The 72,089-nt window shown below is 36.9% G+C and overlaps 2 protein-coding genes across 3 annotated transcripts in view; both read right to left on the bottom strand.

The window, feature by feature from the left end:
* Positions 1–18,421: 18,421 nt before the first annotated feature.
* Positions 18,422–49,780, bottom strand: STK17B (serine/threonine kinase 17b). Its single transcript, XM_002917153.4, has 8 exons — positions 49,518–49,780; positions 40,067–40,232; positions 34,071–34,283; positions 28,612–28,756; positions 26,593–26,719; positions 25,619–25,667; positions 24,273–24,452; positions 18,422–22,179 (listed from the first exon to the last, which is right to left on the bottom strand). The coding sequence occupies exons 2-8, from the start codon at positions 40,186–40,188 to the stop codon at positions 21,897–21,899; spliced, it is 1,119 nt and encodes a 372-aa protein (XP_002917199.1). The 5' UTR covers positions 40,189–40,232; positions 49,518–49,780; the 3' UTR covers positions 18,422–21,896.
* Positions 49,781–70,487: 20,707 nt separating this feature from the next.
* Positions 70,488–72,089, bottom strand: part of HECW2 (HECT, C2 and WW domain containing E3 ubiquitin protein ligase 2) — a 361,561-nt gene continuing 359,959 nt past the window's right edge. For both annotated transcript variants that reach the window (XM_034654885.1, XM_019797411.2), the window contains one exon: positions 70,488–72,089. This exon is cut by the window's right edge and continues 4,872 nt beyond it. The gene's annotated coding sequence lies outside the window, so the exon portion shown is untranslated.

Consider the following 72,089-nt stretch of genomic DNA (forward strand, 5'->3'; position numbering starts at 1 on the left):
GGCAGTTAAACGTGGAGCTTGAACTCATGACCCTGAGACCAAGAGCCACATGTTCTACCAACAGAGCCAGCCAGGTGCCCCTGAAGTGGTACTGTTTTTAAAACCCATTTTATAGATGAAGAAATTGAGGCACAGAAAGGAAAGCCATTGATAATCCATATATTCCTCCTTGGAAAAGGTTAAGCAATGGCAAGGGGTAGCTCTCATGATATTTTAAAAGGCACTAAAAACAACAGTTAAACGTCTGACTCTTGATTTCAGCTCAGGTAGTGTTTTCAGGGTCGTGAGATCCAGCCCTTGGAAGGGTCTGCACTGGGCATGGAGTCTGCTTGANAGGGTCGTGAGATCCAGCCCTTGGAAGGGTCTGCACTGGGCAGGGAGTCTGCTTGAGATTCTCTTTCTCTCCCTCTGCCCCCCCCACTCTCTCTTGTGCACTCTCTCTCTTAAAAAAATAAAATAAAAAAAATAAAATAAAATGAAGTAAAAACAATTTAGTAAAAATGTCCTGATATATGACATAAACTACAGGATAATTTTATACTGATATTTCAAAAAAATTTTTTTTCCTGTAAAATTAAAGACAAGCATCATTCAAACCTAAACTGAGGGATAGATAAAAACAAAACGTGTGTGTCTATGGGAAAGACACTAATAGAAAAAGAAAAACTTTATAAATTGTGGTCTAACACTCACGAGCAAGAGAAAAAACTTGAGGTTGATTTGGAATCAAGATCATTTGGCTTTTCAAAGCTGAAGACCCGTATTTTTAATGTTTCTTATATGTTTGTAGAATTACTTTGACCTTTCTCTGAACTAACATCTTCTTCTAAAATATGTATGGGGTATTGTGCTACCACCATTCTGGACCTAATAGGCCTATATTATCTTTGGCTCTTGTGCTCTTCTAATCACTATTTATCCACTTTATTGTTATTGGTGTAGATATAATGAAACAAAATGATTTTATCAGTTCTTGCATACAGACAGAGGCAGTAATAAACTTCATATTAAATGTATTATGATTCCCTCCAGGAGAGAAAATGAGGCCAAGAAATGCTGACACCATTATGTTTGTGGGTCAGCACTGCAATGGAGATTGAGATGCTTTTTAAATAATCTACAGAACCGTTGGAATTTCTATACCAAGGAAAACAAAAATTCCCTCTCCTGACTCCTATTAGAGCTGACAAGGGTTTCAGCGAAGTTAGACAGTTATTTACAGATGGGACATTGTAGATTTCATGGTGCCCAGTAAAACAAAGAGTGCCTTCAAGTACACACCAACCTGAAATCCAGAAAGGGAAGAGGAGGCTAATTTATGGTCAATGCAAAGCATAAAACACATGAATTCACAAAACAAAACAATTCGCCTGAGGCAGTATGTTGGCTTCTTTCGGGCTCTACATAAGCCAATCAGATGTCCAGAAAGAAAAACTGAAAATGTTGCCCATTTATCTGAACAATTCCAAATAATCCTATATTTGATATGCAGAAGTAAAGTAGTAAATAACCAGGTTTTCTTTTTTTAGTATTTGCTAGCCAAAGTTTTTATTGTCAGCTATTTACAAAAAAGAGTTTAATTAAAACAGTTTGCTAGTGATTGTAAATGTATTTCTCTTTTGCATTTAGTTTTCCTATAACCAGTTTACTGTTGCCGAGCATGTCGGGATAGGCTATTTCCTCTGAATATCTATTTTTGTTTACATTTTATTTTTAACTGAAGTATAGCTAACATATAATACCGTTTTAGTGTCGGGTGTACAAGAGAGTGATTTGAATGAATATCCAGAGTTGGCCAGACTTTAAAATTGACATTTCTATGGCACAATGAATCATTGCTGGTAAAATGTAAATTAGTCTAATGCACTGCAGACTAATTTGGCAGTATATACAAGAGCCCTGCAATGTTTGGGTATTGACCGAGTGCTTCTGCTTCTGGAAGTCACTTTCAGGAAATAACATAAAATTCAAAAACCATATTTATGTAGTTTATATGGTAATTGTGCTAGCTGAGATGAGAGACAACCTAAACGCTTAATAACAACAAGATGGTTAAGTGAATCATGATATATCCACTGAATGAGATGTTATTATTTCTAAAATGTGTAATAAAATGAAAAAATTCTTAAATATAATGATAAGTGCAGAAACAGGCAGAAGGCAGAAGCAAAATTGCATTTGGCATTTGATCTTAACACCATTAAAAAATACATATGTTTTTCAAAGAAATATATCTCCAAATGCCCATTAACAAGAGAAAGCATAAATAAGGTATGGTGTAAGCACATGATAAAATATTTAAACATTTTTAAATGCATGACTTCAGCCGTATAAGCCAACAGAGATGAATCTTAGTAATAGTTCTCTTTTTTAGATTTATTTATTTATTTGAGGAGAGAGAGAAAGCATACACAAGTGGGGTGGAGGGCAGAGGGAGAGAGCAAATATTAAGCAGACTCCCCACTAAGCATGGAGCCTGATGTGGGGCTTGATCTCATGACCCTGAGCTCATGACCTGAGCTGAAATGAAAAGTCAGATGCTTAACTGACTGAGCCACCCAGGTGTGCCATGAATCTTAATAATATATCTTAATAAGTAATATGCCCAAACAAGCTAACTAAATCTTGTTATCGAGGCACACATTCCTGTACATGTGCATGTGTGTTTGCATGTGTATGTGTGTGCATGATGAGACTAAGAAAAGGAGTGGTAATAAGCACAAAATTTGGGACAATAGTTATCTCTAGCAGGAAGGCACAGGATCCAGAAGAATAGGGGAAAACCAATAAGTAGAGGTCAGTTATTGTAACAGTCCACTTCTTGGGCAGGACAATGGGTCTTCTGCTAGTCGCTTTGTTATATGATGATGAACAAAATTAAAGACGGCCATGCACGAGCCAATGACCAAGAGTTATGACTTATTTAATTCTCACCATTGTGAGAAGATGAGATTATGACTGACATTTTTCTCTTCATGAATTTCTACAATTTCTAATTTCTATGATTAGCATTATACTTTAACATTTTAAAAACAATAAACTGATCTAGAAAGCCTGCAGGTATAAAAATTCAAAAGACATATTATACCTGAGTCTGGATGAGTTAGAATTACCAAAAGTAGGTCAGGCAATTGAACCCAAAGCTAGAACTTAATTAACATTAAGGTACAAACAGTTAATGGTTATATTATCTTGGCCTGGTTTTATTTTCTTAGTTCTGATGATTCTGATTCTTTGAGAATGTGAGTGTTCTGGGGCCTAAGTGTAAAGATCTAAAAGTACTGTATTTTCTCATAGCAACAACAATAGATGACACTGATTATTACTATGTGCCCAGTACTGGGCCTGGAAAGTATTTGAATCTATATCTTCAGTTCCAGGTGGGCAACGAATCACTTGTATAATTTTCCAATGTTTAACATTGACTTCCAAATTTCTAAAATTTTCAGGATACCAGTCTTAACAGATCCAGAAATTGGGCCTTATCTGCCCAAGTGCTCTATTTTCTCCAAATAATAATAATGATAATAGCTGACATTGATTATTACTCTGTGCCAGGTACTATGCTAAGAGCTTTTCATCCATGGTCAGAGGTTTGTTCACACTAAACATGTGATAGTTACATATTATTGTCCAAATTTGACAAATGGGGAAACTGAGACACAAAGAAGATAGGTGCTTTGCCCAAGATCACGCAACTAGGAAATAAGGGAGCTCAAATTTGGAGCCTACACTTAATATGGATTAAATTCTCCTCCTGAGAACAACTAAAAAAATCTTATCAAATGCCGATCTTTTTAAGACTGATTTATTTATTTTAGAGAGAGAGAGAGCACACATGCATGCACAAGAGTGGGGGAGAGGCAGAGAGAGACAAAGAGAGAGAATCCTCAAGCAGATTCCCCGCTGAGTGTGGTGCTCAAGGCAGGGCTTGATCCCAGAACCCGGAGATCATGACCTGAGCCAAACCCAGGAGTCAGAGGCTTAACCAACCGAGCCACCCAGGCACCACTCAAATGATGACCTTACTATATACTTATTCACCACAGTGGAAAAAAGGGCCCAGAGTTCAGTTCCTAGAATCAAGTGTGAGAGTAGATTCAGGGGCATAGTTTCTCAGGTCCCGGTCTGGAGACAGAAGTTGGAGGAGTAAAGATGCCAAGGATATATTTAGAAGGTGGAATAGTATGGCGCATAGGTTCCAGGCCCACGACTACTTAGGTTAATACGCAGGCTTTGCCACATATTAGCTTTGTGACCTGAGAAAGTTACTGGAATTCTCTGTCCATTTCCTAGGATTGTAAAATTGGGATAATAGGAGTACCCACCTCACAGAGTCATTGTGTGGATTAAGTGAGTTAACCTATGTAAAGCACTTAGAACAATGTCTGGCGCACAGCACTTACTAAGGTTAGCTATTCTACTTCCAGTGCAGGTTTCCCAGTGTGTGATGTTTATTCCTCCTCCCTCTTTCTCTCTCATTATACATTCATAGGATGCTTTGAATTCCTTTGAATTATTTGGGAAATGAGCCAAGGTATACAATATAGAACGGAATAACCTTGCTGATACTAATAAATTCACCACTTTTATGATATGGAATAGAGGCTTAAAGATGCATCAGTTGGTTTTCTTTGCTGTTGAGAGAACCTAGCTCTAGGAACAAGAGATCTGAGTTGGGGTCTTGGCTCTGTCACCAACTGCACAGTCTTAAATAAGTCTCAACTCTCACCATCCTTCAGTCCTCTCAGCTGACAGTGCGAGTGAGAATGCCCCACTCACCCACCGAATGCTGTGTTCTGGTGTGCTTTGGCAGGTTGGTTGTTTCATTCCATGCTCCACATTTGGTGAGCACGTGGGCTGGAGGTGGGACCGGCCAACTCTGTTATGTTGAGGAATTCAGGGGGCAGGAAATGCAGTCCTGGGACAGGTGGGCACACATCCATGTGAGTGCACTGGGGTGGAAGGGACCAAAGAGAACAGAAGAGAACATTCCTCCTGCAAATGATGGTATGCAGATTCTCAAAAATACACCAGCCCCACAGAGTGGAATACGAGCAGTTCAAGAATGGGTTCTTTTCTTTTTGACATGAAACACATGCACGTTTCCATGGGACTTTTTACCCATAATTGCCCTCATCTGAAATGTTTGTTTTGTATTTGTTTTGGATCCTTTAGGATTCCATGAACCTTTAACTCAGCTTCTTAGGACAGAACATTGGTATTTGTTTGGCAGAAATGTTCTCACCGTTCATGTCCAATTATTAAGTAAGTTAGATAGAAAATAATGATATTACTACTCTTTCATACTGATCACCCTTGACATTTTCCATAAATAGGAACTTTGTTCATTGGCTGGAATCCTGTTTAATGCTAAGCACTGTCAAAGGCAGGATTTGGTACACCAATCTCCTTGGAAAAAAGGATGTGGGCCTCTAATTCAATTACAGATGGAACTGAATTTGATAGCCCCACACTATTTGCCAGTAATATTTTTGTAGCCACAAATAACGTGGTGACTCAGCATTTTAGTTCAGAGTGAGGTCAGAAAAGGGTCTTATTAGTCATTCACTTCCACATTTCTCTAAATGTCAATTTAGTGCCCATCATGAGAGTGTCCACTCAGAACAGGAAAGCCCGCCATGTTACCAAAGCCACACGGGAAGGTGTCAAACAATAAGGTACCCTTCAACCCCAAAATTCTATGGGCTGGCATCTAAACAAAGGAGGACTCCTAAATAAATAAATAAATAAATAAATAAATAAAACTCTTTTGTTAACCTATCATCAAGATATTTGGTATTGCTTAGACAGAACCAAAAGTCGTTTAAAATTTTGCTTCTCAAAATGTAATAAAGGAGAAGTACAAATGGCTAATAGACTATGAAAAGATGTCCGGCCTCATCGTGGTTTTGAAACATGGAAAATAAAGTGAAATATTCTTTTTCTCCTATGGAATTGGTAATTACTTGAACATTGATCATATCCAATGATGGGGGTAGAGTAACAGGCACTCTCACTTAGCTGTTGGGCCATAAAGTATCGGTAAACTTTTTCCAGAAAGAAAAAAATCCTAATGTTTTATGTATCCTTTGACCCTGAAGTTCTACTTTTAAGAAACTATCTTAAGGAAATAATTATGAATGTACACAAAGAGTTGTCTTCAAGGATAAGTGCTACATTGTTTTCAATAATGAATAGCTAAAAGCATTAAATGTCCACAAATAGGGGATTGGTTAAATAAAAGACGCTATACGCATACAATGATACAGTATATAATCCTCAAATACAATGTTATGGCATAATATTTTGTGTCAAGAATATGCTTATGATATATTAACTAAAAGAGACATTGTCATGCTAGCAGTCGTTATCCCTAAATAGATGGACCTGAACTGACCTCTTAATTTTTTTTCATTTTTAATTTTTCTGTATTTTTTGTGGTGAATGCATTTACCACTTTAATAAAAATTATAAAATATATTGTAATAGTTTCAATAAGAAAAAAATGGATAAAATGTAAGACAATCTTCTTAAACTTGTATAAACTTCTAAATGCTATTAAAGCAAACATACATTGGCATTCACCTGTAGTCCTTTTGAGAGTCACTTTATTAAAATGTATATTTTACTAGCTCTGATCAACTTAATTCCAAATAGGATAGAGTGTAATATTGGTCGAAGACACAGTAAACACATAGGATTCGAGCGTCCCTGCTAGACATTTTGTATAACACATGAGGTGGCTGTGCACTGTTTCAGTGGACAGCCAGGATTTGCAAACTTGCACTCCTGTCCATGGAAATGGACATAATGGAAATAATAGGAAGAGCTGACAGATGTAGGTACTTTTGTAGTTGAGTCAAAAATAATAGGGGTAAAAAGCCAACATTCACTGGTATGGGGTGGCCTGCACTCGATTCCTGCCTCTGTCCTTCATTGGCTGTGGAACCTTGGCCAACTCACTTAACCCCAGCAAAACAAGGACAATGGTAACATGGACCTCTTCCAGAGGTTATGAGATTTAAATGAAAAAGGAACGACGTAGAATTTCAAATGATACATGGCAAAGAAGCACTCAATAACTTTAGCTATAATTCCCAACAATAGGTTTATCCTGTGGTACATCTAAAGCCTTCTGTTCAAGTCCTGTGTGGCCAAACCTGAGAAGGGATGTCAAGAGCAAGGTCGGTCAGCAACTGCCAACGTTCCTCAACATTACCTATGGACTAGAAAGTGCAATCCACAGAAAGAAACTGAACTTGGAAATGCCCTTGCATTCCTACTTTGTGTGTGTGTGTGTGTGTTTCCTTTAATGGGATCCTTTTGTTAAAAAAAGANAAGTCCTGTGTGGCCAAACCTGAGAAGGGATGTCAAGAGCAAGGTCGGTCAGCAACTGCCAACGTTCCTCAATATTACCTATGGACTAGAAAGTGCAATCCGCAGAAAGAAACTGAACTTGGAAATGCCCTTGCATTCCTACTTTGTGTGTGTGTGTGTGTGTGTGTTTCCTTTAATGGGATCCTTTTGTTAAAAAAAGAAAAAAAAAAGCAGTAGAAGAAAAGAGGCACTGTCCACCATAGTTAATGTCGCAAAGCCTCAGGGAGTAATATATTCACTACTTTGTGACCTAGAGCCCAGCACGGGTTCTACTGTGGGGCATCCTCTTTGATTTGCAGGATTTTTCTTTTTTTTCCTTCTTCTTCTTCTTTAAAATTGTTTAAATGTTACCAAACTTTCAAGTCCCTGGATGGATAAAAATCTCTGAGCAAATTGGTTAATGTTGCTGAAGCCCGGGGATGAGTGTCCTAACACAAGGAAGGGCCTGATTTATTCAGAGCACTGAGCACAGGGAACAATTACCACTTTATGTGGTAAAATAATTAACCTGCTAAAACAATGATCGCTTACAGGAAAAATGTGAGAAAAGTTTACTTCAACCAGGGAAGACATTGGTGGTTCACTGTTGCCTTCTTGGAGAGTCAGTAACTGCAAACCTCAGCCCCTAAAGTAAAACCCCTCCGTCTTGAGCAGGGGAAAGAAAAAAAAATTGTTTGCTTCTTGAAAAACACAAAGCTTGTTTTTTCAGATCTTAAAAAGAGATGTAATTTCAAAAAGGGATAATCACAAGCAACACTTTCTGCCGAGAACAAAAACCAAAGCAAAAAAATATTTATGGACATTCCCAAGAAACCGCTATGGCCAATCTCACTGGAACTTTAATTCATGTGGAGGCTTGGAAACACCAGCACACAGCAGGAAATGAAAGGGCATTTGAAAAATGAGGGACAACTCCAGTTTCTTCTCTATCCATACCTCCATAAATTGCAAAGAAAGTCCTTATTTTTAGCAAAATTGCTCTCACATTGACCAACAGCAGATCCGGACATGTGTCCACAGCCCTGTGCCAACATCACTGCATCGCCGGGGATCCAAACCTACCAGAACAGTTTGTTTTTCAAAAGTCGTTTTGCCTCAGAATACATTCACATGGAGAGTAGGGAATGAGGGCTGTTGTGGATAATGACCACTCAGGGCCTGAGAACAAAAGAAATCTGCTAGCGACCTGAAGGAGCACACTGTGAAGGAAAGTCCCTTTTTAGCTCCCAGTGAATTCCTCAGCAGTTCGTGGTTTGTCTTGAAATGATAGCAGTTGCAGGAGTTGCGGCCAGAGACCGCCCCTGAGGAAAGGAGCTGCGTACGTAGAACGATCTGGCACACAGTCAGGTTTTCAAAGCTTCACGGGCCTCTCTCTCTCAATAATACACGAAACAAACGAACAAAAAACAAGCAAAGAAAAATTGTCCTTGATCAGGGTTTCATAGATCTTTCAAACCAGAGGGGTGCACTCATATCAGAAAGCGTTGTTGCCGGACGAGGCAATGTGTCTCCGGATGCCAAGCTCCTTCCACCAAGTATCTTAAACACGTGGGGAGATAAAGTCCAACATAAATGGTTGTGGGATTTTGTAGGTAAGATGACTAACTTTCTGGCGTTACTCAAAAGATATAATGAACGGCCATGAAAAACCACCTATTCCAAAATCATCAAAATTTGTTAAAGACAGTATATTATCCGAGTTTTACATTTTTTTGTGGTACCGCTGAGACAGCTTTGCCTCCTTCCCCATCAAATGCCTGATTATAAAAGAAATGCATGCTTTTTGTACATAACTGCAAAGCGTGAGGAAACGATCGCCTATCATACCATTGCCCGGGTGCTGCCACAACTAACATACCACAGTATTTTGTTTCTTGTCTGTTTTCTACATTTTTGAAAAAACGTAGTTAAGATTATACTCTGTGTATGTGTGCTCACTTGATGTTTCATACAAGGTTTCCAACGTCATGGAGAACACTTCAAAATTATCATTTTAAAAGCAGCAGCATGTTTCATCACATAAATATGCCATAATTTGCTTGACTTTGTCCTGTTACTGTATGTTTTGCACATCCTTTTGAACGTGTGTGCACTTTTTGAGAGTTTTGTTAATGCAAGTAATGAGATTTCCTTGCTAAAAATGGAAAAAATGGTATCTTACACTTCTTTGTATGTATATGTGTATATCTCAATTTTGGGTGCCAGATATTTTTACTTAATATTATTGTTTGGATGTCGTCTCTCAGAAATGAAGAAGACTTGTTTGTATGTAGACTATATAAAGAATTCCTAAAAATCAATAATAAAAGATAAGCCAATTTCAAAATGGGCAAAAGAAGAGAGATTTCTCTGAAGATATACCAATAGCCCATAAGCACATGAAAAGAAGCCCAACATCATTAGTAATCAGGGAAATGCAAATCAAAACCACAAAGAGATATTACTTTATACCGACTAAGAGGACAATAAGCAAAAAGACAATAACAAGTGTGGGAGAGGATGTAAAGAAATTGGAACTCGTGTAAACTGGTAACGTAAATGGTGTAGCCACTTTGGAAAACAGTGTAGCAGTTTCTCGATGGCTAAACATTCAGTTATCATGTGACCTAGGAATTCCACTCCTAGGTACATACCCAAGAGAAATGAAAACACACACCTACCCCGAAACTCATACACGGCAGCCTAATAACCAAAACGTGGGAACAACCCAAATGTCCATCAACTAATGAATGGGTAAAGGAAATGTGATGGATCCATACGGCAGAATATTATTCAGCAATGAGAAGGAATACAGTATTGATACGCACGGATGAACCCTGAAAACATTATGCCCCGTGAAAGAAGCCAGTCATAAAAGATTGCTTATTTTATGATTTCCTTATAAAAAATATAGAGACTACGCAAAGCCACAGAGACAGAAAGTAGTTAGTTGGTTGCCTAGGTCTCAGATGGTTGGGAGGAAATCGGGAGAAGCTGCTAATGGGCACAGCGTATCCATGTGGGGAGATGGAGATGTTCTGGAATTAGTGGTAGTGGTTACACAATTCTGTAAATAGATTAAAAACTATTAATTGTACACTTTAGAAAAGTGAATTCTATTTCAATAGAGTTGTTATTTAAGAAAGAGAAATCTTAGCACATTATGGAAATATTCAGACATTGGCTTCATTTCCATCGCTTAAAAGGTACTAATAATGGAGCCACCATATTTTTGGAAATACAGTTTTCCTGGCTGCAAAGCACCCTGTGGCATCAAATTTCCTTATATGTATTTGAGATGATCTTGTAGCCACAGGAAATAATTACAAAATTTCTAGTCAGGTTTCAGACGGTTAACTCATAAATGCCTGCCTTTTTTAAGAACAGAGTTTAGGCTTCCTGAGTGAAACTAAACAAAATATTTTTTAGAGAAATTAATCTAATTCACAAGCCTTTACTGTAAGTTCAAAGCGAATGTGAGCTTCTTTATCCAGGGTCTGGAATAAGATTTATTTACATTTGAATCTCAGACATTGCAAACATTTTGAAAAAAACTCCATATAAATCTCACAAATAGAGAAATTATTTTGCTAATTTTTCTAATCATAAATGTAGTCTGGCCAGTTTGATTTAGTTGGAATTTGTTTTTCACAAGTATTTTTTCCTTTTTTTTTTTTTTTTAAGTAGGCTCCATGCCCAGCATGGAGTCCAACACGGGGCTTGAACTGATGACCCTGAGATCAAGACCTGAGCTGAGATCAAGAATCACTCAACCGGAGGAGATTATGCTAAGTGAAATAAGTCAAGCAGAGAAAGACAATTATCATATGGTTTCACTCATTTATGGAACATAAGAAATAACAGGGAGATAGGTAGGAGAAGGAAGGGAAGAATGAAGGGGGAGTTAACAGAAGGCAGAATGAACCACGAGAGACTATGGACTCTGGGAAACAAACTGAGGGCTTCAGAGGGGAGGGGGGGGGTAGGGGACTGGAATAGGCAGGTGATGGGTATTAAGGAGAGCATGTATTGCATGTATTGCATGGTGCACTGGGTGTTATACACAAATAGTGAACCATGGAACACTACATCAAAAACTAAGGATGTACTGTATGGTGACTAACATAACATAATAAAAAATTAAATTAAAAAAAAAGAATCACTCAACCGACTGAGCCACCCAGGTGCCCCCATAAGCATTTTTGACAGCTCACAATGACACCTATTTAATTTTCAAAGCTTTGTTGTCATTTTCACTTTTGGGTGAATGTATTTCAGATTCTTTCTGGGAAGAGATTTTTCATAAGAAGGAGAGAACCCGGGTATAGAGACTTAAAGGAATAGGGAAGGGGGCATAGGTAAAAGAAGGAAATGGGGTGCTTACAAAAGTAGAAACAGGTTTTACCTACCCCCCATCCTACAGCGATACCCAGAAACCTGTTAAGTGCCCTAAGCACTAAGTAATTGTTCCTCTCTGTTGATAGGAATGGTGGATATTTTATTAAAAGGACATTTGAATTTCGTCCATCCTTCCTCCAATCACTTCTCTCCATCTCCTCTCACCTCTCTCCTTCTCCCAAACTATGTCCTACTAAAGACATGGCTTCAAAGCAGGTTAATAGGACTGAAAGAGGGAGACCTGAATTGTGGAAGGCATCGCAGGGCCTGGCTTAATTTCACCGGCCTACTCCAAGCTAGGAACCTCGTTCAGTCAGCTATGCAATGACAGTACCTCGATTTGTATCTCCGTCGCTGACCACACCTTACAGTTCTGAATCTCTGTAACCAAAAAACCGTCATCGTAGTCAACACATCCAAAACTGAGCTCATCTTCCCCTCAGACCTGCTTCCTCCTCCAGGTTTCCCTTGTTTTACTAAACAGCCAACCGTGGAATGACTGCTCAAAAGAAAAACTTGAGAACCGTCCCTTATATGCTCGCTCATCCTATACATCCATGTAATCAGGGAACCCTATCAGTCCTAACTCTCAAGTCTCACTTGAATCTGTCAGTTTCTCTCGGCTTCCTAAGCCCCCTCCATCTCGAGCTGGGACAACCGTAATAATCCTCCTAAGTGGGTCTCTGCCTTCAGACTGACCTCCTTTCAATACATCCACCACACGCTGTCCAAACAGCAAACCTTCTAACACACAAAATATGATTATGTGCAACTCTAACTTGAAAACTCTTTAACGGCACCCTGTGACCTTAAAGTAAGTCAAACTGGTTAACATAGTCCCTGCTCACCTTTCCAGTCTCTTACCTCCCCTGTCTGGAGACCTTCCAGGTCCTTGAATGAGCCAGGCATTTCCTGCCTCAGAGCCAGTTCCGCCCGGAAAAGGTTTTCACCTGAAGGCTATCTTTGCAAGAGGTTTCTCGGACATGGGAGATAAAGAAATACGGAAGACTCATTCTATACCAATATCCGCTCCACACGGAGCAAAGGATGTGTAGATACAGGCCAGGTGTACAATACCTGTCTGTATAGAACAGATGGCTAACTCAGAAACACCAGCGAATTATTCATCTTCCTCTTTTCTATTTAACAAATACTACATTCTGTAATGCTTCAAATATTACTTTGCCTTTATGATACATTTTAAATTTTTAATCAAACGTATAAACTAAAATTTTGACCCAAGTATGTTTTCCACTGATACAGATTCCGATCACTTTCTCCTAGTTTTTTTTTTATTTAATCCTGAAAAATTTAATTTAAATCTGGTGTGATCGAAAAGACACAGGTGGCATTTGAAGCCAGGTGGGATCGAGCTCAAATCCCCGAGTGTGGTAATTAGTTAACTTTGAAAAGCTGCTTAGCCTCTCTGAGACTCAGTTTCTTCACCTACAATATGATGATATTCAGGGTTGTGAGGAGTAAACGAAACAGCATGAATAAATAGTGGGCTCTTAGCAAACTTTATTCTTCCTCTATATTTTATTTATTTTATATTCTCTGTATTTCTGAATACAGACGTACCGGCAGGTGGTATTTTTTATACAGACCCACAAACACCCATTTTATAAACACATACTGTAAAGACCTTCCAAAATTGATACTTAGATACAATGTTGTGGGACTATTTGTGTGTTATTTGGGACACTGGAGCAGAGCCAAAGTAATTAAGTCTTTTACAAATTTAGTAATATAAAAGGCCCCAGGCATTGGCCATTGTAATTATTCTATTTCTGGGAAGAAAAGAGACAGGTTTATTTGCAGTATCCCATGCTTAATCATTAGTATTAAATGAATTCAGACCAGAACTAATCAAAGAGGCAAACAGTTGATTACTGCTGTTTTGTAAAAGAAAGAAGTAATTGATGTTCACATAGGTTAAAACGGCCAAAAAGGCCTTTAAATAAATGGCTCAGCTCCTTTTCTCCCTTTTTAACTTGTTTTCAATGGTCTTTAGTCTGTGATTACTTAAATATTCATTTATTTCAGAAGCCTTTTTGTGCAAATTCCAATTAAAAAACCAATCACGTTCTTAATAAATTGGGCTAACAACTTCTTTCAAAGGAAGAAACAAATAAATCACAATGTTTCATGTATAAAATTTGGCTTCATATGATTATCTAGGAGTTAATTTAATTATAACCAGGAAAGATCATGAAGCCTCATAGATTTACTCCTGAATGTTGAGTTTTAGGGCAAGGAAGGGCTCTGATATGCCTTACATGACATGGAGAATCTGTTATGTTTTATTTGTTCAATCATTCTACCGTGTAATTTTCTCCACATACATTTTGTATTCACTTGTTGACTCTTCAGTATAACTAGAGAGCCTGCACATTTACAATTGTGTCTGTAACTGGTGACCCAGTTGCATTTTATGATCTGGCTAGCAATATTGGTATAATTAGCATATATCTTTCTGTTGGCCTTTCAAAGGGGTATTACAATCACTAAATTTAAATTCCAGTGGTGAGCCACAGAGGGTGGAATCCTTCCTACTAATTATAAAATAATGCCTTTTCTTGCTTATTCTGAAGGTTGACCACAGTATAGGGTTGGCATAGGACCTAAACGTGAGAGATTATTCATTTGATTCTGACCACACTTGCACCCACCCGGCCTGTTAGATTCTGTAACAGTTTCCATAGTAATATATTTTATAGAAAAGGACTTAATTTCAGTAAACTGGAAGATTTGTTTCCTATAAGTAAAACTTCTACTTTTCAATGTAAGAAGATACATTGTGTGTGTGTGTGTGTGTGTGTGTGTAGTGAGGAAAACTATGTATAAGGGAAAATGTTAGAACTTCTCTATTCTTATAAAAAAGCTTTGATAAATAAGAAGCCAGAAGATAGGGAAAGACCCATGATGCCTAATTTCATGTATCACCTTGATAGGGCTAAGGGAAGCCCAGAGAGCTGGTAAAACATTATTTCTGGTTGTGTCTGGATGGTGTTTCTGAAAGAGATTAGCATTTGAATTGATAGAGTAAAGATCACCCTTACCAATGCAGGGGGGCATCTTCCAATTAGTTGAGGTCCTGAATTAATAGAAAAAAAGGCACAGGAAAGGAACATTTTCTCTCTCTTTTCTTGAGCTGGGATATCCATCTTCTCCTGCCCTCAACAACCGTTCTGGTTTTCTGGCCTTCAAATTTGGGCTAGGATTTACACCCCCAGCTTTCCTGTTCTCCAGCTTACTGACAGATCATGAAACTTCTCAGCCTCCATAGTTATGGGAGCCATTTCCTGTAATAAATCTCCTCTTAAATGTGTCTACATATCCATGTATATCTTAATGGTTCTGTTTCTGGGGAGAAACCTCATACAAGGCCTTTGCTTTTAGGTGTGGAAAACATACAAACGAACTGATAGAGATGGAGGAGCAGTGAGAGTGCAGTCTGCTCGTGCTGGAAGCCAGGGCATGGCCAAGCTGAGTCCCCAGCAAAAAGCCATGCCATTCACTTTCTATCAAGGAAACACCATCAAAATATTGAGAGCTCATGAAAATTAGAGTGTTGTATCGGAACCTAAAGGTGATTGTTAATAGGGGTGTGAAGCTTATAGCACTACAAACGGGGATACTGAAAATGGTCTCACTGAAATAAAAAATTGGGAGTCTGTCCTTCTCAGTTCCTTCTCCAATACAAGAGCTCGTTCTTACAAAGTAACTTGAGTTCTATTCAGGGATAAGCCAGATCTTTAGAACTACTTGGACTACATTGATTAAGCATCTAGTACAGTGTAAGTGTCCATGGATACCATCCAGAGAGATGTTAGCATGAACAAAGTAAGTATGGCGCACACTACACACTAGGCTCCTCACCTGGAGGTTCCCAGCATAAATTAAAGCCTCCAAGGAACCTTGCAGTAAAAATGCATGTTTAACACTGTCGAACATGGTGTTTCTAAAACTCAGTTGGGTATACGTGCCTTCTTTCTCTGCCGCACACCGTGTCAATTAAAATGCTTTCAGCTGCAAATAACAGAGAATCCAAAAGAGAATGGCTTAACCAAATAAGACATTTATAAAAAGCACACACCGAAAAGTTGAGAAGGAAGTGAGCGCTAGTTACATCAGTGGCTTCAGTGGAACAATAATGTTAGGGCCAGGATCTCCAGGAGTCCCTTGTCCCTTCATTTGTAATTACAAAATGGTGGAAACAGTTCTCATCCAAGATGGTGGAGAGTTTCAGGCTGTCAGCATTTCTTGTTTTCATCCAGAAATCAAAGCATTTCAGAAGCCACCCAGCAGACTTCCACTTCATCCCTTGCTCCAAGTGAGCTGGATAGCTTCTGTGATGGAGGCAGGCAACAGAGAAAGAAACGGGCTATAGCTGGTGGGTTAGCCAACCTACAGTTTCTTCAACAATGGTAGAATTGCTTTTAGAGACTTGCACTGAAGTTGCATGCTTTCAGCTTCCACCATGGGATGCTGTTAGAACCAATTTCATGAAACCTGTTGTTTTTCTAGTAAGTACGTTCTATTCATGAGGATGTCGTCCAAAGTAAAAGAATATACTCTGAGACCCACATGAGAACCTCTTCTCAGGCTCAATGCTATCTTCTCCCTCCCTGCCATGCTCATTCCAGAGACAATGTTTACCCCACACAGTCTTTTTCGTTCTACTCTAGAGGCCACATTGCTGCTGTTGGACCATTCTCTACAAGGTCCCACAATGCTCAATGTGCACAGGGAACTGGGCAAGTTTCGTATTGCTCCCAGACCTAAAATCTTTCTTCTTGTTGCCTTCTGAGACTATCCCCTCTTTTCAAACCCTATTTTTCTCGACATATTTAAGTATTTATAAATAAAAGCCCCAATGGAATAGGGTTTTTTGTTTTTCTTTTGAGTGCTTTACTATATACGTCCCTGATGCAAAGAAGCACAGTCTCCTGATAAAAGAAAAGATATAGGCAGAAGTGATAAATTAGTATTACAAGAATTATTTGGCCACACACTACACAATAAACTAATCACAAATTAAGATCTTTGGTATTTAATATCTGTCTCTCCTGATAGGTGAGGAACTCCACTCATTTGACCCACATTGTTGACCACCTCTGTCCTCACCTTGTGCCAAATTTTTGCTCTTCGCACCACACCCACCTCTACTTCCTTTACTTTCAGCAGACCACTAGCTGCAGTATTCTCAGGAGAAACAGATCGTCCCCTCACTTCACACCTCTGTTGTCACCCACTTTCTTCTTCATTTTTTTATGTTGGGAGACATTGCTTTTCTTTATTCTAGCCAACGTTGACCCCTGCCTTTGGGCTTGTGATCTCATTACTTTCTCTGGGATTTTCTGTCATTAATCATCTTGCGCTCTTATGCATTTCAACTGTTAACTCAATGTGGACTTCTTTCCTTTGCCTATTAGCATTTTCAAGTCTTCCCCGTTTTAAAACATTTTTAAAAACACTCTTCAAAACGTAATTCTCCTCCTTTCCCCCTAGATTTCTTGGAAGACCGATATATACCTGTGGCCTCTACTTTCTATTTTCTCAACTAGTTGCAAACTCACCATTCTAGTAAAATCATATAACCAATGAGTACTCAGTCCTCTTCCTCTTGGATGTCTGCTTGTTAGACAAAGTGAATGCAGATGAGGCTCACTTCCCTGTGTCTTTCTGGCTCTCCTCCCATTTTAATCATTGCTAGAGCTAAGAGAATTAATGTGATAATCTAGATTGGGGTCAACAAACTAAATGTAGCTCACTGTCTGTTGTTATAAAGTTTGATTGGCACACCCATTTGTTTGCATATTGTTTATGACTGCTTTCATGCTCTAAAAGCAAAATTGAGTAGTCGTGACAAAACACTGGCCTGCAAAACCTACAGTATTTAATAATTGGCCTTTTATAGAAAAGGTTGGCAGACCTCTTTCTAGATGATCTAAAGAATCTAGATCTGGATGAAAGAATGTATATATTTCTCCCTCTTCATTCATTAATTCCATATTTGTGAACTTACACACCTGCTAAAGTTTATTTGTAACCCCAAAATTAACATGCATAGTGCTTTCACAATCATTTGCAGACATGATCACAGCAGTAAAAAATTTGAGATGCCGGACACACATTCCCATCTTAGGTTGAGCGAAGTGATGCTCTGTCTTGTTTTAGCTCTCATACTGTAAGACAAATGTCCATTTTGTGGTCTATTTAGCGTCATGTTTTCTGCATTTTTGTGCTTTTTGTTAATGATTTCTGTGTTTAAAATGGCCCCAAATCATAATTTTGAATTGCTGCGTAGTTATGTTTCTATGCACTGGGCTGTAATGTGCCTTATGGAGAAAAGATGTGTTATAAGCTTCATTCAAGCATGAGTTATGGTGCTGTTAGTGTGAAGTCAATGTTAATGAATCAACAATATATATTAAATAAGAACCCTTTAAACAGAAACTACATAAAACAAGGTTTGTAGTTTGATTAGTTGGCAAAAATGTTATAAGCAGAACCTTGTAGGAACTTAACCTTATATTTCCTCTAGCGATGTTTGAGTATTCACTGTTTGTGGGAACTTTACAGAACATAACTACAGTATGTCATGTGAACTGATTAGTCCATAATCAGATTATAAATTTCTTAAAGAATCCCTTATTCATCTTTTTTAAAAATTCAATTTATTTAAACTAAAAACAAAAACAAACAAACAAAAAACCCCAACAAACAATTCACCCATTTCTGGGTAAATAAAAATCCCTTATTCATCCTTATGAAACATATAGTACACTGCCATTCACTGACATTTTTTGAAACTATCTACCATTACCACGGAATAGACTTGTTTTCAAATTTATGTGGATTTTTAACAGACAGGCTCTAATAACCAGATACGTACTGAAAAGGGAGTTCAAAGATGACATGTGTCAAGGCTAGTACCTTCAGGCAAGGAGGTTTGTTTTTAAGAAAAACAAACTTAGAAATACTTTAAAGCAAAAGACAATCATAGATGTAAAAAAGTGCTTTTTAATTTTTAACCAAAAGGATCATTAAGTTAATATCAGTTTTTTTTTGTTTTTTTTGTTTTAGTTTTTTTTTCATTTGTTTGTTTTTTACTGGGGTATTCGTAATAATGTCAGTCAATACGCTTAAGCAACATGATTATTTAATGAAAGATGGGGGCAGTTGTGATTTGTGTGAAATTTACAATTAGAACTTAAAATTCTTTAAACTCTTATAAAATTATGAATTGATAATATTTCTCCAAATTGGAAGTCAGATAACTTAATTTTAATACAATTTGAAATTAAAATACAATTGTTTACACAACAATGAATAAAGATAAGTTTCCAAAACAGATATAAAAATGGAAATTCAAAAATAAACAGAAGAAATGTAAACAGTTATAAAAAATAGCAACTTATAAATGTTGCTTAGAGCAAGGCTATTCAAAGTATGGTCCATGAGCTATTAGTAACCCATTCCAAACAAAGAAAGAACTTGTGCCAGAATGAAAATTAATTATGTCATTAATCAGCTAACTTTTTTTTATAACAAGACTTTCTTTAAAGGAAGCAATGTATTGATATACATTCTGGCACAGGTGCCTTATCTCACGACAGACTGCAGAACACATACTGCTTACTGTCTTTAAAGTGCCACTATAATTTTACCGCATTTTAAAACATTAAAATGACAATTGTAACTGTCATCTATACTTTATTTTTTAATCCTATCTATCCAAAAGCAAAGGTATTAAAATTTATAAACTCATCACAATTTCACATTAATTTTCAGATGTCTTTAAGTGTTAGGATATCTGTTCACCTCAGAGAGGTTAACATTCCTACTTTAATGAGATATATCAACTAATTTGACAGATACTTGTTTTCAATTTTGGGAGAAAAAGAATTGAGTCATTTGTTAAAAAGTTCTCTCTAAATACAGATTTAATTTTCACATTTCAAACAGTGAAAATATTTAAATTCACTTTAATGAAAAAATTGAATTTTTATACTGTTTGTGCAACTACTTATTTTTTTACGATAAAAATAGAAAAAAGGTATGGAAATTTACAACTCTGTGTATTCTGTTAACTAAGGGACAGCATACGAACTATTTTAAGATTCCTCAGATTAAAAGAAAGCTGGTATAAAATATTTTTTAAGACTGAGCTTATAATTTAAAATTCAAACACTTCTTTATTTTTAATTTTTACTATGGCATAATTCCTCTAGAAATTTAAAAATAAAATACGATCTTTTGTAAAAATCCACTTTCACCAATGGCTTACCAAGCTTTACTACCTGCATTAGTTTAATATGGAAGGCAAATAAATGGACAATCAATTTAGAACAAAACTTAGTTTTAGATATAAAAAAGCCCAATTTAGCTTCTCCAATGGCTAGTTTATTGAACAACAAACTACTTCTTAAAGAATTTAAATGTATATTTACATGTCCATAAGAAGAGAGCTCCTTTGGCACCTGAGTTGAACACAATATAGTAGAGCAAAGACTCTCTAAGAGAAAGTTGTCTAAAGACTATATTTTATCTATCTATACATAAATACATAGCCTGTACATATACACATATGCACACACAAGTAGAAATAACTTTTCCTTTAAGAAATGCTGAAGATTTCAAAGGAATTCACCATTTAGCCAAATAAAGTGAACTGACAGCTATTAAAAACAGTTTTAAGTTATTTGGAATCTTAACCAAATTTCAGAAAGTTAAAGTTTAGAGTAATATTTAATTCAAGGCGGTGGGGAGTTCAAGAATTTTTTTGTCAAAATATAATTTCTTTTAATGTAGCAACATAGTCATGAGGTTACAATTATCCTAACGTGATAATATAACAGAATCTTGAATAGTAACCAGGTGCAAAGTCATCAAAGATAATCAAAAAAGGAGTAAATTTCCCTCTACTGAGCACAACAGTCACCGGCCACTCTGCTGACCTTAGACTTTTACTTGCATTGGTCCCAGCAAAAGACTATTAAAGGCCACCTGTCAGATTGCCTTCTGCTGAGCCTCATCACTCACTGGAATTCTACATAAGCTCTTGAGAAGAGCATGATGTCATCAGGTTTTATGATCACATCCACCTTGCTGTCATGGACTCTGGCCCTGAGTTAATAGTCTTACTGGGCTATGATATTTTTTTTACATGTACTTTTAGAACGCTGAATGACTCGCTTATACCCTAAGACTCAGAAAACATCTAAAATTCTGTAAGTTGCCAAAATCAGGCAGCATTTTTTTCTATACTCAATTAATAATATGTTTGCCCACCCAAAATAGGGCACATTTCTGGGAGCAGAAGATACTTAAATATCTTCTACTCCAAAGTACCTTCTATTCCGGAATTTCTGGAAGATGAAAATCCTCTATACTTGTGTACCATCTAATTCTCCATCTTTCAGATATTATTAAATCTGAAATATGTTGAGAGAGGGCAAAAGACATTTGAGTTAAAAAATGATGCCATGCTGCTCTATTTTCTGCTCCAACTTGTATAGAGTATTCCTAGTCAGGTTTCTAACTCCCTCTTTGCTCTGGTTAAAAGACCTGTCTCATATACCAGACCATATATCCTGGAAACCTTAGGCAGTTTCAAAATATTTATGATTCAAATATTTTCAAATGTAAAATACCCTTGAGTTTCTATAAAATACTACATATTCTTCTTAAACTTGACACTACTATTTTAACAAAATTTTGTCAATAGAGGCATGGTATAGGACTTACCTTAGAGAACCTATTAAATTCATGTTTTCATTTTGTTCAGTTTATTTCCACCATAATATAACCCAAATCACTGCTTTCCTCATCTGTAAAACATTTTGATAAACCTATTTGAACTTGAGTTCTTTCATTAACATGTAAACTCACATGCACAACTTTTTGTCATATATTTGAATATTTCTTCTCTGCAGAGTTAATATTTCAGAACAGGAAATGAAATTATGCTGGTTACTAGTAATTTAGCATCAAAACACTTCCTTAAACTCTTCTATGCAAAAGTGCATTTACAATATAAACATGCCATAAATGAAGCTACAAACTACAATCTCACATTGGAGTAGATTTCAAATTCCAAATTCAGTCCAAATAAGTCAAAGAGAAAAGTGCTAACACAGCAAATCTGAAACAAGTTCATGGGGATTGGGCAATGAGTTATCAAAGCGAAATCTTTTGGAAACCATGCTGCTATCCTCTGGAATATTCTCCTTGTCTTCTCGATCACTACAGGTTCCATTACAGGAGGATTTAGAAGTTTTGTCTTCAGAGGACCTTAAAGAATGATCTTGACTTTGAGAGGAATTGGAAGTTTCTTCAGGGTGAAATAAATTTCCAAAGTCCCACTGCTGTAGCCAAGAATGAGACAGGCAGATTTCTGCTGTTGGTCTTTTCCTTTGAAAGAAAGCATCAAGTGAAAATTGAGAACTAAAAATCAAGTTGGAAATGCCTGCAGTTTGATATACTATAGACTTATTTTTTAAAATTTATTATGAAGATAACATACTCATAGTACAGAAGGGAGTAACAATACAAAGACTGGAGTATCTAGAGTTTCTTTAATATTGACATGTGCTGAAAATTCATTTTATCATGGGCCTTACAGATGAGACTAGTCAAAAAGCTTGAAAATATAAGTTAGCCTCACAAATAAAAATTAGTAAAATTATAAAATCTCTTGGGTGTACAAACTCTGAAAGAAAACATATATAATTTATAGTCTTTATTATTATTTTGTGTTCTTAAAAGCAATACTGTTAAATCTTGAAAATAAAGGTTACTCTTGAATGATGTTTATCCAATATTTGGAATTTTTACATTTTTGTTTTCTCTTTTGAAAATTATATGGTCAAATACCACAGTATGTCAAAAGTTAGGAAAATACCTATCTATAGTCAGAACTCCAACCTTAACACAACCACCATTTTCATTAGAACATATGCTTCCTTAGGCTTTAACTTCATTTTTTTTTTTAAGATTTTATTTATTTGTCAGAGAGAGAGAGCACACAAGCAGGGAGAGCGGCAGGCAGAGGGAGAAGCAGCAGAGGGAGAACCAGACAGAGGGAGAAGCAGGATCCCCGCCAAACAAGGAGCCCAAAATGGGACTCAACCCAAGAACCCTGGGATCATGACCTGAGCCAAAGGCAGATGCTTTACCAACTGAGCCACCCAGGCATCCCTTAACTTTGTTTTTTATGATAATTTTAATTTCATTGTTTTCTGATTACAAAAAAATTAATGTGCTCATTTTAGAAATTATGTTCATTTTTTTGATTATAAGAAAATGCTCATTTTAGAAATTTTAGAATGTTAAGTAAAAATGAAAATGAAAACTGCTTATAACTAGAAGCAAACAGTATTTTTACTACTACTACTACTACTACTAAATTCCTGTCCAAAATATGGGCAGTGAGAATTTGTTTGGACTTGCCTTTTTTTTTTTTTTTTTAAAGATTTTATTTATTTATTTGACAGAGACAGCCAGCGAGAGAGGGAACACAAGCAGGGGGAGTGGGAGAGGAAGAAGCAGGCTCCCAGCAGAGGAGCCTGATACGGGGCTCAATCCGCAGACTCCAGGATCACGACCTGAGCAGAAGGCAGATGCTTAAGACTGAGCCACCCAGGCGCCNAACACAAGCAGGGGGAGTGGGAGAGGAAGAAGCAGGCTCCCAGCAGAGGAGCCTGATATGGGGCTCAATCCCCAGACTCCAGGATCACGACCTGAGCAGAAGGCAGATGCTTAAGACTGAGCCACCCAGGCGCTCCCGTTTGGACTTGCCTTAAGGCAATAAAATAATTAACAAACCTGTGAGTTCTTTTTCCTTGAACAGATAAGAAACTGAGTCCTCCAGGAGATTAAGTAATTGTCAGAGATAAAAGACCTCACAAGTAACAAAACCAGGATCCTAGCCCAAGGCACTATATACCACAGCTTCTGCATAAAGCATAGCCAGGCCATTATACAGTAAATGGGGATGATCTGAGTAAAGAAAAGGGAGGTCAGTTTTTTCTTTTCCTGCTCTGAAGTTGCCATTGGGTGAGGTAAGAATCCTAAACCATAATTTCAAGTCCCTTTTTTTGCAGGTGGTCAAAGAGCATCTGACCCTTAAGAATCTGACAATCGGTAATTTATATTTGCCACATAACTATAATTACTTGTCTACAAATTATTCACTACAAAGTCTATCATAGCCAGCCATGTGTATTGTAAACCTATTTCCAATTATTTTAGGGAATTTCAGGGTTTAGTAGCAGGCTGAGAGAGAAATAACCCAAATTTTCTCTTTACTCCAAAATTTCCTGTGGTATATTTTTTTTGTTTGAAGTCACCGGTTTGTTATGTAATGATCTCTTACACCACCTTTCTTCCTATTTTATCTGAAACTTGAGAGCATACTTCTAATAACTGTATACTGTTTTAGAATGTATCTTTCTCAGTAGACATATAGTATTCATTTTGTAACAGTACTTAATGTTATAACTTACTCTGGATTTTTTACTAAAAGCCTCTGGATAAAATCTGTGGCCAGCTGTGAAACTGATGAAAAAGTTTCTTCTGAATAATCTACATTAACTTGAGAAATATTGAGGTATGTTTCTTGATTATCTTCTCCCACAAATGGAGATGTATGAGTTAACAACATATATGCTATTATGCCAATATTCCTGAAAAACAAATAAGGGACAAGAGGAGAACTTAAAACACATGTTAATCTGAAACATTTATATATAAAATTGATCCTCAACATATTCTTGTCCTCAAAACTTATACAGTTAATCTATAAACTTAAATTGCTTTTCAAACTTCCTATATTATTAAAACCAAAATAACTATGTTATTTCAAAGTCTGTCTCACAGAAAAGGAACATGAGAGGAATACACATGTGTTACATAATTATAAATATAATGACTTAAAGATATATCATGATATCTATAGTCTGCCCTTCACTCAGACACCTGTTCCTGAGTACACAAAGCTGCTCAAAGGGCAGCATTTCCTAAATGGTGTCAATGCCACAGTAATGACCTGTAAGACATGAACAGGAGTTCAGTGCAAATAGAGTCAACAAGTTTGGCAAAGCACAAGTTGGGCAGGCAGACTTTTTTTCATTGCAAAACTTTTCAGAGCTTTAAACATATTAATGACAAGTCTGGTGCTCAGAAGCCAAAAAAGACAATACATACAGTACATGTTTCCCACTTATTTAGCCAAGGACGGTTTTTCCTTGGCAAGCTGATTACAGTTACATGGAACACAGGGAATAAGTCTAAACTCTTCCACTTGGCCTGTGAAGTCAGCCCCCACTGTGGTCCCAACTAAAGTTCCAGTAGGAATTCCAGTTTTACTCTCTATGATATCTGATATTCAAAATATCATTTTGCTTGCCACAAAAACTTACAATACCCTAGAGATATCATCTCATAAAACTAAACTTTTGCAGAACCTGACCATATTTTTCTGCATAGCAAGTACCTTCCTAATTCTTCCAGACCTAGATCAGATATCTTCCATCTGGTGCTTGTCTGCTGCTTCCTCCATGCTCATTAAGTATTTTACCTTACTACAGAAAACGTTGCACATTACTGCAACTACTTTGTTTCTTTATTCCTCCCGGAAAGGGATTTTCCTATTTACTTCTGTATCTTTGGATCACAGCCAAAGTATCACTTAAAAAGAATGGACAGGTAAATGTCTTCTTGTGGCATAGTAATGATACTTGAGAAAAATCTTTTATAGAAAGCCTTATTATTTACATTTGGAATCAAAGAACACTAGAACATACACTACCCAACATGTAATAAAAGATTTAGGTAACTAGCAATATCTTACCACATATCTGTTGCTGTGGTAATAGGATCATAGTTCAGGATTTCTGGAGCTGAAAGCAAAAATAAAATTCAAGTTTAGTATGACAAATTTAAAAACATGAACATCGGGCGCCTGGGTGGCGCAGTCGTTAAGCATCTGCCCTTGGCTCAGGGCATGATCCCAGCGTTATGGGATCGAGCCCCACGTCAGGCTCCTCCGCTATGAGCCTGCTTCTTCCTCTCCCACTCCCCCTGCTTGTGTTCCCTCTCTCGCTGGCTGTCTCTATCTCTGTCAAATAAATAAATAAAATCTTTAAAAAAAATTAAAAAATAAAAACATGAACATTATTTTATAATAAATTAAAACTGGTTTTAATTTTAAAGACCTAGTAATATCAAATTAATAGAAATTTAGCACAGTATTAATTATCTTGTGATTAGACATTTAAACATATCAAACGTTGAGCAAATTATATAACCAGATGGTTCAAAAATACCAATAATATTCTTGGAATAACCAGTAGCTATGTAGGTTTGTTTGTTTTTAATCACTAAGATCAATCTTAGGAAAAACAATTATGAAGAAGTAAAATTTTAGACACTAGAATCTTTTTAAAAATTTTAGTTTTAGTTTTATTACTGTATGTTAAGAGTTAGTTTGTGTTATTTTATTACACTAATTTAACTTTTTCTTTTCAGGGTAAAGAGAATCATATGTATTTACAATAACATAATGAGCAAATTATGCTTCCTAGATGAGCTTTAAACATTAACTTTTAAACTTATAATGTCCTATGTCCTATGAATTGTTGTGAAAGTCTCAATAATCCTATGTACACTAAAGTTCATTTAAATGTGTCATAACCAAATTTCAATGCATTAAAATACCTGAACTAAACATATCCTGGAATTACATGCTCTAAAATACAGTTTCATAGAGGTATCATTTAGTTGATACATTTCAAAATGGTGTAGAAAAGAAAAAGAAATTCTTACCTAAGTATTCTGGTGTTCCCATGATTTCCCGAAGTTCACATGCATTCCCTATTTTTCGAGACATTCCAAAATCTACAATTTTTATATCTCCAAGAGGGTATATGCTGCTCAATAATATATTCTGTGGCTAAATAAAGCATAATAAAAATGATAAGTAATATACAACAATAAAAGAATAATATTCTCAGATTGGAGTAAATTGTTTAGCTATTACACATTTCACTGAGTCATTCACCAAACATCTACTGAACTACTTGTTTAGGAAAAGCTTTACACTCAACGGTAAATAAAATTAAAAATATACTCAGAGGATTCTTAGTTTGGACAAAAAAGAAATTAGATGAATATTTGGATTGATTAACTGACTATGAGATATACTCAGTAATAAAGACAAGACTACTTAATTCTGCATATTATAAAGTCTAAGAAGCTTTTACTGTAGAGATAATATTTAAGCTGAACCTTATAGGATAAATAAGAGTATGTCAGTTAGAAACCCACTTTAAGGAACAGCATGAAAGAAGAAAGGAAGGAATAATAAAAAAACGTATACATTTCCAGAAACAGAAAATGGTCCAGTATAGTATGATGGTTCTGGGTTTGATTGTTGCCAGGTTTTTAGCTCAGACGATAAGAGATATGGATGTATGGAAGGTTTCAGTCATTGCTTCCTAGAACTATGTGACTTTGCTTTACAAAGCAAAGGCCTGAGATCTATTACAAAATTCCCTGCCACTGTCATAACCCATATAGCTGCCAAGGTGCCGCTCTCAAAGTCTGTGAGAAGAATCATAAGTCTAACTTTGGGAGAACCCCATGCTTCTTTATTATTAAATCAGAGAGACATTAAAGGAGAAGAGACAAGGGTAACTGGATCTATTGTTATCAATCACAGGCTTTAGGATATATAAAGCAAGCTGTTTGCCATCCCTGACTACAAAGGCTGTGTGGTGTTTAGGTAATACACGCGACTGGTCTGTCCTTAGCAGGAAAAAAACCCAACAGGAAGTTTGTGGGGGCACGATTATCCTGATTTTTATGATACTGTTGTTTTTCCAATATCTTATTGGTAAGGGACATGGCAGGGCTGTTAGATATAGTAAATACTACCCCTCTTCCATGGAGGGACCCAACACAGATGAACAGATTTTCTTTTTCTTTTGAAAATGGGGTAAGATAAAGAGAAAAAGTAAGTCTAGTTTGAGACGTGTACATTTTAAAGTTTCTACAAGATATCCCAATGGTCTAATCTGCAGTCGGAGAAAATAATTTGGAGTTTAGGAGAGAAGCCTGGGCTATAGGCAAGAGAGCTGGAAATCACCATTATTGTGAAAGTGATAGTAAAGGACAAAGGATCATGCAACAGGGAGAGTTGTATACAAAGAGAAGAGTTCAATGTTCAAAAAAATAAGAGACAGACTGACTGAAATTTTGGATGGCTGTGGGGGAAGGATACGCAGAAAGGATAATAACATAAGAGGTTGAAGTGGTAGTTCAGGGCTTGAGGAATAAGCGGCCTGAATGGTGGGGGGGGCAAAAAAAAGAAGAGCCAAAAGACTAAAAGTTTCAAGGTAAAGATGAATGAATATAATGGGAGCAACTAAATGAGGACTAATTGGAGGTTAGCTTCAGAGATAGAGATCAGACTAGAGTATTTAGAGGTAGGACCACATTACAAGATGAGAAAATCCAGGGTATAAGAGTGAGATGTAGATTAGAACAGGGTAAAGAGTGAGAAGTGGTAAAATCCAGGGTATAAGAGTGAGAAGGATTAGAACATGGAGGAATGATGGTTTTTAAGAACCCAGTGATCAATTTGAGCTGCTCACACATGCAGTCTCCTCTCTGCCAATATAAAATTCAGTCCATGTAGCACACGAGTAAACAAGGAGTGCACCACTGCTGTACAGAGGGGCACGATCGGACTGTTGCTTACTACCAATACCAGCTTGCAATTATGCATCCCAAGAGCAGAAGGAACAAAGATGTTGTATTAATTAAAATCATATGTTACATTACCTTCAAATCAAGGTGTACAATGTTATTCTGATGTAGATAACAAACTCCTTCAAGTATTTGTTTAATGAGTCTGATAATGTCATTTTCAGAAACCATTTCAGCCAGCTCAGGTAAACACAAGTTGAAAATTTCTCCACCTGCAGCACTGAAATGAAAGTTAAATAATAGAAACTTGAAAAATCATTGACCTAAAAGTGCAACTTTTAAAAACAGTACAACTGTTAAGTAAAAGACAAAGCTAGTATCTAAACTTTAGTCTCTTTATATAGACACAAACACTTAAGATATTGGGGGCAGGGAGGGTGGGAGAGATCTTTAAGGAAGAAAGTAAATGACAAGAATATTTCAAATTTTGAGTACCAATACTTGTATAATTAATAAATAAAACTGAATTGCTTTATAATTTAATAACATTATAATCTGCTTTAATGACACAAAAAATTAATAGCTAACACTCTGAACTCAGCTCTGCTCTTCATTTTATTCACTTATATATAGATATAAATATCATCATTTTTGATTCTCATGACAACCATGTGGGGTAGGTAGTTATTTCCATTTTACTAATGAAGAAACAAGTACAAAGAGGTTTAGCTACTTGTACAAGGTCACATGGTAAATGGGGAACCAGAATCTGAAGCTGTATGATATGGGTGAAAATCTGCATTCTTAACCAATACCCTGTATTGCAACTTTGCAAATCTTTTATTATTTTTTTAAAAGAATTGAAAATCTAAAGAATGTTGACAAAGGCATAGAAAAAAAGTCCCTATGTCTGGAATAAAACAATATAAATATATATCCCAAATCTGCTATTTACCAGCAATATAACTTAGGATCAGTCACTTATTTGCCTTTCCCCATCTGTAAAACTGAATCGAAATCACTGAATTCAATAGATTTTTTTTTTTGAGGACTAAATTTAAAAAATGCAAAAAAATCTAGGTGGTTATTCAACAAATGTATAAGGTATGTTTAAGAATATCTCAAGCAAAGCATATTCTATGTGGTAAAATAGGACAGTGTCTGGCATGTAGAAGGTGTTCAGTAAAAGTGTTTGTTGAATGAATGAATGAATGAATGAATGAATGATGGAAGAGGCAGTCATTCTTCAGAGAAGCTGAAACTGAAACTCGAAGTCTCATTGACTGTCAAGAGGAAGAAGCATGTCATGTGCATTAGGACCTATAAGAAGAAAAAATAATGGTGGTCAATTGAAGTCCTACACTGAAATACACAGGACTGACCCTTCCCATTGCAGATGTAACTTGTAACTAAGCCATCTCTACCAATCTGTGCCAGTTAGAGACTGCAGAGATTTGCTGCTTTGCACTTTATTATATTCCAGAGATAACTGTGTGGGACAGCTGGTAAGGAGTACTTGTAATAACTCCAATTATAATTACACTTCAACTTCCCCCAACGCCTGAAACTCCAAGAAAATTCATAAAAAACAACACACCTGTCTCAAGATATCATGGTAAGGACAATCTGAGTATTAAAAAGTTAGTTTGCTATAAAATTTATAGTTATAGAACTAAACTCAAAAATAAGGTATAGGAAGACAATATTAGAAATTCGTGTTCACCTACAAAAAAATAAATTAATCTTTATGAATAGTTATATATAGACTACCCTTGGTGGTCCCTCGGTCTGCAGGTCAGATGTTTGTCACAGTCCTGCTCAAAGTCTCCTGAGGTAAGAGGGACTCCCCAGGCCAGGCTGCCAGTGACACCCTCACTACCTTCCCTTTCCGGTCACATTATTTAGTTTTAATGAAACAAATCCTCTTAAAACAGAAAGTGGCCTAAATATTCCTGCAAAGATACTGCAGATAATATTACTAATGCAATCATAAGCAAATAAGAAAATAAAGAGATGATGCTTTAGATTCTTAGAATGAGTTCTTTGTTCAATAAGAATTATTTGATAAGAAACCAGACCAAATAATTTAAATTATAAGAAAACTGTATAAAATATAGGATTTACATCCACTATTAAGATATGAAAACCCAAGGTGTAAGAGTGAGACGGGGGAGAATGATGGATTAGAAGGATTAGAACATGGAGGAATGATGATCTTTAAGAACCCAGTGATTAATTTGAGCTGCTTGTACATGGGGTCTTCTCCTCTCTGCCAATACAAAATTGAGTCCATGTAGCACACATTCACTAACATTAATCCAATAGCCAGAACCCTCCACTAATTCAAAAATTCAAAAAATACAAGAAAACAAACTAAGAAAAAGAATGTAAAGCACTCCCTGGTGGCTAGGACATATGAGATAAGACAGTAGGTTGCTTAGGGTACCTACTGAAATTCAAGACTGCCTGGGTTCCATTCTGGCTCTGCTGCTAACTACCTGCATAAATTGGGACAAAATATTGCCTCTGTTTCCTTTACTGTAACACAATGATACATGATGAATAACGATAGCTCCTGCTTCATTGGATTGCTATAAGAATTAAATTAGATAAGCCATGTAAACTATTGGACACAACAGATGTTTTAGAGATCAAAGCAGATCTATAAATATCTATGACAGTGCCTGACACATGGTAACACATTCAGTAAATATAAGTATTCTTATAATAAGTAAACAAATTTTAATTCCAAGCCTGCAAACACGTAACCTTTCTGAATTGGGGGGCTTCTTACTGAACTCTGATTTTTAAAGGCAATTTAAAAAGTCTTTGCTAAATTAAAATTCATTTTTAGAAACACAGTATACATATAAAAATACACACAATATATTCTTAAATGAAAAAAGAGTGTTACAATGAATATTCCCAAACTAACAATTTTGTTTCTAAAGGTACACAGGCACACACTAAAAAATAAGAGTAATTTTAAAATATAAGAATATACCATAAAAGTAATTTTATTTAACACAATTTAAAAGGTAAATTTATTTAACACAATACATAGCTATTACTTTTGTAAACAGGAAAAGTATCCTAAAGGTGTTTTGTTTCAATAACAAAATCAAACAAATATGCTTGCCAGCCAACCAGATTGCTTCTTCTTTTCAGTTTGGCAAGCTGACCAGTGTATTTTGTAGGACTGCCATTTTTCCCATAAAAGAGGGATGTAGGTAGAGCTATGAGAAACAGAAAATTAGGAGGAGCTAAGAGGAGGGAAAGAAGAGATAACACAAGAAGCAGACTGCAGAAGTTAGCAGAAACTGGGAGCATAAAAGGAAGCAGTGAGTAGTAGACAAGCAGATGCTTTGTTAAAACAAGCCACCCAAGAGCAGTGACTACTGAGAAGAAAAAGACACCTCTATAGTCAGAAAAGACACCTGTATCATTATCATTGCCTTGGAAGGTATATTCAGGTATATCCCTTCTTTCTCTGTTAGAAGAATTTGCCCCGATGGGACATCAAACAACAAATTAAAAAACTTGGAGTGTTTGCATGCATCTGCTTATGTATTTGTATATACACTGTGTGTGTGTGATAATAGTACTTTAGTATAATTACACTGTTATGCAAACCTATGTGTTATATACCATCTTTCAAATGATTCAGTAAATGTGGTAAAATGTCAACCAATTGGTAAATCAAACTAAAGAGTATGAGTGTTAATTGTACTGCTCTTTCAACTTCTCTGTAGATTTGAAATTTTGCAATAAAAAAGTCAAGGAAGAAAAGTATGTAGGATGGTTTGAGAAGGGGATCAGATTGGTAATTGTTATTAGAATAAAAGATCCCATTGTTTTATTTTCACCATATAAAAAAATTATGCCACCTTATTAAAACAACTAAGCCTGTCTGACCAAATTTTTACCTTTGAGATTATCTGATGTGACAATGCCACCCCGAAAATGATAGGAACAGCGATTAAACCAAAGTTCTAGTAATAAATTTTAGTAGGTCTTAGTTGCTCTAGTAAGAAATTATTTTAAATCCATCTAACACATTTACTGAGTGCTTGCTACACTTCAGCCATGAGGTACAGTTCTGCCCTTACAGAATTCAGTTTACTGGGTAGGGTACCTGAATCAATTTTTGGAGTACGAACAAGGTCCAACCATAAAATGTGCCAAAATTTTTTGATGTTATCTTGTCGTTGCTATTTAGATAAACCCCCCAAAGAAAATTTTATGAAAGTAGTCAACGCTCCTATTTTTTCACTCGCCAAAACTAGTATTCCATTACAGTGTTTGAAAAATGTTAGCTAATTTTCATATACTTCAAACATGCAGTGTCATACAAGTAGTTAATTTTTTAAAGGTTAGGGGAAGAATCTGACTAATCACAAAATGTATGAAAAATGAAATCATATTGGTAGTACTGTGGGTATTTCTACATTTCTAATTTATTTTGAAGGTGCTATAATATACCTTAATTTGTATACTGGTGTTCTGGGAAATGTACATAGTATTCATTCTTAAATGAACTAGTCATCAGTTTAACATTTTGCAAAATAAGCATTTTCCTATTTACAAGTTGATTCTAAGCAATCAAATTTCCTGGTACAAAAATATATTGATTTTTTACAAATATATAAATAAACTTCTTCATCCTTAAAATAACTGAATACTAATATTAATGGTTAATATACTTCTAAATTCTGAAAAATGATGATGCAGGTTAACCGCTAAAAAGGATTCTTATATTTATAATGCATTTTTTTCTAAAATGAATACTTAATTTCTTTAGTTTATTATGAAATAGATTTCTTTTATAAAAAACTATCAGAGCCTAAAGCCTATTAAACATAAATTTAGCTAATCTCTTCCAACTGTTGCAGATGTTCAAACACATTTTACATACAAAGAATGTGTCAGACTGTCACTTAATAAAAGTACTATTTAGAGTCACATGTGAATATACTGATTAACAAGCCAGTTGATTTAACCATGCTCTACCCCTTCCCCATGGTTAACCTGATGAAATGTTGAATATTTGGGTGTTTTTAGCTTTTCACTGACTTGTGGGAAGAGATATGTTTTATTTCTTATTGCTATAATTCCTAACAGTTTTTCACATATTACACAATATTAATAAATGTGTTTCTTCAACAAACAATGTGGTAGGCATAACTTCACCTTCATGCAAATTCACCCTTCTACTCTCCATGAGTCATTTCCTTGGATGTGTTTTTCAAAGAGATGGACAAAATATGTAAATTTCAATTCTATTTATCCATCAGAAAGTTTTGCACAAAAACTCATCAACTTTCTGTGCTATAAAGCAATGAAAGTTTACTTATTTTGCCACATCCCCCAAATGTTGTGTTGTCATTCGGTTTTTTTGTGTGTGCTGTTTAATTAGTTTTTGTGTATGTATGAAAATATTCAAATATATGTCTTTCTAATATTTTATCAACAGAAATCTTTACAAGTTCTTGACATACTTTTATCACTCCTGTTCTTGACATTTCAAGTCACCTTATTTCACCAATTAAAATAAGTACAATAAATTTATTTAAATTTATTAAATGTATACTTACTATTCCAGTATCAAAATGATTTCACTAGCATTTTCATAGACTTCATGAAGATTAATTACGTGAGGACAAGACTTTGCCAACTCAAGTATGGCAATTTCATGTAGAATCTCTGCTCGACAATCCTGCCCTCTTCTTCTCTTTTTTAGAAATTTTGCAGCATATTCTTGGCCAGTAGATTTTGATATACATTGTCTCACCACAGCAAATTTTCCTCTGGGGGAGAAATGAGGACAATCAGTTTTAATGTTTGCATAATGAAAAATATTAGTATAATACAGACACAGTTATAACTCCAACTTAAGAGTTAATCCTTTCAAGAAACTATGCCATTAGGAATTTATCTATGTTCTCTTAACTGAATCAAATACTACATGAACTTTTATCAAATTTATAGCACTATCACATAAAAATGAAAATGGCAAATATAATAACAGGATAAGACAGAATTATATTTGTTCATCACTATTAATACATTATCATTGTAGGGGGAGATCTCATCTGCATACCAACTCCATGCTATACTCTTGATATAAATTTTCGTGTTTAAATATCATAACAATCCTATATAGTAAGTGATATTCCATTTTGCAGACCCCAGAGAATATACGTATCTTGGTCTATTTCCAAAGACTGTACCCTTAATAGAGTACCACACTCTCTAATCAAAATAGCTTCCTTCAAAAACAAAAAATTAAAATGAATGCAAAAATGAGTATTTGACATTTAATTTAATAGTGTAATCACTTTGCCTTTCAACACCACTTTTAACAATCTTTAATGTTTTCTATCATAAATTTAGCAGTTGTTTTACCAGTAAATCTCTTAATATTGCATGTAACAAGATTACCTGTAACAATCTCTGAATATTGAAGCCTGTAACAGGTACAAAGGTATATATGTGTCCTAGTGAGGATCCAGAGATACTTCACGATCAACTACGAAAATTAACAGTTATCAACAGCTACCCATTAAGGTCATGTTTATCATTTTAGGAATAAGTATGTGTTTAGCTCTTTCCAATAGAAGTGCTTAGCATCTCAGCCAAAATTTAAAAAGACACTGGCAAATGTGTATTCTAAGCCTATATTTGCCCAAAATCTAGTTTCCCGGAAGACCTAGAGCTATTTTGAGTAAGACTATTTTAAGAAACTCATAAAGACTACTGACTGCCTACCCAGAAAAATGTACACATGCCCTTAGATAGAAAGCTTTACATACAATTCCAGAGGGTTTTCAGATTTCAAAGCCCATCTATAAACCTTCTAAACCTGAGTCCAAGGGATCGAAAATTAAGAACCTGTATCCTAAGGCTCAAATTACCTTCTAGATACTAACAAATGAGGTATAAATAAAGGGTCTTTGGAGAAGAACTTTTGTTCCACAACTCTTCTTTCCCCAGTTTGACTTCTAACAAAACCTGGTGTTTGGAGTGGGGATGGGGGACAAAATGTATTGCTTGATTGTATTTTACTTGCTTTTCTCAAGGGTTGGGATGACAAAGATTCCTACTCTTTATTTTCCAAATTTCTTCAATATTGGCGCCAGTGAAAAGCACTGGAAACCAAGCTGAAAATGTATGGCCAAGCTATAATTTGGCTCTTCTACACCAACTCAATAAATCTGCATGCACAAACCCGATTCTTAGACGCTTTCCTTTAAGCTCTGGAACGTCTAATTTAAACTATAAGGTACTTTCTCACTGTATGCAAAAGCAATGCTGATCAATGCATTTCAATGAGAACACAAAAAGGTCATCAATCCACCCATGTTTATAGAGTTTATACTGGATAAATTGAATCAGACTAAGATTAAATGACTCCTGAAAGGTCATATATGGAATTGGAGTGCCAAGAATTAAACTATGGAATGTGAACTGCTAGCGTTCTCTTCTAACCACTACAAAACAATTCCTCCCTTTAAGACAGTTTTTTAAAGAAGTACAACTCGCTTCTGCCAATTCTCACTTAGATTTAGAAGTGAAAATGTGTCTAAAACAGAAAGGAAATTTTGAGTTTTATGAAGATTCACCTTGTAAAACTCAGTAAACAGAAACTAGTTAGCCAAGAAAATTGTACATCTGAAAAAAAACAGTTTATACTACCAATTGTGAAAATTAAATTCTGCTGTAATTTTCCAATTATATCTGCAAGCCAGAATTTTCTCAGGAATGAGGAGCAAAATTGACTAGCAGCACTTTATCTAAATTCTTTTTATGTATTCTTACGAGGCTTTCTTAAACAAGTACACAACTCATTAATCCAGTACAAAGGGGACCAAATGATATCGGTCATTATTTATCTGTCAGTGTTTATGACTTAATAAAAGCCCCATGAAGGCAGAGACCCTGTCTGTTCTAATTACTACAGTTATTATAAAATCTACACTTTGCTAACACATAACAGGAACTGAAATACCTGTTGAATGAATGCAAGAGTTATGCACCTACTACAATACCATACACTGTGTTATTTTGCATCCTGTGCTTAAAGCATTTATATTTTTAAAGCTTTTTTAAAAAACATTTTACGTATATATTCATTTATATACTGTTAATTACCATAATTATCAGATGGCTTAGGAAGAAAAAAGTATTAGTTTCCCATTCTAAAATGTTAATTGTGGTTTAGAAGTATAAAAAATAATCTTTTATACATTATGTTCCTATGTCAAATTTAACAGAAACATTTAAGAAAATTAAAAACCCTTAACAATAATACTTAATTCATACCCTAAAAAGTCAAAGCTGACTAGATTTCCTAGCAGTGAAAGGTCTAGTAGTTACCCTTCTGCATTCTAGAATAGACAATAAAATGTGAAAGGTGGGGGGAGGGTAAGCTACAAAGGAAGCTGACATTTATTTCCGCATCTGCCTCACCCTTCTAACCACAAGAAGTCCTAAGGAACCTTGCCTCGGTTGGGGGAGGGGTGGAAAAAACACCCAACATGTTAAAAAACAGGAACAATGCTAAGTTTTTTGAGAATAGCCTAAAATGAACTGTTAACTTTGATATATTTTCTTTTAGTTTGCTGAAGGAAAATAAATTCTTTTTTTTTTTTAAAGATTTTTAAAAATTTATTTGATAGAGAGACAGCCAGCGAGAGAGGGAACACAAGCAGGGGGAGTGGGAGAGGAAGAAGCAGGCTCCCAGCAGAGGAGCCTGACGTGGGGCTTGATTCCAGGACTCTGGGATCACACCCTGAGCCAAAGGCAGACGCTTAACGACTGAGCCACCCAGGCGCCCCAAAAATAAATTCTTAAACACTAACACTTAACATTAATTTTTAAAAAAAGGTGATTTAGAAAGATCAACTTGATTTACAAAGAACTTTGCAGTTCACCACATGCTAGAATTTTGTTTACATACTTGAAGATGTAAAGCCTCAAGAGAAACAATATTATGGTCCTAATTGCCATTTTGCATTATTATTGGATATTAAAATTGGTAACAATATTGGAAGAACTTGAAGTTATTGGTCGTGAAAGATCATGATTTCCAATTGAACAAGGTTTACTAATTAGAAATATCAGTATTTACCACGTGACTCATTAGCCCTTATCAACTTAAAGAATAATGTTAGGTCTCTTTCCTAAAGATATTAGAAGATGGAATATTAGCAAACTGAATTGTTTTAATCAGATTCTATCATAAGTTTTTGCTCTAAAATGTTAAAAAATATACCTGATTCAAGTTTATGCTTTTTATTTATGATAGTACCTCACTTATAAAACCATTTAGAATTATTAATATTGTCCTCCACAAAGTTTAAGTTCTCCAAACCTCCAAACGGGAAGAAAAAATATTTTATAGACTTTCAAGCCACGTGATATCCTAATTTAATAAATATATGTACATTAACCCATCAAAATAGTAACTCAGAAATATGGAAAAGAATACCCTTTATTGTGTATACTGTTCAAGGCTTTTCATATTCAATTACCTGTTCAAAGCAGTTTCTAAACATTTTTGCAATAGAAGAAAATTCGGAGACATCTAGTCCACCCTCTCATCTTAACGAAAAGGAAATCACACAACTAAGTATATCACACAATTTTAGATCCAGAGTAAAGACAGGTCAACTGGCTTCCAGTTTAATCTGTTTTTTACCAAAATACTATATACGGCATATATTCGACATAGCTGTTTAAAAAAAAAAAAAAGGCAAGAAAACTCCAAAGAGAATCTTAAGATACCTCAATAAAGCTCTACGGTAGTCTAGATGTTAGGGTACTGACAATACTGTGTCTACTCTAGGCCTTCTTATTTTAAGACTGACCATGAAAAATACAAAGTGGTCCAGAAGAAGGTAACTAGATCAAAGATGGCTGTCTGAAAATTAGGTCATAAGATGACCATTTAAGGAAACTGGCAGTGTTTAACCATATTCAAACCTCTGAAGGATTTTCACATGGACATTACATGCAACTACAAAAGAAGAACTACGTCTATTGGGTAGATGTTAGCAAAGCAGAAAAGAGAACCTTCTGTGCCTAAGAGGCACCCACAAAATGGAACATACACATTCTGAGGTAATGAGTTCCCCATCACTCTAGCATTCAAATTGAAGCTGGATAAACAGCTTGTCAGGAAAAGTATAGGAAAGACTGCTGCATAAAGAATTATATTAGAAGACCACTGATCACCGAAATCCTTCCAGTGCAAAGATTCTATAACTATTCCATGTGAGATATAAGCAACTAAAAGAAACTGACTCTTCCTATTATAATGCAAAGAGAAATAATGACAGATTTAGAATTAAACAATTTCTTAGAAACATTCTGGAAGGTTTGAAAAACTGTATATTTCAATACACCATTAAAACACCAGATATTTTGCACATAAAATTAAATAATATGCCAGAAATTATGAAAAACGCTTTCACATTTAGTTCTTGGTCTAATGAAGTAAATATTATCATCCTTATTTGCAAAAGAAAGACTGAATCCACCATCTAACAAGTCTAGGACTTGTTGCTACCCTTCATGTACCGGATCACCAAGAATAGAATTACTTTTCATGGTTCAGTTAACTTTTATTTTCACATTGAGATTTTCAAATATAAAAATCAATCATACTATCTTACTATATATCTATCAATACAAACATGGACTTAGCAAACCATTTTAAGATAAGCAAACATCTGCCTCTAGAACTAAAATCAAACTGAAGATAGAAATGGATCACCATCTTTCAACTCTTTGTTAAAGGTCATTAAAGTTCAAAGATGCTGAACCTATAACAAATAACTTAGTATTTTTTACAACTTTCATATATATTTAAATGGTAGTGTTAAATGGTCTCATAATCTCAGGTCACCCCTTGGCCTTAACACTCTGGTTAGGCCAAAACAGTATTAGTGTAAGTACAGGGTTTTACTTACAGAACACAACGCATTCTTCATCATATAGAATTAAATTATCAAATATGAGTTAATTCTTTTTGTTTAATTTAGGAAAAAAGAGGAGGAGACTGATTTATTTTTTTTAGCCCAGCACAATATTCCAGGAATTTAAAAATTTTTAACAAAATTTGATAGCATTCTACTTAATACTTCACAAATATTAACTAATTTAATTCTCATAACAACTATAGAAGGTAGATACAATTATCTTCATCCCCACTTCTCAGATGAGGAAATTACAGTACTAAGAGTTACAGAAATTTAATTGAGGTCACAAAGTTTGGAAATGGGAGAGCCCCAATTTGGACTTGGCAGTCCGCTATGCTAAGCCCCCTGTTGCCATGCACAGCCTCAAATAAGAACCCTGACCTCCTATCAGGGCTCTGAATCTAGGTGGGATATATCATATAAGCTCGTGAACTCTCCACAGATTTGATTTCCAAGTCAGTTAAGACTAAACTCTTATAATAATAGCAGATATGATGACTTTCTTTCTAATCATTTTTTTTAAACGATCAAGTGAATTTTATAGAACTATAGACCCAGAAATCCAAAATATGAATTTAAGCAGCAAACACATTATAAAATTTCCTTACCTTCCCAGCTCTTTAGATGTAAGTGTATAAAAATTATTAAAGTTTTCCGTTTTCATTGGAGTTTGAGGAGTTGTAGTTAGCAAGCCTGAAATACTTCGGCAATCAAATCTCCTCCTCGACATGTTAGATGACTCCCAGATATGCTTCTTTAGTCACTTATTTTTACCTATTTAAAAAAAGAGAAGATACAGGATATAGCTTAAATGCAATTAAGGAAAAAAAAAAAGATGTTCTCTCAGACAGACAGGATGTACATTACATTATACAGCTCCAAATATAGCTGTAAGATACAACCAAAAAAAGAAAGAAAGAAAGAAAGAAGATAAGATTCAAACAGCACATTCTACCCAGAAGGAATTTAAAAAAAAAGCACACACATAAATTCTATTACCTCTATGGTGCTTAAACTAACTTACTGACTTTATTTCAGAATAAAACTACTGTAAAGATCCTCAAGACCTCCCAAATTCGTAATAAATAGTTATAAGTTTAATATAAGCAATCATTCAATTTCATTTTTAAACTCTCATTCTTTAAACATATCTTCGCATAAGATTTTAACATAGCAAGGTAATGATTATTCATTTTAAATTTAATTTTACATGGCCAAATTTGGTAGTGAATTCACATTTTGTGAGTTATGTTATTGACTTCTGAATGGCTACAAGAAATAAAACTTGTTTAACAGGGGCGCCTGGGTGGCACAGCAGTTAAGCGTCTGCCTTCGGCTCAGGGCGTGATCCTGGCGTTCTGGGATCGAGCCCCACATCAGGCTCTTCTGCTATGAGCCTGCTTCTTCCTCTCCCACTCCCCCTGCTTGTGTTCCCTCTCTCGCTGGCTGTCTCTATCTCTGTCAAATAAATAAAAAAAAAAATCTTTAAAAAAAAAAAAACTTGTTTAACAGACTACCTACATTTCAATATTAAATTCAAACTTTCATAGGTCTTAAGAGTTTTTTTCTTTTTCAAAGAACCAAGCTCTATAATTTTATTGGATAAGTTACTGACCATATACAAAGCCTTATTCTACAGTTCTATATCTTGAACTCATATTTACCTGCAACTTTGTGATATATACATGTATTCAGTTTTAACAAAACTACCATTTCATATTAATTGAATTCATATGGTAACTGTACAGTGTATATTTTATAATAGGACTTCCTGCTATGTGTATCTAACAAAGGATCCAGTGTTATTCTTCTAGCACCCCCTTTCAATAACTCCCTAGGGCTTTTAGTCTTTCTGTGACACATTTTTCTTCCACTTATTTTCTACTTGACATGTACTGTTCTTTATCTTCCTAAATTCAAATGCCAACTATATTCAATTTAATAAGCAATGTGGTAAGAGTTTAGTGTTTTCAGTTTCTATATTTTCTTGGTTTTATTCTTAAGTCAAATTTTTTTCCCTCTAAATCCATTGATCTTTGGAGAAACAAAGACCTAACTAGTTTTGGTGTACATTTCTAGTAGTTTAAGGGCTGCAGTGTAGCATTCTGAAAATAACATTTGGACTGAATCACATCTGGGTCTGAATCCCATTTATCCATCATAGCAGCTATGAGATCCTAACTAAATTATTTAACTTCACTACTGTTATGGACCAATTGTGTCCCTCCCCTCAAAATTCACATGCTGAAGTCCTAGCCCCCATTACCTCAGAAGGTATTTGGAGTTAGGGCCTTTAAAGCAGTGATTAAGTTAAAAATGAGGTCATTAGGGTGAGCCCAAATCCAACAGGACTCATGTCCCCTTATAAAAAGGGATTAGGCCACAGAAACACACAAAAGGAAAACCCTGTGAAGACACAGGGAAAAGGAGGACATCTGCAAGCCACAGAGAAAGGCCTTAGAAGAAACCAATCCTGCCAACACAGTGATCTCAAATCGCTACTCTCCAGAATTACGGGAAAATAAATTTCTGCTGTTTAAGTCACCTAATCTGCAGTACTTTATTATGGCTATGTGGGAAACAAATATAGCTACTTTAAAAAACAAGAAAGAAAGATTTTAAATGTATAGGAAGGGATACAAATATCCTAATAAACACTTGCTTTCTCAATCTTATTGCTTTGTCATATTTTGTTTAAATTAAAAATAAATAAGACATTATAGACACAGCTGAAGTTGGTTTCTTCTTTCCATCCCCCATTTATAGTCCCACTAGCACTAGGTGGGAGAGCTTATTATTTCCTCGCTAACATTTGTCCCACTCAGGCCTTTAATTTTGGCTATTCTAGTGTGATGAAGGGAAATGAAATTTTGTGATTTACTTTGCATTTCTCTAATTACTAGTGAGGAAAGCTTCAATTCTGCTTCCTCTAAAGTATGGATTATAATAGAATCTATCTTTAATCTATGGATTAAAATTAAAATATGACGTACCCATACAGAATGACACTGGTACAGTGTTAACCATTAGAGTACATCATGATTGTTCAGTAAGTAAATATTGTTAATATTCTACCCAAAGACACTCTCTACACCAGCCCCGGCTGTTGTTGAGAATTTGTACTGTTTCCATATACAAAACTCTCACCCCAGGTTAGCTTAAAATCAACTCTTAAAATTCTGTCTTTTTTTTAACTGTGTTTTGATAAACTATTTGTGTACTTTCTTAGATCTGATGGCATGCGATTACAATGGTCATATATTCTTTTCAGAAAAATCAAAATGGTTACCAATTTCTATGCTCAATCTATTTTTTTTCAGGTCATCTTTGGGTTTTGACAATTTTTTTCTAAATGTAAGAGTCTATGACTGCTTACGATAGCATTTGCATTATACATACATATATACAGAAAGAAGGGATGTACCTGTATCATGGATACAAATTGGGCTACATGCCTAACACTGTCCTTCGATCAGGCCTTGGGAAATATAAGAACTATGTGTCAATTCAATCATAGAGACAGAGTATAGGCTCTTGATTCTGAGATGTTCACCTCATCTAGATTCTAGAATCTAAGATCTTTATCTCATGCTGTAATATATCAGCTACAAAGTGCTCTAAGAGCTCCAGCAGAACTAATCTTATGAATATTTTCTGCTCTCAAGTTTCCAAAGAGTCAATATGGATCTTAGATGTAGTAAAAGATTTATGCTCAGTGAAACAGGATTAATAATAATGGAAAAAAGAAACTTGTTGAATGAATGAAACCCAAAGTCCAAAAAGTGTTTAAATATACCTAAATAATAGGATACTATATACTCAAAAATCATGCTTTCAAAGAATATTTTTAACTCTTATAATATTAAGTGAAAAAAGGAAGACACAAAAAGTATATACACTATGATAATTTGTGACAAAAAATATAAAACAAATAGAAGAAAAGACTGGAAAACTAGGGCAAAATGTTAACAGTGGTTATCTTTGGGTGGTGGGATTATGGCAGTATTTTTACTTTCTTGGTATTTAAAGTATCTACACTAAGCAGGTACTACTTTAATAATAGGCAAATAATGAGCAAATGCCTTTGGGAAAAAAAGATGGCTGTGAATATATATGACTAGACTCTAAATGCAGGAACTTACCCGCTTGCAACAGCAAAATATATCTCTTTACACATTAAGGGTTTACTTGGCTGTAGGTTCAAGAGACATTCTTGTTCAATTTTTTTAAGGCCTCAGAGTTTTCTCTGCATTTAAATAGAGCAGATGGCATCCACCATCCAAATAATATGTCAATTCTTATGCAGAGACCATATAAGCATTCAAGGTAAATACTAAACAAGAACTAATGCCTTGTTTAATACTGGATAGAAAAGACAATTAAACAAATTCTGAATTAATGTTATAGTTACAATTCTATATAATGAATAACAATTTGTAACTTTAAAATACACACCTTTATTATGAATATCACTTGTGAAAATCTAGACTTTTCCTGGGACCCCCTTCCCTCCCAAAATCTAAAATGTGATATCCAAATATACATGTAAATATTGTTTTGTAATATCTATTATTCAGTTATGTTAGAAGAAAAAAGAGCTGACCTTTAAAGGATTGATAAGATAATAACAAAATAATTAGGGCCTTATTAAATCAAGCTACTTGACAGTATTTCCTAATACTGGACATTGCCTTGTGTTTAATTTTTTACCCTAGCAAATTTTCCTCCCCTCACATGTACTGTTCATCATCAAAATGCTGAATGTACCCACAGGCATTTTTATGACTCTAAATGTAGCTGAAAACAGCACTGGGCAATCAGCAGTTCTTTTAAATACATGTTAATACAAAAATCATTTTTTGAATCATGATACCTTTTACTCTAGCTCTGAATATGCTGGAATACAAGCTATGTCTCTGAAAAAAGAGCAAGCACATTTCTGAAAACAGAACCTTACACTTACCTACTTATTGTTAAAATACCTATACTACAGACTGCTTAAGGCATCCATATAGCATCCTGTAAGTGTATTTTCCTTCTATTTACTGCACTTGAACCAGTTGCCACAGCCTAGATATTTTTCCATTTCTTCTCTTTTGGCCAATTTTACTTGTAGTGGAGCATGAATGTTACCCTTTGTCAAAACCCTTCACAAACATCTGGTTGCCTGTCACATAAGATTTAATCCTTGGGTACATGAAGGTTATCAGTCAACCCTCTGTGTCTCTGTGTATCTTCCTAAATTTCCCAACAATTTTTCTTTAACTCCAACAATTCCAGACCATTTCTTTGTTTTCTACCACAACTCACATAATTGATTCTAAATTGCCAATATGTCTAGATCTATTTGAAATTCATTTCATAACATTTTATTAGACTATACTAACAAAAAAAAATCCTAAGGGACTTAGTAGGTAAATGTGTATGTGTGTGTGTACAGAGGTATACAATTAAAGACACAATCAGGCACTAGAAACGGAGGGTAACAGAAGGTAAGATAAAATTAAGCTTCCAAGTATACAGTACCTCAAACTTATTCTCGAAGATTTTTCTCTTATTAACTCCCATCACAAAATTACAATAAGAATTCTGATATGGATCAGTGAAGGAAGTACCAGAGGAAATGTTAGGCTTGATGTGGGCCTTAACTTACTTGAAGGGAGACAGCAATGTGATGTGATCAAAAGTAAGACAAACGAGTCCCTATAAAACCTTTAAATAGCTCTATTTAAAAAATATTCATCACAATATTAATTTCACAGTTATCAATAAAAATGTCTTACAGAAATAGGGCATATCATATACAATATATGAAAACATCTGGAGAATTAAGTTGTCTGCTTTGATACCTTCATTAGCCACCCCGTACCTATGAGCTAAAGCCCTACTGCATGACACACAAAAGCCTTTGAGGGCCAGGTACACACCAGTTTCATTTCCTGCCACACTTTTTTTTGCCTCTACATCTCTGTTCTACTTTTCTGCCTGAAATGTTCTTTCTACTTTTCCTTAAAAGGCTAATAAGTCTTCTCATACACCCTTCACATCTCAACATAGAAGGTCACCTAACCCAGGAAGCTTTGCCTAAAACCCACAGATTGGTTTAAATGCCTCTCATTTACCTTTCAAACAGGAGGAACAGGAGGACCCTTGACATATCTCTTTACTTCAACATGTAACATATTAGACTACAATTAACTTTAGTGTCTAAAGTGCAACAACATTTGCTTTTGTGTCTAAACTCCTGGCAGGGTGTCTGGCACCCAATTGGAATTTTTTTTAATGTTTCATAAACTGAATTATAAGAATTATCAAATACAGCAACAAGAATTTTTAGGTGAATCTCATATCTTCAAGGGTTTAGCAAAACTTGAGGTCCATCTTGAAATTATAATATTGGAGCTTCAAGCAGCTGAGTCTCTGCTTAATATTTGGCTAAATAAAATAAATATTCTAAACTGCTATTAGAGAATTTCAGTTCTAAACAGGATAGCCATAAAGCCTAGAAACATGGATAAAATTATTTTATCATATATTGTAATGTAATACCAACAGACCATTTGTTTTTTATTTATCTGTCTTTCCAGACTAGATGACCACCTGTTTTTATGTGAATACCTACTTCAGCTAAGAATATCTATATTTTAAAAGCTACCTCATTCAGGAAATTCAGATATTTGTCCTGGTAAGGACTGACAAATCTACATCATCATGAAGTAAATTCAAAAAGCAATGGCAAACAAAGAAAGGCACGAGATTACAGGGAAACAACTCCTTCTTTCTATATCAGCATTTTATAGCTATAAAGTTTTTCCTAGAAAACAAAGGAACTGGAGATTTCTTTACCTGGCATCCATCAAAATAAAGAAAGCACTTTCTGCTAGTGTAGCAGAAGAACCCATTTTTAGTCACTGATTAGAAATAAAGGTATTGGTGTAGGGATAAGGATGAAGATGATTTTCAATTTCAAGGAAGAGACTATATTCCTTCTACTAACTGTATTCTAATAACAGGTTTTGTTTGTTGTTTGTTTCTAAATATTGAATAGGAAGTATAAGTCAAGAATTTAAAATTTTCCTTTGAAAATCACAAAAGGAAGCCCACTAACTAACTTTAGTCCAACCAATCTAGTATATACAACCCAAGGGCTGAAGTTCCAGGTAACAACCCCAGGCCTGATTCTATGCCTTCCTTCAGAAGGAAAATTAAACCCTGTAATTGTGAACCAGGATAGGAAGATGTTGAAAAACAGAAATATAGTGGATCAACAAACACACAGTGCTTGTCGTTCATCTATTTTCTATTGTAAAATAAAGTACTGTTCACTGACCGCGCTGCTGAAGTACTGTTTGTTCAGTAACCATTACAATGTAAAATGGGATATGATCCTTTAAGGACTTAAAGATGAAACTACCATGTCACTGTTAATATCAAAATTTTTAAATGCTTAATGCATAAACAAGCCCTCTTTTGGTGAAGAAGTTGCAAAGGGTCAGGGTTGCACCAAAATATACACATAAATATTAAAAGAAACTGATTAATTTAGATGTTTAAAGTGGCACTGAGGTTCAAGGTTAAACATTACTGGAAAAAAGGATAAATAAAAGAAATTTTTAAAAATTCAACTAAATATGTCTTGAAAATTGCAACACCACAACATATTTATATAAAAATAATTGTAACTTAATCTATAAGTAAATTTGTTAATTGAAATATTCAAAGAAATATCCTTTGAAAATAACCTATCGTAAAATATAAATTACTTAAAATAAACTACTTAAAAATTAAATCATAGAATTCTGTCATCAATATGGTGGAAAACTAAAGCAACTAAAATAAAGTTTTCCCAAAGGGAAAGGAAGTACATAAATGACTGTTAATGTTTCTGACAAAACCAATAGCCACAGAATGCAAAAGAATTCTTAAAAAAACAAAACAAAACAAAACAAGAATCAATAAAAATCTTTTAAAGCAGTAAATCTAGGAGTACTGTTCTTGGCTGCCAATTTTATGTACAGGAAATATGCACTACAATATAATATACATGCAATTTTGAGACAACTTTAGGATTTAGTGAAAGTGTTAGCAATTGATTTCCTTGATTCATGGGTTTTAAATTAGGTCTCGAGTACAACAAGAAATTTTTGATAAGGATATTCTCTCATAACAGCTTCAAAACAAAGTTTTAAAAATACATTTAAATATTTACTTAATACCAGTAAAGCACTGCCAATGCAAGCTTAAAAATAAAATTGTTTGATTTAGAAACATGCCATAAAATGCCTGTATCTTCTTCAGATTTGTTATTAATGTGCTGACACAGTGATCAATTAGTCAGGGTTTGACTTTCCTAAAAACTGATCCTATCTAACCAAACCGTAATTCAGTAGAGTCCAAAGGCAACTACAACCATTCTGTCCACACACACACACAAAAATACTTTAAATTACACAAGTTTAACTTTTAAAACTTATATTGCCATGTAAATATATTTCACTTCAATTTTAGATCCATAATTTAGAAAATGATCTAAAATGCATGTTATGTATCTCAAAAATAAAGCAGCTATTAGTAACTCCACTTATTAAAATATTAGAAAATTTTAAAAAATGAAACATCTCACAGAAGGATGAATGGGGAAGAAGAGAAGTCTCAAATTAGGGCACTGTTTCTATGGACCAACTTTTTCAAAAATACAAAGTTCTATGGTTATGTGGTTTAATACTTATAAAACAAACACTTAGAAGTAGTTAAAAACTAATTCTAGACAGTTCACTATAAAACAATAAAACAGTGTATCAATGAGAAAATAAGTTTTTTATCTTTTTCTTTAATAAAATCGTGCTCGGGGGCTCATATTGCCAGGTTACATACATTTGCCACCACTTGCCCAGTCATCTCAGTAGACCATGCCGTCTCAGCGCACACGTTCTCAAAGATGGGAACTTAAAGGGGCCGCGCCATATCAAACATCTCCGCAAGGTTCAGCATTTCACTGGTAGCGGAGGTAAACATTACGTTTGCAAAACAGTGACTGTGATACACAGACCTAATATTACTGAAATCTGACCAGCATGTGGTTGGATTTTTTAAGTGTATTTTTCCTTCTTAATTTTAATTTGCAAGTTTATGTCCGAGTGTCTCTTGTTCCATCACAGAAGGAGGAAGAACTACCACCAGCTACCAGCTGCCACAAAGTCTTCTCCAACTTTGTCTCTACTTATCCCTCTAAGGGAATTCAAACGAAGCTCTTTTCCCTACAATAAAACAGAGCTGCGTAAATTTCAGTAGTGTAGTCATCACACAGTTGTATAGTTTCAGGATGGCTCGTGTACACTTAAGTGATTTACGCGGCGCCAAAACAAAATCAGATCGCTGGAAATCACCGGAACAACTGAACTCGTCTTTTCTATTCAATGGCTTTACAACACCGTTCACAAGCAGTAACTGAAAACGCCGCACGGGATGAGCACAAACTTTCTCGAGACGAAAGGCAGCTGTGAGCAGGACGCGTCCACCAGATGTGAACACGTCCTGTGCCCACGCCACAGCTGTGAACGCGGAAGGGACAGGAAGGGACAGGACCCTTCCACATCGACGTGACGTGGAAAGGGGCGCGAGCGAAGAAGTCGGGAAGGGAGCCCCCGCGGGACGCGGGGAAAGCCCGGGCAGGCCAGGGGACGGCGCGCACACGCACACACACGCGCCCCGACTGAGTAGGGGGTTGGGAGGACCACCGGACGCCCCAGTCCCGAATGTGAGCGAACCAGCGAGGCAAGACTCCAGCCCGAGAGCGGAGAGGGGCCCGGGGCAGTCGGGCCACCTGAGGGGTGGCAAAGTCCTAGTCCACCTCCACCAGGCCGGGGGTCCGCGTTCTGAGGAGACCCCGAATCTGCCCACACTGTCTGCATCCCTCCTCGTGACCCTCCCTCCCACGTTAGGAGGGGGAGTCTCCATACCCAGAGTAAAGGGGGCGGGTTCAGGAGTTCAGAGTCGCAGCCCGGAGCCCACCCACCAGTCGCGGCAGGACCGCGGTCGCGCGAAGCGAAAGACACTGACCGCTCTAGCCGCAGCAGGTTCTCTCGGGGCTGCCCCCTCCAAGGGGGCTCCCGTCCTGCCCCACGCCGGTGGCCACCACACGACTTGCTCTCCAGCTCTAGCCCAGTGATACGCGAGGTAGCTCCGAGCGTGGCAGGACCCACTTTTACTCTTCTGGACAACGGCCAACAGTTGTGACCTGTTCCCCTGTGAGGTGGCTCCCGGCGACGGCAGCGGAGACGGTGACCCGAGCTTACAGTTGAGGTTTGAAAACTGCAGCCGCTTTGCGGAGCAGGGCTGTAAGCGAGAACCCACCCCCTCGGCCGGGAGAGCCAATCCGAGAGCGCATTGAGGGCGGGGCAGTCACGTGACGGGAGGGGCGGGGCGCCGGCCGTGGCGCATGCTGAAGGGCGGAGCTGGCGGGGGGCGGCAGGAGCAGTGAGAGGGTGTGGCCCGTGCGGCCGGAGTCTGGGCGGAGAGGCGGAGCAGGTGAGGGTACTGGTGTAATTGTGGCGAGTGAGGGGTGAGACGCGCGCTGTCTGCCAGGACTGAGCGCAGGGCTGTAAATTCGACTGAGTGCACCATTCCCTGCCTTCAGAGTGGTCAGTGCGCGAGGCGTGAATATGTGCAAACTGGAAAGAGGAAGAAATAAATTTAGCCCCAGATGCTCACTCATTCCCAAACTTCTGTGCCTACCAAAGACTTGCTTTCAGTTGTTAACTCTTCCTAGTCATCTTCCCTATGACTCGAAACCACCCTGCAAGCAGAGACCCAGTTTGCTTCAGCTTGGCAAGCATCAACATCACTGGGGAATTTATGGAGCCTGAGCCCCACTACTGAAGTTCGCTTGAGGAAACTGAGTCCTGAGGCCTGGCTGAAGGCAGTGTAAGGAAAGTCGGAATAGGATGAATTGCTGATTTTGCATATAGGTGCTAAGGGAAGAGATGAAAGCCCACAGCAGCTCCTCGGGATCTGTCGTCCCTTGAAGACAATGAAAAGGTTGAAAGTTCTGTGCAAGACACAATTGAATTTTTAAAAATATATATAACCTAGGATTGGTTGCAGAGTATATTTACAGTAATTGTAGAAGAGGACTAGGAAAATATATTGGGAGAGAAATAGTTCTCTTTCAGAAGGCTGTAACATTCAGCCAAAATTTACTTACCTATTTAAGACTTATTTATTCTAGAGAGAGAAAGCGTGTGAGCGTGAGAAGCAGCAGAGGGAGGGGGAAAGAGAATTCTCAAGCAGATTCCCCGCTGAGCACTGAGCCTGACATGGGACTCATCCAAGGACCCTGAGATCATGACCGGAGCCGGAATCAAGAGTCAACCGCTTAATCAACTGAGCCGCCCAGGAGCCTTGGTCAACATTTAAAGAGGTTTTCTTGTTCTATCCCAGTAAGCCAAGCAAATTCCCGTGAAGCCATCTGTTGACTCTTACATACTGTATTTTTCTTAAGATAAATGCATAAAATGCCTTATAATCATTTAATGAAGTCTGCTTGTAGTTACTTAACTGACTCATCCCAGTTTAATGTGTCACTTGGAGAATACTGCTTACATCTATCTAGTTTCTTGTTGCTAACACTTGAACTGACGAGAGAAGTCTATGGTTAGCATGGAAACAAACAAACAAAAAGACACATGCTGAAATGGACTTTTCAACTATCATCATCTAAGGATTCACAAACCAATAAGACTGTTCCCATCTTTTTTTTTATGAACACTGAGGTGGCATCCCAGAGGTCTCTGTACCAGCACTGGAACCAGTAATCTCTGGGAATCGCAGATATCATCACGGTGATTGTGTGTGTGTGTGTGTGTGTGTGTGTGTGTGTGTGTAATGCTAGACCTCCTCAGTTACAACATTTGATCAACTGCCAGCTCAAAATCTCCACACACTCAGTCTGCCTTCTCCTCTGTCATTAACCCAGTCCCATATCACTTCACACCTAGAGGCAGACCTTTCTCCATTACTACTTTAAACCAACCCTCCTTACTCACAAGCCCTGGGCTCAAACCATCAGCTTCTAGAGGATCTTTTCATATCTTGCATTTCCTGCCCCTGCCTTGGGTCCAGAATTTCACCATCCTCCTCATCAGCACCTGTTCACCAGTTTCCAACTATAAGAAGGCTACCCTCTCCAGAAATCAGAAGTTTTGCTGATTTCTCCTTTCCACACTCAGCCTGATCACCTCTTTGCCTTATATTGCTCAGTGCAGGGCTTGCGTTATACTTGTTCCATGTGTTTCTCTTATGCCCTTAAATAGATTCTTAACCCTTGTGCCTGATGTCAGGTTTGCCAGTCAGGATTTAACACATTATCCCAAGGACACTCAACTACACTTGCTTGGCCTCAGGCACTGTGGTTCAAGTAACGAGGAATACCTGGTGCTGAGAAGCAGGCTGTACCATCTGTGGCCTTGCAATAAAATTCAGGGGTCAGTTATGTCCCTCCATCCAATCACATTTACCCAAAGTTATTCATAGCCTTGTCAAAGGCACATATCTTGTTCTCATTCCCTTGAGTAGGAAATCTTCATGTGACCTAATGGTCATTTTGTGAGCATTGCATCTGACCACGCCGTTCATTAAGTTGCTCCTCCTATCCCACATTTGACCAAGGATGCTGGTTGCTATGGGCTGTGTACCTGCCAAATTCATATTTTGAAGTCCTAACCGCTAGTACCTCAGAATGTGACTGTATTTGGAGATCAGGTCCTTAAAAAGATAATTAAGGTAAAATGAGATTATATAAGTGAGTGGTAATCAAGGATGAAGAGATTACACCATCAACAAAATGAAAAGGCAACCTACTAAAAGGGGAGGAAATATTTGCAAATCATGTATCTGGCAAGGTGTTAACATTCAAAATATATAAAGAGCCCACACAACCTCATAGCAAAAAAGCAAACAATCTGATTTTAAAATGGGCAGTAGATCTGAATAGACATTTTCCCGAAGAAGTCATACAGGTGGCCAACAGGTATATGAAAAGATACTCCACATCACAAATCAGGGAAATATAAACTGAAACCACAATGAGATGTTACCTCATACCTGTCAGAATGATGATTATCAAAAAGACAAAAAAATAACAAGTGTTGGTGAGGCTATGGAGACAGGGGAACCTGTGTGCACTATGTAAATTGGCACAGCCACTACAGAAAAGTATGGAGGTTCCTCAAAAGATTAAAATATAACTACTATATGATCCAGTAATTCCACTTCTGAGTATTTATCCAAAGAAAACAAAAACATCAATTCAGAAAGATATCTTCACTCCCATGTTCATTGCAGCATTATTTACAGTAGCCAAGATATGGAAACAACCTAAGTGTCCATCAATGGATGAATGGATAAAGAAATTGTGATAACATACACAATGTAATACTATTCAGCCATAAAAAGGAATGAAATTGTGCCATTTGTAACAATGTAGATGGAGCTCAAGGTGAAATAAATGCAAAGTGAAGTAAGACAGAGAAAAACAAGTACCGTAGGACCTCACTTATATGTGGAATTAAAAGCAAAACAAAACAAAAAACCAAGCTCATAGATAACAGATTGGTGGTTTCCAGAGATGAGGGGTGAGAGAGGCATAAGAAATAGGTGAAGGGGGTCAAAAAGTAGAAGCTTCCAGTTATAAAATAATTAAGTCATGGAGACATAATGTACAGCATGATGACTATAGTTAATAATACTGTATTGCATATTTGAAAGGTGCTAAGAAAATAGATCTTAAAAGTTCTCATCACTAGGAAAAAAATGTATTTGTACTATATAAGGTGACGGATGTTAACTAGACTTACTGTGGTGACTTTTTGCAACGTATAAAATATCAAATCATTAAGTTGTATACCTGAAACTAATATCGTATTACCTGTCAATTATGTCTCAATTTAAAAAATAATTTTAAAAAGAGAGATTACAACACAGCCTGAGGGATGACCATGTGAGGATGTAGGGAGAAAGCAGTCATCTACAAACCAAGGAGAGAGACCTCAGAAGAAACTAAACCTACTGACACCTTAATCTTGGACTTCTAGCTTGCAGAACTGTGAGAAAATAAACTTCTGTTGTTTAGGCCATCCATTCTGAGGTATTTGTTACGGCAGCTCTACCAGACTAATGCAGTGGTCCTTCCCAGTCGCTGAAAATGAATCACCGTCTGTAACCAGGGGTGGGCATTCTTTCTATTCATGCCACAATATTCACCACACTGTGCCCAGGGAAAGTGACCCTCCCCAATCACACCAGGCCTGTCACCACAAGCTGAACACACACTGATCAGGGATATCTGGACATACCCTCCCTGGTAGCACATTTATTCCCTACAGATGCAGAGAAGGGTGTTATTTTACACAGTGAAGAAGGCCCAAATTCAAAACTCCTGCCATTGACATATGCTCCTTCTGAAGAAAGCCTTACCAGTTATTTTTGTGTCAAGATCCTACAGTTTAATCCACGTGGCAAGAACCAAACAGACACAGCTACCTGTCTCCAACTGAATAAACCAGAAAGTTGTGGCCAGGCTAAGGGCAGCCAGATGCAAGTGGGGGGCAACAGACCCTGAAGGGGCTTGGCTCAAACTTCCACCCAACAGGGGTACTCAGGCTGCATGGACTCAGGCCCATCCACACAGAGGGAGGAGTGCTGGGTGTACTCAGATAGATAAGTCACAGTACTTTATCCATGGTGCCTACAGCCCATCCCAGTTTGGGAAGCATTTCTTTCCTGAGGAGAATAATGAGTCAGACTGGTACAGGGAGATACTAGTCTTTTCTCCAAAGCACCTATGGCTGATGATCTAGGTTGCCAATCAAACCAGCCACCACACCACAGTTAATTAGAGTATAAACTTTGAAAACCATCAAAAAGAAATGTTGTTTTAAATGTTCTAGTAGTTACACCTAAAAAGAAAGAAAAACAGGTGAAATTAATTTTAATAATATATTTCACTTAACCCAGTATGTCCAAAATATTGTCATGTCAACATGAAATCAATATGAAATTATTTTTTAAAAAGATTTTATTTATTTATTTGACAGAGAGAGAGAGAGCATACAAGCAGGGGGAGAGGCAGAGGGAGAGAGAGAAGCAGGCTCCCCACTGAGCAGAGAGACCGATGTGGGGCTCCATGCCAGGACCCTGAAATCATGACCTGAGCTGAAGGCGGATGCTTAGCCGACAGAGCCACCCAGGTACTCCTCAATATGAAATTATTAATGAGATATTTTACCATCTTTTTTTTATATTGTCTTAAATCTGGTGTATTTTACACCACACATTGCAATTCCGATACTGAATTTTCACTGGGAACACTGTATGTAGATTGCACAAAATGTACTGTTGAAAAAAAAAATCACATCCCTATGTAGTTTCAAACACAACAGTTTTCAGTGACTGAATGCCGTATCAGTTTCTTAATTCAAATTTAATCAAAATGGAAGAAAATTGTGATGCAGTCACAGCAGCCACATTCCAAGTGTTCCAAAACAGCACGTGCTTGGTGCTACTGCGTCAGACAGCGCAGGGCCAGGGGCTAGACGTGGGCCTTCCAATCGCTTCTAAACCTCAAATTGTTGAATGCAGTACTAGGCACAGGGAGCTGCTCAATTGATCATAGCATCAAGGGCAGCCGGAAACGTCAAAAATCTGTAAGGCTCAGTAGCCCAATTCCCTTGTTCTAGACGGGAGAGGAACCCAGAATGAGAGAAGTTAAGGTGCTAACAGAAGAGCACACAAGTGAACTAGTTGGTGCATATCTGGACAAGAATTTAGGTCTCCTGATCCTTAGTCCTGAGGTCTTTCAATGTCATTACCTCAGCCATACTTCAAGGGGAAAAAAACCCCAGATTTTTACATTTATTTGAATAATCACTTGAATAATGTGGGAAAAGAAAAACGTACTTGTATCCTAGTGGTACTTGCTAACCTGATAAAGACAGTGTGTTCTAGGATGTCTAAGGGCTCCTTCCGCTCGGTCTGGGGTCTAGGTGATTTAATCTGTCCGTCCTCTTACTCGGCCTGTCACCACTTGGAGCTGCCTCACTGCACATCCGTCTTGCCCTCCCCCCAGAGCGTCCGGCCACATTTTCTGGTCTGCAGCTGTCCTCTGCCAGCTGTCTACCACAATTTGCTTAACGTTGTGCTTCAGAGAATCCTGTATATTTGCAAATCAAAGCGTTCAGTAGAAACTGCAGCAAAGTTGGAGAAGAGCTGCTACCATCCTGCCATGAACAGAGCCCTGGGGCCCTGCCTCCTGGCAGCTGCAAGAGAGAGGATGTGGGTGTGGTTAAATTTGTGGCATCAGGCAGACCTGCATTCGTGTCTCAGTTCTGCCCGGTTCCAGTTGTGTGACTTAGGGCAACCCTCAGTTTCCTCATCTGTACGATGAGGATAATAATAATAGCTACTTCTATGAGATTTAAATACGGTAGTGCACACGGAGCCCATTGCTGGACAAGGGAACACCCTGAGTTCATGAGCAGTTATTTTCCGGGGGTCTGTAGGCTCTCCGAAGAGGAGGGCAACGTATATCTGGCTCACTACTGCACGTGGGACTAGAAGAATGCTTGAGACGTAGTAGGTCCTAAATGAATGTCTAATGACTTTTTAAGAGACTTACAGTTTCCCTCACCTCTTAGGATTGATGCTAAGAGAAATGGTTTGGGGGGGGGAATATGGCTACGTCACTGATAAGGAAAGAGGAGAGGGAGGAGGCTGCTTCCGCCCTCAGCATCCACCTGGTGGAGGCACCCAGGTTCAAACTGAAGCTGTAGGGTCAACAAATGTTGACATCCAGGGCTGTGTGTGATAGGGAAATTGGAGTCACTAGTGTTTAAAAGGAAGTAGATATTGAGTTGAACAAAGAAATAAATGTAGGGTGTAAAATTGTCACTTACTTGATTTGAGTAGATAAATGTCTACTAGTTCTCCCCGCAAAATCTCCTTTCTTTTTATTCTCCTAGGAAACCTCCTCTACCCATGGTATATTCCATGAATCGTGACTTGATGTCCCATTCCCCAGAGCACACAGCAGTAAGAAATAGTAAAGTTTCCAGGAACACTTCCCTGAGTCAGTTTTCTTACAACAGGCAGCAATAGGTATAGGTAAGGCAGAGCCGACTTTTAACCCTACCAGCTCCCTTGTTGGGAATGGTCCTTGCCTCAACCGGCTTAAGGTGACAGCATGAGCCTTGAGAGGCCGATCTACTCCACTAGCTGAGTACTTTCATGGCACAAAAGTGTTGGCAATTTGGGAAATGGTAGTATTAATGATTATCACAACACCCCTAACACAGAGGATATTCAAAGCACCCTTGAGTTTTCGCTATAGTTAACCTTACCTCTAGAAATATAGAACACGTTTCATAGCTTCATTTTCACAAAAAGAGATGTAAGTATAGAGCTGTTTAGAAACCCTTTAAAAGACACATATTACTAGGTGAGACCTTGAGCAGGTTATAATATGTCCATGCCTGTTTCTTTTCATCTGTAAAATGGAAATGATAATACACCCCCACAGGGTAAGACTAACAGTAGCTTATAAGTAATGAGACTGGCATTGTTCTGAATGTGCTATTTGTGTTTACTCATTTAATCCTCACACTCCTATAAGCAAAGTGCCAAGTTTTCCTCCCTCAAAGAAAGAAAGCTAAGGGACAGGGAATTTATATAATCTGAGTCACTAATGTACAGTAACTAGGAGAGCCAGGATTCAAGTTCAGCCTCTACTGGCCTTTTACCGTGGGTGTTTAATAACTGTGTCTATCAACAATAGAGTACAGGGTTCTTGGGTGTTTAATTCACTTTAGCTCCTGGAGTCCCCGATCTTCTCATCTTTTTGTTTCCTCTCACAACTCCCATTCCAAAATTTTTTCATTTTTAAAATAACTTTACAAATATATAACAAATGCAAGAGGAGGGGCTAAAATGATCCACGTGCCAATGGATTCAAGTTAGAGACATTGGTATGAGCAATGCTGAACTTAATATAGAAGCAAATGTTTACATATAGAAATATTTATAGATATGTATAGATATGTGTCAGAGCATGTAGAAGCAATGACAGTAACAGTAAGCACACCTACCACTCAGGCCTTGCTTTCCAATACCGTTCTGTAATAAAAGGAACCAGGGCTCCTTGGAGAAACTGATGTGTCTGGGAATGGGGAAGGAAACACACAGATGGGTCTGGAACATTGTGTAAGGCCAGAAAGAAGGAAATTCCAACAAACAAAACCACCATACACTGAGGGGGGAATATCAAAGGGACCCAGGAGCCAACTGAAAGAGCTCCCAACAACCAAAGCCGGGACAATTTGAACTGTGTTAAATAAAAAAAGTAGTATCGGATTATAAACCAAAGAGTAACATAGATGTGCACGAGTACATAATAATATAAAAAGTGATTGAATAAATAAAGAAAAATAAATCTTCCCTACACACAGAATAATTCTGAATAATTTATATAGGTACTCTTCAGGTTGGTGGAGTGAACTCCCCGCTTCCTAGGTGTGGCCTATGCATAGTGACAGTCTTCCAAAAAGGACAGTGTGGAAAGGTGGGGTAAAAAGTAACTTTACAGTGAAAAACTTCTGACAGCCAGGTGACAGTCACCTACTTCAAGTCAGGCGTCAAGGATGACAAATAATCATGAGTCACTTTAACAACACCTACCCTTAATATGATATAAAGAAAATGATACTTGGCCTCTCTCGTCTTCCTCCTCAAAACCCATAACCCCCATTTACCCATGAGAAAAACATCAGACAAATCCCAATTGAGGGGCATCCTACCAAATACCTGGCCTGGTCTCCTTAAAACTGTCAAAGTCATCAAAAGCAAGGGAAGTCTGAGAAACGGTCAAGTCGAGAGATATCTAAGGCACCATGATGACTAATTGTGGTATCCTGGATGAGAGCTTGGAACAAAAAAATGACATTGAACAATAACTGAATAAAGTATGAACTTTAGTTAACAATATGAATTAATATCAGCTAATTAATATCAGTTCATTAATTATGACAAATGTGCCCTACTAATGTAAGATACTGCTAGGGGAAACTGGTTGTGGTGTAGTCTCTGAATTATCTTTGCAATAATTCTGTAAATCTAAACTGTTCTAAAATAAAACGGTTGTTTAAAAGAATGAATGACTCTGTCATTGCTTAACTTATCCATATTTAGAGTTACAGAATCAGAAATTAAAGCCAGAAATCATCTTTGAGATCCAAGGAGAGGATAAATCCATAAAGTTACCAAAATACAGTTGTGTCTGGGTGGCTCAGTCGGTTAAGCATCCAACTCTTGATTTCGGCTCAGGTCATGATCTCAGGGTCCTGAGATCTAGCCTGGTGTTGGGCTCTGCGCTTATCAGGCAGTCTGCTTGAGATTTTGTCTCTCTCTTTCTCTCCCTCTGCCCCTCCCTACACTTCTCTCTCTTTCTCAAATAAATAAAATCTTGAAAAAAAATCCAAATACAGTCCTGCCATTATTTTTGCAGTTTATGCAGAATACTGTCATATTAGTAATTTGTTGCAGGCCCAATCCTGTCAACCTCTGAGCAAAATTTCCAAATCTTTGATAAAAACACATGTGACAGGAATGCAGAAAGGGATCCAAAGAGGGACGCCTGAGTGGCTCAGTCAGTTAAGCGTCTGCCTTCGGCTCAGGTCATGAGCCCAGAGTCTTGGAATTGAGCCTCGTGTCAGGCTCCCTGCTCAGGAGGGAGTCTTCTTCTCCCTCTGCCCCTCACCCTGCTCATGCTATCTCTCTCTCTCAAATAAATAAAATCTTAAAAAAAAATAAAGGGATCCAAAGAATTGTGTTTGTCAATATAATATATACCATCTAATTTCCATCACAAAGTGAATCTTTCATCTAGCAAATCTCAAACTGTGGTAGGGAGACCCTACACCTTTTTAGGGAGTCCCCAAAGTCAAAATTATTTTCATAACAATACTAAGATGATATTTACCCTTTTCACTTTCATTCTTTCACAAGTGTATGATTCCGTTTTCCCGAGACTACAGAGTGTGTGATATAACAAATTAATTAACGTAGAAGCAGATATGTTCTCATATCTGCCCATATCTGACTTCTTTAACATATTGCAAAAATGTAAAACAACGCCACCTGTATCATCATTTTCTTTTGTTTAATACAGCGATTTTTCATAAACCATGTCATTTATGTTAACGTATAATTGTTGTTATCTTAAATGAATTAATAAACACTTTTAAAATTTCTCCTTTCATTTCTAATATGGTGAAAATGGACAGATACAACCCACATAAATAAAAATTCCTCAAGTTTCTTCATAATTTTGAAAACTAGAAAGATTGAGAACTATTGGTCTAATCACAGGGACCAGTTTGCTCTTTGAGCTTTGGGACATATGTCATTCCATGGACACATCACATCTTGTTCCCTCCAGGGTTATGAGAATTTCTCACCTTTTGAGTCTGTGGAAGTGAAAGTGCCAAATACTCATGCTCCCAGCCTCACCAGCAGCTCAGGCAGGAGCAGTTACCCCAGGTTCTATCAACCACCTGTATACACCTGAGCCTCGATCTGGAGCAAGTGAGGCTAGAGCCAGGAGCAACTCGGTGACAGAAGAAGTGGCAGGGAAATCAGGTCCCGGAAGCGGTACTTCTCGTGGCCTCTCCTTTGTCCACTGTTGGTGGTGTCCACAGCACAAACTGCAGCCTAGAATCCCATCTGGCAGCAGGAGTGGTGTCTTCACCTGAAAAATCCACTGTCAAGATTTGGGGTATTGTTCCTGGTTACTTGTCCTGACCCTGGTTCTCCAGCCCAGATCTCTCTTCCATGAGCTACATGATATCCTTTAAACACGTTCCTTTGTAACTTCAATTATCCAGAGATGCTTAGTTGCTTGCAGTTAATAACTCTGACGGATCATACCAAAAACTGGCTTCTGAGTTAACTTCTGTAGTTACAGATCTTGACTTATTTTAACATCAGCCTTTCTGGAATTCCACAAACAAACCATGGTTAACTAAAGGAAAGAAAAAGTGAAATAAACTTACCTTTTCCTTTTCTGCTATAGAAAACAAGTAACTACATAAATAAATTAAATGCTTGGCATTTCGAAAGATGAAAAAAAAGTGTTGGCCTTCTACTCCAGCTGTAAACTTTTACCTAGATTTTGGAATTGTGATCCAACTTTTAACCAGCAGAGTGTAAGATTCTCATTGTGTTACTTCCCAGTTATGCAATTTCTATAAAATGGGCAAGAGGCTCTGAGAGAATGAGTGATGACGCCATGCCATGTGCTTAGTTCATTATAAGTCATTGCAAGAACCTCCAGCACATCTGAGCCAATCAAAACAGAAATGTTCTAACACATTTGAGAGTATCTTGTTTTACAGAGCGCTTTAAAAAGGCATGAACAGCGCACAAGCTTTCAAACGTACCAAATTATCCAGAAAGGATTTGGGAACTGGTTCCTGTGAGGTTACTTTTCATTATTATTTTATGTGAAATATAAAATATAATGCTTTTCTATTTGAGCTCCTAGGGCCTGGAATGGTTCTGCCATCTACAGTTTTGCAAGCAAATTTTAAAATATTTTATTCTGGTCATTTTCTTGCTAGACTTCAAAGGTGAAAAGTATGTGGGCCAGTTCGGCCCTTCAGATCTTCTCATTTCATGATAACTCAGATTATAAGGGACTTAAATTAATTTCGACTAGACAAAGTATCTTCTCCTACAATTGAAATACTACCTCCAATTAAGGATCCTTTGAAGTATTGCCTCGAAATAATCCAGGAAAAACATACAAGGAAAGCAACCTGTCCTTTTTTTCCCCTTTCTTGCTCTGTGTCCAGGTTTCAGTTTAGTTAGGGGTTCTTGGATCTGGATTGTGATATCTCCACAGTTAACTTCTCAGAGGAAAGTTCTGTTTATAGGAGAAGTCAACAGAAGAGCATAAATCAGCACGCCTCACCTTGGAAACAGGTCAAGAAATAAAAAAGCAGGCACATGTGATAACCAATGATAGCCTGTTTTTCACAAGCCTAAACTGGGGGTGCATCTTTTAAAATGAGGGGTTTTTTAAACACTTTGCAGATGATTATCTTGGTGTACTTGAGAAGCTGCACAGGCATAAAATCACTTGTCTTTGTGTCTTCCTGTCTCTCACCCAGGGTATTTGTCTTTCTCTCTACTTGCTAAGAACAGGAAATTGCCAAAATAAAGATTTAATCAGTTCCCATTTCTTCAGTGAGTCTTGCTCAGTTTAACCTAGGTCAATGGCACATTTAGATTTGCCCAAATAAGTTATACAATTTATCAGAATAGGCTAGTTTTGTATAGTTTTTAATTATCTTTTAATCTTACGGGCCTTAAGTTCTTCTCACTATGAAGCTTATCTCTGAGAAGGTTGCTCTTTCAAAGTAAAAATAGGCAATACCTTTGAGACACTGTCCATTCCTCATTGACCTAGAAAAATCCCCTTCTAGTAGCTCAGTCCCAAGCAGGTCGAAAAGGCTTCTAGGTCAGTCATGTATGCTGAATGTGGCACAGAATTTACTAGTATTAATAGCCCCTGAAGTCTGTATAGCATTTTAGTTAACGTGGAGCTTTCATGCGCTGTATTGTATCTGAGCCTCAACTGTCCTGAGGTTACTGTGAGAAGGCTTGCGTTATCCCACTTCACAAAGGAGGAAAAAAGATTCTGAGAGTGATTTTTCCCACCGAGGTCTGGGCTCTTGTCTAGACGTGAAGACTGTCAACCCTCCGGGGTACCCCCTAGAGAGAGGAAATCCCAACAAGCAAAATGATCTGACCTGCTTTCTCTCCTCTGCCACCCCCACCCTTTCTCTGAGACATATGAGGCCCTACCATAGAGCAACCTTGGACAATAAGAAAGGAAAGGAGGCTGTAATTTGTCAGGAGGGCCCAAAGTCCAGATGGCAAGCGGGGCTGAGCCCCGTGGAAGTCTTGTCTGCATCCACATACAGCACTGGTATCACCCCAAAACTTCGTGCTCCTGTGCTGCCACCTGGCTGACCCATGCTCGCTCCCCTCTGTGGCTCTGGATTGCCTGGGCGGTTTGGGGCGGGGAATTAGGAAAATCAAGAATGACTTACCTCCCAAAGTAAGAAGATTTAACAAAGAACTAAGAATTCTAAATCAATAGCCAAGTTTCACAGAAGATATTTAAAAGAAAGGAGTGTACCTGTTTTTAAAAGCTGACATTTCTGTAGTGAGATTACATAAGCAGAAAGGATTAAAGTTTTCGTAGTGAAATGACAGGAATGTTTTAAATAAAGCATGATCATACTTTTTCATGCAAGATGCTATGTACATGTCATTTTGTTTAATTCTTGAGACATTACCTTGAGAAAGTCTTTATTATTCCTGTTTCTCAGGTGAGGAAACTCAGATTCAGAGAACTTAAGTGACTTGCTTGAGGTCATACAGTTAGAAGTGGAGACAGAATTTGAGCTCAGACGACAAATCCCATGGTCTTTTCAGTATACTGCCCTACACCCTAAGTAGTAGGTTTCTTGTTCTCATTTCTTGTTTCCCAAATGTCCTATCTCCATAACTCATTATACAAATGAGTTTGTGTTACTGTAGTGGAAAACTACTTATCTGGTAGTCTAACTTTTAAGAAACAGGAGGGATGCAAAAAAAAAAAAACTCTTCTGAGAAGCAGGGTTCACATGTGAGAAGATTCTCATTGGCATTGAGTATGTCTTTTATGTATACCATGTAATTATTTTGGATGTTACAAGACTTCAATGATAGAATAGTGCAGGAGTTTTCCCTCTGATCTTCCAATGATGGGCTGCTTTTCTACCTTCGGTTCTCGCTTTAGATGTTGCATCATCTGAAAGGCTTTCCCTGTCCATTGATGCCCTGCTCTTTATAGCCCTTTTTATCATAATTAATAATGATGGATTTATTTGTTTACTGCTTGTCTTCCCCACAAGATTGTAAATTCCCAAGGACAGGAACTGTGTCTGCTTTTCACCAGTATTTCCCCAGCACCTGTCATGGTGCCTAGCACAAAGTAGCAACTCAATGAGTGTTGATTGGTTGGATGGATGGATGGATGGACAGATGAGTCAGTCTTTCCCAGAAGAGTTTCCAAAGGAATCTGAAGGAAATAGGTGATTTGGTAATCTGACCTAGGAGAGGCTGGGTTACTTTTTGGGTTAGGGTAGGTCAATCACCTTCCCCTAAAATAGGCCTGAGATTTGGTGGCTTCCTAAAGGCAATACACAGGAATGGTGAGGCCAGTCTACCAGAACAGAAGGGGAAAGGAAATAAATACACTGAGAACTTACCAAATGCAAAGCAGTGTGTTAGATTCACATTATCTCATTTAACATAAAAAGCACTGCATGAGAAAGGCATTATTCTTATCCTAAAATGAAAAAAATGAGACTCATACTGGTGAAATTGCCAAAGGTCATTCAACCAATAAGTGGCAGATTTGTCATATTTCAAAGACCATTTTTTGTTTTAAGCAAATTAGATTTTAAATTTTTTGTTTTCATATTAGCCTATAACTTATATACAAGAATTGCTCGTATTTTAAGTACATAGCTTGATAAAATCTAAATATGTATGCATCCCTGTAGCCACCATCCAGATAAAGAAATAGGGCATTTTTAGCCCACCAGAGGTTCCTCTGCACTTCCTTTCAGTCAATATCCCCAAGTCTACCATTATTTTGACTTCTGTCATGACAGGCTCCTGTTGCCTGTTTTCAAACTTTATATATATGGAATCTTATAATACGCCTTCTTTTGTATTGGGCTTCTTTTGTCTGCAAGATTCATCCATGTTGTTGCTTATAGTAGTAATTGATTCTTTTTCATTTCTGAGTTATATTCCAATGAATTAATATAATCACTATTTATTTATTCTAATGTTGGTGGACATTTGCATTATTTCTGGTGTTATTAGCAAAGTGCTATATATATTCTTGAATGTCTGCATTGGTGGACTAGGCACTCATTTCTGTTGGGCATACACTCAGAAGTGAGATTGCTGGTCACAGCTATTCATATGTTTAGTTCTGGTCAATTCTGCCACTTTTTCAAAATGGTTACACCAATTTACACTCTTTAAAATTTAAATTTGATTAATTAACATATAGTGTATTCTTAGTTTCAGAGGTAGTGTTCAGTGATCATCAGTATTATATAACACCCAGTGCTCATTACATTACGTGCCCTCCTTAATGTCCATCACCCAGTTACCCCTTCCCCTTACCACCCCCCCTCCAGCAACCCTTAGTTTGTTTCCTATGATTAAGAGTCTCTTATGGTTTGTCTCCCTCTCTGATTTCATCAATTTACACTCTTACTCGAAATGCAGAGAATGCTCATTGCTCCATATCCTTGCCAACTGTTATTATCATTGGTCCTTTTAATTTTCGCCACTCTGGTGGAGGAAGGCCATTGTTTTTATATACTATACTTTGGTGCCTTAGCATGTGGGGCATGAGCCCTCAGAAAAGGAAAGACCAAGAGTTTGTTTCTGCTTCTTGGATGAAGCTGACATGATACTATTCCCAGGTCTCTAGTATCACACAAAAATGCAGCTCTCATATCTGGACATACAGTGGGTGAAGAAGTGGGGCCCCCTCACAGGATAGAACAGATTCTAACAACTGGCTCATGAATGTGATTGAGATAAATGGACCCATTGAGAGAGAAATGGGTCACAACAAAGGGAAGAACTTTTATCCCTTTGGTCAGAGCAGCAGAGCAGTGAATAGGCCTCAACAAAACCAGTCCACCTTTCCAACACCAGAGCGGACTCTTTCAGGTAAGGAAGTGCCCACCCCATGTAGGAGGTCAGATATCAGAAAATTGCCCTCAGAATTACCATTTTTTGAGCACTTTCTATATGCCAGAGATAATGCTTCATACTTTATAGAATACAATAATTAGGACTGTTGGGTTGTAAATAACAGAATATAACCTGATTATTAATAAAAATGAATTTATTTAAAAGATAGATCTTTATCCTGAGATTGTCCTTCTCTTCATGTGGGTGCTAAATTTTATTCCATTTTATATAATAATGGTAATTATGGATGATAATTGTTAGTTGTTATCCGTAAATGTTCCTTTTAATCACATGTAAAGTGTGATGCATTCTGATTGGATGGGGGCCAGTGGCACAGGCAGTGGAAAAATTCACCCAAGGCAGAACAAAGAGATAGAAGTTTATTGAATATACTGCAAGGGAGCAGCAGGCAGGACAGCAAAAGAGAGACTGTCTACCATGTGGTGGCGGTGAGGGGCTATAGTTGTAGGGCAGAGTGAGGAAGTATGGGAATGTATGGAATTTTCCCTTTTCGGTAATCCTAGGAACACTGCCTTGTGGCAAGTAGCCTGTTGGGCAGTTAGGGCCTATGGCTATTTCAATGTGGGTCACTTAATATGCCTGTTTGGTAGTCTCTGTGGGCTCTTTTGCCTTGCTCAGGTTTCCATTGCTCAAGTCTGTTGCCTAAAAGTGGCCTCTACATAAAGTTCAAAGCACTAAGCCATTCTCCTGCTCCCACCAACCAAATATTGTTGAAAGGGTTGTGTATGGAGCTGAATTTTATGGCCACATGACACTCCAGTGGGAAAGCTACTGCTTCACACCATTCTCTCAAACATGGGTGTTTTCATCCTTTTATCCAAGAATAGCCCTCAAGTTCTCATCAAATCCTGATTATTAACGAATGTGAGGTAAGCTTCTATGATAGTGATACACTATTATTATTATTATTTTTTTTAATATTTTATTTATTTATTTGACAGAGAAAGAGACAGCCAGCGAGAGAGGGAGCACAAGCAGGGGGAGTGGGAGAGGAAGAAGCAGGCCCCCTTTGGAGCAGGGAGCCCGATGTGGGGCTCGATCCCAGGACCCTCAGCCGAAGGCAGACGCCTAACGACTGAGCCACCCAGGTGCCCCAGTGATACAGTATTATTAACGAAAGTCCATACTTTATTCAGATTTCCTTAGTATTTACCTAATGTCGTTTTTCCATTCCACAATTCTATCCAGGTTACCACATGACATTTAGTCACTATGTCCCACCAAGCTCTTTTTGATCACAGCTGTTTCTCTGTTTCTCAGACTTTTCTTGGTTTTGATGATCTTGACCTTGATCATTTTGAGAAATAGAGGTCAGGTATTTTGTGAGAGGCTCTTTTATTGGAATTTGTCTTATGTTTTTCTCATGGTAAACTGAGGTGGCAGGTTTGGGGAAGAAGACCACAGAGGTAAGGTGCCATTTTTATCACATCATGTCAAGGGAACATCCTAGCCACATGACTTATGACTGTTGATATTGACCTTGATCTCCTGGCTGAGGTAGTGTTTGTCAGGTTTCTTTACTACAAAGTTACTCTTCTCCCCCACCTGCATTCTGTGATGTACTCTTTGGAGGGAAATTATGATGAACGTTCCCATATTTAAGGGTGGAGGACTTACATAAATTATTTGGAATTCTTGTGCATGAAAGATTTGTCTCTTCTTGATTTATTAATTATTCAATCATTTATTTATTAGTATGGACATATTTATTTTACATTTTGTGTTATAATTCAATACTACTTTATTTTGTTGCTCACATTGCTCTAGCTTTGGCCATTGGAGCCCTTTCAGTTGGCTCCTACATCCTTTTAACATACTCCCATCTTTGGGACTTGTTTTTTAAAAGTATTTCCCTACTTTCAAGCAGTACATGATGTTTCAGGCTTATCTTGGCTATTTCCTAGAATCAGTCATTTCTCCAAGGAGTAGGGCTAATTTTTAAAATATGTTTTATGTCTTAACTAAGGGCCTTAGCTTAGGACAGGTTAAAGTCAGCTAGGAAACATCATTTTAGTAGAGTGTATGTGTACAATCATCACCACACCCAAACTATGTGGCTGGTTAGAAAAACTCTGTACATGTATGCCAGCCACAAAACTATTGGCATTCCTGCTTGGTTCCAAGATTCAGACAGCCTGTTATCTTCATTCCTCCTTAAACATTGTTATGAGTGATATAACAGACAGGTTAATTGCAGATGAGAGAAAACAAACCTAAACATTTTAGCTCCAAATCATCAGTAGTATTGTATGAGGAAGAGACTCTGATGATACAGACATTGCTTTTCAAACCAATGCATGCACACCCCAGGGTATACAATGTCGGTTCAAGGAATAGGCGAAGTTAAAGTGGCATCTTACTGGATCATAAAATTCCTTCAATATTTAGGGGAGTGAGGGACCAGTTGTTATTAAAGCTAATAAGGGAAAATTCGTACTTTCAAATTAAAACCAAGCTTGATGACATATGAAAGTTTTACTTAGAGTTGAATGAAGCAGACAAGTAATTTTATTTGGTAGGACTGGCTTCCAGCTACATTTTCATATTTGGAGGACCCTCTATCATGGCCCCTTGGGTGCTACATTTAAATTTTTTTGATATGGTTTCTTAACTGAAACTGAAGTAATAGTAAATTATCAATAATTGGCAAGTAGTTCTTCAGTCAACAGTTAAAAATGGTTTGTTTTGTTGTTTTGGTCTGGGAACGCAATCATTCCAGAATGGAATTGCCCCCAGGGGAAATGTATAGCTCCTCTCCATTCTCCATCATTCCATCCTCAAAAAAGAAATGCTGATCTGGATTGGTCAGGTTCGGAAACTTGTTCTCTTTTGGGATTTCATAGCTTGATATTTCTCTTGTATTTCCAGGCCATGAGGTTGAAAGATAAAGGGAGCTGCCCAGCCTCAGTCAGGTTTGACCATCTCGTTTCTGGGCCTTCCCATTTTTCTGGACTCATCAGTAGTACTATTTCCATTAAGGAACTCCTTTGCCCTGAGAAGTTGTAGAGTGGGCAATGTGGACCAACTCCAGAGTCATATAGTGTATATCAAGATTCATTTATCTTACTTCTCTTTATTGGCTGGGTTTCTCTTCTTGGAACTTGCCTTTCTGTCTAAGTAAGATACAAGAGAGTCAAGCTATGAGTGTAGGTGTAGGAAGAAACAGGTGTAGGACGCCTCTTGTCCTCTTTTGGTCTCTTTAGGACTGACTCTACTTACTGCAAAGATGCCCTTCATGTTTTAATCCAATTAAAAGAAGACTTCATTTGACATTGGAGGAAAAGCCTCATAGTAATAAAAAGCACATCTTACTTGGCCTTGAATTTAGGACTTAACCTGGGTGTAGAAGCAGGGAGAGGGATGTGTTGGCAATGTCATGACAAAGTTCAAGAATTTGGATTTGGGATCCCTTTTCCAATGCCAACTAAATATCAACGAGACATGAATTACTATACTACTCCATTATTTTGTGTAGTAAGAGGTAGTATTGTATACGATTATTATAAATTGTCAGAGAAATATATATTGTTCTAATGATCTACGTTTTGGAAAACTGCTTGCTTTTCCTTTCTATATGAACAATCAGTGACTAAAAGTCTTTTGAGAGAGCCTATAACAATGAGGACAATGAAATGTGTGAAGCTGATTTCTATCAATGTGATCATTTTATCTTTATCAGATGTTCTCATTTCAATTATTTACATTTCAATTATATTTCAAAATTTACTTCTGTTGACAAAGGTTATACTAGTCAACCTAGTATCTATAGAAGGAAGTATCTATTCAGAAGGAAAAAAGCCATTAACAGGTAAACATTTTGATCAATAGAGAAAAGTATGTAGAAAAAAACCTTTCCCCCTCCTTGATAAAGAGGTTAAATATTTTCTAGTTAAAGGATGAAATAAAAACCACCAAGAAAGACTTCACAGGAGCAATTAGTAGGATGGTGGAAATTGTGCATTATTAAAGCATTCATTAACTAAATGGGTTTCAGGTTTTAATATAAGAATATAATGAAGGCAGGTAAATTTATCATAAAAAAGTACACTGAAGTCAACATTATAGATGGAATTGTATGTCACAAAAACCAGGAATTCAGTGCCATGAATACAATCTCTTGCTCTTCCCTTTCAATAACAATGTCAAAGTAGTCGTTATAAAGGATGAGTCTTTCCTTTAACTGCTCTCATGTAATATATGAAATTTATTTCTAGTCTAAAATACAGAATGAATAGTTTAATAGCACATCTGTTCCACGAAATTTTGACAAGAATACTCTTAACTCATATGAATTGACACAAGGTGGTTTTCGGAAAGACACTGGTAAGCACAGATCATTTTCAAGTACACCCTTTAGTGATTGTCTGCCCTCACATAGACCTGCCTTTCTCCTTCCGCCGTCTCTTCCTGTTAACTACTTGTCTTATTAATATTTTGTGTATTTGGTCAATTCATTTACACTATCAATCAAGTATACAAGATAATGATATTGATTAAATCAAGGGTTCCAAACTGGTTTGGAAGGCAAATTCAACTCGTAGACATTATTTCCTTTGATCCACTGAGTATTCAAAAAATCTAGAAATATCACATAAAAATCTAGATTTCTAGGTTTCTCTTGATAAATCAGAAGATCTTTCAATACTGGACCTGAATTTTATGTAACTAGAGCTGAAGTAAAATATAAGAATGACCCCTTTGGGTAAATCCCACTACCCTCTTACTTACTTACATCCAGGCAGGTTCACTCATGAAATACCTAGTTGGCCCCTGTAAGATTGTGAATATGTGGCCCCTCGATGATATTGATGTGGGTGGTAGTGGTAGTGGTGTTATACATACGTGTTTATGCAACAAGCATTCAACCAAGATGGCTTAACAAATAGTCTCAGCCTCTTTTGACTTGTGTTAATTCATTTCTTCAACATTATTTGATGGGCTATCAAATACTAAAATATTCTCTTAGGGATAAACAAAATGGATTCCTAATAATAAATATCATGAAAAGAGAACTTCTTGTATCCACAAAGCTGCATGCTAATCCCATGAGACCCTTATCCCTACTTTGTTCTCTTTTTTCTTGAGTTTTTTCCTTCCCAAATGTATCACAGAGAAATAATAATCTATTTTTTTAAAGAAGATTTATTTTGGATTAAGTGATTTCATGATGCAACATGGTTTTAAACAAAAATAGAGATCAGTATGAAAATAAAACAAATTGTACACATTAAAATATCTTTCCCTCAAAGCATTTTGGAATCATAAAAAAATACAACACAAAAGTCAGGAGTTCAGGTGAGGATAAGAATACAAACTTTCCGGAAAACCAACATCTAGTCTACATTTCAGAGTCCCAGGCTCCATTTAATACCACCCACAAGTCATTTCTAGGATGTCAATGATCTGCATTATTTGCATTAGAAAAAAATAGATGAAATTTAAATATAAGGTGAAATGAGAACTGTGTGTGTCAATACTAAATACCTCCCATTATAATTCTCTATTAAGAGTCACACTGAATGAATATGAAGCTTAAATCGACTCAACAAAAATAGAAACATAGCTCTTGACTGTGATGCATGGTATAGTAGATACATGGGTGTAGTTGGTGAAAAGAAATGGAAAGGCTTAAAAAAATACATCACCTGTGCTCTACTGAAATCTTAGAAATAAATATGTTTTTTTTTACAGAGCCTTAATATTAAAAAGTAAGCATTATTATAAAATTAGATTAATACTTGCAGTAAGAGGCAAGAGAGATGCATGTATTTTTATTTACTTTGGAATGCCTGCATCCCTATTATAAAAACATGTAATCTTATGCACTTTCCAATATATTAACAGCTTCAAATTTTACTTACGATATCATATAAAGAAAAATAGGTTGTAATAACAGCTTTTAGAGCATTAGGGTCCTAAAAGAACATTCAGTTCTGTGTGTATCCTGGTTAATCCTTCCAAGGTATTTCTTGAACATTATCCATCCTTTTTTACAGAAGGTGTAGTAACCAGAAGTTTACTGATGGTTGCTTACCTGCATCAGTAATAGGTGATTCAGTTTGAATCACACAACATACCTATCAACACTCCTCAGGGTTGTGATATACTAAAAGAAAATTAGATAGAAATATATCACCTGCCCAAGGCCACTCAACATAAAAAATCACATATATAAAATTAATTTCCTTGTTTTTCCCAGAAACCCTACAACTAGGGTCTGCCAATGCTGCTGAACTATGCCATCATAAAAGCCAAATAAACTCCCTAGCAGATTACATCTAAGCAAATGTGTTTTCAGTCTTGATTAGCTTCCTGAAAAATTGGAAACACTGATTAGGTCTCCATTTGCAATTCAGAAATCTAATTCTTAAGGTTTTGCTTTCTGGATTAATAGGGAACATTTAAGTAACCACTAGAAACCATGAAAATGTCCCAAAAGCTCTTCTAATGTCAAAGAATGTCTGCTGGGAAACGAATTAAGCATCATAAATATGTCAAGCTACACCATTTTTTCAACTTATATTGAAAGTTCAATAATAGCAACAGTAATAAAATCCACAACATAATTTCATGCTAAATTGTCAAATTTTCCTGATTCATCTGTGGTTAGCTTTAATACTTTTAAATTCTGTTGTGCAATACAGAAGATGTTATCAACCTACTGAAGTTATACGACGAGGGTATTTCCCACCGGGCAGTATCAAGCAGTATCCTCACTAGGCAGTA

The sequence above is a fragment of the Ailuropoda melanoleuca genome, chromosome 2, assembly GCF_002007445.2.
Source record: "Ailuropoda melanoleuca isolate Jingjing chromosome 2, ASM200744v2, whole genome shotgun sequence".
Taxonomy (NCBI): Eukaryota; Metazoa; Chordata; class Mammalia; order Carnivora; family Ursidae; genus Ailuropoda; species Ailuropoda melanoleuca.

Coding starts and splice junctions, on each gene's coding strand:
- STK17B (XM_002917153.4), bottom strand. CDS start 40,188: ATGTCGAGGAGGAGATTTGATTGCCGAAGTATTTCAGGCTTGCTAACT. Junction 24,453..25,618: donor ACCACAGCAACAGATATGTG/GTAAGATATTGC, acceptor TTTGTTTTTCAG/GAATATTGGCATAATAGCAT. Junction 22,180..24,272: donor CTTTTAGTAAAAAATCCAGA/GTAAGTTATAAC, acceptor TTTCTTTCAAAG/GAAAAGACCAACAGCAGAAA.